The sequence below is a fragment of the Neltuma alba genome, unplaced genomic scaffold, assembly GCF_004799145.2.
Source record: "Neltuma alba isolate B1F8T4 unplaced genomic scaffold, ASM479914v2 tig00004898_pilon, whole genome shotgun sequence".
In the NCBI taxonomy this organism is placed as follows: Eukaryota; Viridiplantae; Streptophyta; class Magnoliopsida; order Fabales; family Fabaceae; genus Neltuma; species Neltuma alba.
The window spans coordinates 6030-77565 of record NW_021633901.1 but is presented as its reverse complement, the minus strand read 5'-3'; the positions used below and the strand labels follow the sequence as shown (position 1 = coordinate 77565).

The window sequence follows — 71536 nt, the reverse complement described above, 5'->3', positions numbered from 1 at the left end:
ATCATATCAACATGTCATGTACTTCCTTCAATCATACATACATACACATAAGATACAAATGATCAAATTACATAGAATAAATTGCTGGTTAAAAGTAAAGAAAAATAGTAAATATATAAAAATGTATTTTATTTCCTAAAAATACTTTTTTCTTATAAGTACGACTTGGTTACTTCTAAAAACTGTATTTTGCACATAGGACGATCGAAAGGGAGAATATAAAATAATGACACTACTAATAATAAGAGAAAGAAAGGAGCACTAATAATTCAGAGGCAAACCGGTGGGCACTGATAAAGACTTGTTAAAAAACCATCAAATTAAATTATATAATTTAAAGCCTTCATGCCAATGCCATAATAGCTCGTGGTGGAGTTCGATGGCTATCCAAGGACCACCCTCTGATGTCAATTCAATTGGTGGCCGTCTGCTTTTAATGTGTCTTACGTGTTGTGTTCCTTTCATCTTTATCGTTTAAACTTCATATAAATGGTTTTTAATTTTTTTGGATAATTCTTTTTTGTATTTTTTTGGCTGTAACTTGCACATCTACTGCTGGCAAAAAAAAAAAAAACTTGCACATCTACTATATCTCTACGATTAATAACACTGGTTAAAATTAGTTACGCTTTATAAGGCTCTAACAATTATTTAATATTTAATACGCCATCTTTCGGCTTTTTTTTTTTTTAATTCACAACCACAATTAAATGAGTCTGATCTAATCCATTTTACAAGATGTTTAAACATGTAATGCATTTTTTATTTTTATACTCTAATTAATTATATGTTTTTTTATCTGTTTTTTCTTCTCATTCTTTTTCACTCACCTCCTCGTCAATGAGATGTTTTTGAAAAATAAATTATTATTTTTACATATTTGCTATCTTTAATTAATATTTCAATTTCAATGTTTAAAGAAATGCCTTGCTTCTTTATGCTGCCGTATTCTTGATTAAAAAAAATATTATCAGAGCAAACAAAATTAAAAAAAAAAAGCATCAATTAATTATGTAAACCAGATCAAAAGGAAACAAAGAATGATTAGAGTATAAATATAGTTCTCGATTTCATTCTGGACATATTATTTAGAATTCATGTAAACTTTTTTTACCATCAATCATCACTGTCTTTAATCCGAGCATATTCTAAGAAAACTATTAAACATACATTCGATTGAATCAAAAGAAATATAACTTCATATAAAAATTTCCGCTTCATTCTCACTCCTACCAAACAATAGTATCAGGAAAAAGGTTCATCAATGCTCCAAGTATAATAACCTAAACTATAACATCTTCAGCCAAAAAACAGAGAAAAATGAAAGCAAAAGTCTCAGAGAAGTCCCTGCACGCGCGCGCAGCATACGAAATTGCCTCTTCCATCCCCAACTGAACTTGGAGATCAAAGTGATGGTTGAAATGGAAGACACGGACGAACGTCGAGATCATCCATCGCTGTGTATGGGATTAATGTCTTCACAACTCCTCTCTTACTCGAATCTATTAATGGTATAGCATAGCTCATGCGACCTCCCCATCTTGGACAAGCCCTGTTCACAAACGGCTCTTACACATGTAAAGATGGGAAATTTAGGAGGTTTATAAGTTCAAAGGAATCCCCCTTCCAATAGGTTAGCTTTTTTGAGATTGATTTCTCCTCTTAAACTTATGCTTATTACATTAGTGCTTTAATTGAGAGAACCAACTGGATAGGATTATTTGTGAAGATTATTACCTGTAAGAAGACTGAGTAAAGCGTCATAGAATGAAACCACTGGGACATTGGCTCTCAAGGGATGCTTTGTTAGGAATTCCATGTTAAGAAATCTCACTAGTATTGTGGAGTTTATAATTTTAAGGACTCCTCCTTTTAATAAGTTAGTTTCTTAAAACTGGACTCTCCCCTTAAACTTATATTTATCACAGGTTTGGAGAAGGTTCCTGATGAGACTAGTGAAGCATTGGTCTTGTCTTGCTTTGGATTGATCAGATAATCGTCATTGAGATTCTCCATGCTTTCGTGGGGTTTGCCTGAAGAGCCAACCATACCATTGTGCTAATGGGTAAGCGAAGCAGGTTGAATAGAAAGTCAATGAAGGCTTTTGAAGCATCGGCGAAGAGAACTCTTTCTGCTTTTGGGTAGCTTCAACCTCACCTTTGATGATGATGATGATAAATGAGTGTTAGAGTGAAAATCAAATCAACTTATATAAAAAATTGTCTTAATTTACGTAAAATTAATTTTTTAAAAATACATTTTAGAATATGTAAAAGAAATTTTGTCTTAATTTGCATAAAGATTTTGTCTGTCACAAAGCAAATCAGTTTTTGTGCTGTGCAGCAAATCAGTTTTTTCTGTGCTGTGTAATACAGAGGCAGTCCGAAGAGGATGATGAGTGTGTGCATGTATAGTCAGGAGATTTTAACTTAAAGAAAAATGTAGAAAATAGTGATTAAAAATAGATTATTGTAGATTTGGATTTTGAATTCGATTGGAAATAGAGGAGTTGCAGTGGTGAGGCCTGAGCGCAGTGAGATAGGTAAATGATGAAGCCACATAATTTCAACTAATCAGTTGAATTGTTGAAGGCAGTTTCCTGGCATAGCCCATGAGTATCGGTTGATATGAAACATTAAAAATAAGGGATAGGTTTTGATATGGGAATTGAGAAAATAATATTTAGTATGAAAGATAACTTATTACATGGGATTATATAAACCCATATATATGGGATTAAAGAATACTATAGTAGAAATGGATTATATAATTTTATTATTCATTTTCAATGCTTTATATCAAACAGGACCATAGAGATATGGGAATAATGGCATTGGACGGCAAGACAAGAAATGCAATTTATACATAAATTAAAATAGTTATAATAAGTCCAAATTTTGGAAAAATGAAAAACATATACACAAACACATCCGTGTGTGTGTGGACGGATTTCCTTTTCCCTTTTCTTTTGCCATATATATATATTATATATATATATATTGTATTCTGTATTAACTTCGGATGGAAAATCTGGAAGTTTGAAACTTTATGGGAGCAATTGTATCGATGATCAAATACTGTAGAGTATGTATTAGTCTGCTTGATATCATAAAGAGAAAATGAGACAGCAATAGTTTAATCCAGACGCTTAAGATTTCAAGATCCAAGGGATTTCAATATCTGCTGGTCAAAAAACAAAAAAAGGGAATTTCAAGATCCAAGAAATAACTAGTAGCCTGATTAGGTATTTTGTAAATGTAGGTAAATAACTAAAATGCTCTTGTATGAAAAGTTTATTACAAGTTGTAAATCAACAATGATAAGTGTTAACAACAAATTAAAAGAAATGTACGGGCAATGACAAACTATGTATTAAAATTTTGAACTAGTAAGGACAAGTGGTTAAACAGTCAATGATGAGAAATATACGGGCAATGACAAGTTTGATAATTTTCTTAAAATTTAATATAAGGACAATTTAATTATTTAACTATATTTGCAAAATATCATACTCTTCTGATCCTATTTATAAGGCAAAGAGAGAAGATATTTATTGGTCCTCTTTATAGGATACTAAGAGAAATTTTTTGTATGTATGTACAATTTTATTTTTCATTAATTACTATGCTGACTTTATTTACATGAGATATAATGTATATTAAATAGGGATAAAGTTAAAAGTTGTTAATTTTAAATGAGAGTGAATGACATTTAAAGTTTTCCTTGGTCTGTATAAATTGTTAAAAGTGATTTATAAATAGAATCAAGGAATATCAAATACTACTTCCTCCTATGAGATTTTGAACTGTTAAGTGCCTAATTTAAAATATTATAAGTTTTTGTTTTTTAACGTGTCATTTTCCCTATTATAAACCTGACTAAAAAAAAGGTTGATACTATAAATTTACTATTTTGCTGGGGTAAAAGTCTTTACCTTGGCTTTTTTATCAAAATACTATAAACAGTAAAATAAATTATCTAAATGCTACATGATAAAAAAAAAATATTTGGCCATATATTACATTTTTCGAAACCTGTTCAGCATGCGAATGAGTTCTAGCATGACATCTTTTTCTTTTTTCTTTTTTTATGAAATGAAATAATGACGAGTTTCACCTTCCTCCTTTTTCGTTTTCGGTAAAAACAATACCCTATTTCATCAATTTCCTGCCACCCTCTCCCCCTTTTAATATTTGGAAAAAATTACAATCAAAGACCCTATTACCATGAAACTCCTCCCCTCTTCCTTTTACCTTCTAACCCTAGATATTAGACTTATTTTACGATATTATATTATAAAATAAGTTTTACATCTCCTCCTACACAGAAAGGATATGAGTATATTTTGTAGACAAAGTATTTTTTTATTCTGATACTTAAATTTAGCAAAAAATATATAAATAGATTATATAAATATAAATTGTTTATAAATCATATAATATATCCAAAATCTACACCTATTTAATTATAAGATATATACTATCAATTTTTATCTTTATCATAATTACTCAATAAATCAAAATTAAGGATATTATTGAGAAAACAACTCAATCTCTTTGTAGATTTTATCAAATACTACCTCCGGTCCTTAATATAAGACCCTGTTTGACTTTTAGTTTGGTCCTAATTATAAGACCCCAATCCATTTTGTCTCTCATATTTATGCATTTTTTTTTCAAGATAGTCCTTCTAATAATGATAATTCTAGCTAATACACTTAGTTAGCAAGGATATTTTGGGAATTATAACACTTATTTATTACAAATAACTAACTTAACTTACTTCCTTAATCTCCTCAAATTAGTCAACTGGGTCTTATAATTAGGACCGGAGGTAGTAGCTTGTAAATAAAAATAAAAGTTATTTTTATATTGAGAACCAGGTGCTTCTTGTGTCACACATAATACAAGAAAAATTCAGTGACTGTTTATTAAATTATTTGAAAAAAATTTGCGTACTTAGTTTTTAATATTTTTATTTAGAAGAAGCTATTTCATAAAATCTACGAAGACATTAAGTTTTTTCCTCAAAAAATCATTGATTTTAATATTATTGAGTAATTATGATAAAGATGGAAATTGGTAAGTGTATACTTATAATTAAATGGGTGTAGATTTTAGATATATTTTGTATGATTTATAAATATTTTATATTTATATAATTTATTTATATATTTTTACTGAATTTAAGTATTAGAATATAAAGTACTTTTTTTACGAAATATACTCATATTCCTTTGATGCTAAATATAAGACTTATTTTGTAATATTATATTACAAAATAAGCCTTATATTTAAAATAGTATGCTTGAAAGGAAGAGGGGAGGAGTTTTGTTGTAATGGGGTCTTGATTGTAATTTGCCCCAAAATTTAAAAGGGCCAGAGGAAATTGATGAAGTGGGTCTTTAGGCGTTGTTTTTATCAAAAGTGAACAAGAGAGCAGTGGAAATCAAACGAGTTTTCATCTTATAGTATTTGAGACTTTGAGTAGTTTATTTTACTGTTTATAGTTATTTTGATAAAAGTGCCTCTTTGCTTCCCTTGATAAATATATACGGTTTTAAAACTATACTTTTAATTCAAATCTTTTCCCCCGACAGTGTACAACTATTCCCAGGAGCTTTATTAATGATCATGGCCCCTTTTTCTCCAATGCTTATACCCCATGAAAATGACGCTACTTTTTCTTTTTCTATCTTTTTTTCCTTGAACTAGTAACTCGCAAAAATGTAATGGAAGTGTTTGTTCTTTTGCAATCTTTCAATATTCTTTACAGTAAAAACAAGTCGCTTGACACAGTATCGTGATTTAGAACTACTTTTCATTGTTAAGCAAGCATGAAATTATACATATAGTTGGGTTTGGCAACAGTAATTAATTTCACCAACCTGATTAACCATAAAAATAACACACACCAGAAGTTTATAACAGTACAAAAGTATCCAGCAGAACAAACAAAAACAGTACAAAAGTAGACAGAAACAGATGTCACCCACTAAAAGAGAAAGGCAAGAAGAAAAAAGAAACAAAGACTGATGAAACACAGAAGGAAAAGGAAGCCAACAAGTCTCACGTTCCATTTACTACGTCTTGAGAAATTTCCTGCTTCTTTATGTTGTCTTTCTCGAGAAAAACACTGGTCAAAACATTCTCGCACTGCAAAGAAGCCTTCAGCAATTTAACGCCCTATCAAATGCAGGAAAAACTATTAGAGCATACAAACATAATAAGGGACAAAAAAAAAGCCAACATCAAAAAAGGAAGCAAGAATATCAAAACCAACTGAATAATAATTAAGAGTAAATAAAACATGTATTATATCATCTTTAATCCAACTGTATTCAAAGGAAAACTGGTCAAACATACATGCGATCGATATTTATAAAAAATATAACTGTACAAAAAATTTCGACTTGATTCTCACAGAGGCAAAAGGTTATGTTATGCTTTTAGTATACTAACCTAAACTATAACATCTTTAGAAAACACAGAAAATGAAAACAAAAGTCTCAGAAATGAAGTCCCTGCATATATTAATTATGTTACCTCTTCCATTCCCAGCTCAACAACCCTTTCTTGTAAGGAAGAAATGTCCTTGACTTTGAACTTGGAGATCAGAGTGATGGTTGAAATGGTAGACATGGGACGAACTTCGAGATCATCCATCACAGTGTAAGTGACCACTCCTTTCACAAAGCCTTTCGCACTTGAATCTTCCGCCGCCTTTTTATCATTACCGACTAATTGTGCGGCATTGCTCATGGAACATCCACATCTTGGACACGCTCTGTCCTTAACATAAGTCACATTATAATTGCAACGGCTCCCACACATGTAGAGTTTTGGAGTTCCTGAGGAATTGGTATCATGACGATCATCATCATTTTCAGCAGGAAGAAGGTAGCCAGAAACTAATGGAGCACTTGGCTTCAGCAAAGCGTTCCTGTCTTGTTCAGGATTGTTGAGATAAACGTCGTCCAGATTCTCTGCGCTTTCGTAGAGTTTGCCTAAGCAGCCAACCATGGCATTTTTAGTTAGGAGCCTGGTCACTGTGCCGACGGGTAAGCGAAGCAAGTTGAATAGAAAGTCGATGAACTCTTTTGAAGCTTCCGCAAAGAGAACTCTGTCTTCTTTTGTGTCGATCAACAACTTCAAGCTCACTTTCGACGACGTCATTTTTCACTGTTTGTGCGGAGAAGCAGATCAGTTTTGTGCGCTTAGTACCGCCCCAAGAGAATTGAGGATGAGTGGGGGCATATATGTAGTCACGTATTTAATTATTTTTATCTCAAAAGCTTTTTTTTTTAAAAAAAAAGAACAAAAAAACAATGTCACCTTAAAAGTTGCAAAATTGTAGGATGAAAACCCAAGGTTGACTGTTAAATAAAAAAACTTGACTTCAAAATGAAATGCTGGCAACGATGTGGCATCTGCGTGGCTGATCGGAGAGAAATTTAAAGTGCCACATCACATGAAAGCAATAAAAAACGACGCCTACTTTATAAAAAGGCCTCGACTTAAATCTCATAACCACGTTAACATCACCCTTCAAGCAAGAGGGTATCCAAGACGAAACAGAGTATGGAATGGAAGAAGAGGCCACGACGCTTCAAGCCCACCTTCATCGCCTCCCTCCTCTCCACCCTCTGCCAAATTCGTTCTCAAGCCGTCCCCGGCTCCGTCCTCACCACCACCACTCACGGTTGATTCTTCTTCAACAGATTGCATCTCGCCTGGTGGGCCCTATATTCTGATGAGGAGCGATCAAGGAGTCCTGTTGTAGAAGAGGGAGGGAGGACCGATATTCACACGTGGCTTTTGAGGTCCTGATGATGATGAGGTGGCCGACTCTTGAGTGCCACATCATTTGGCACCTTTGCATTTCGAAGTCAAACTTTTTCATTTAGGTTCCATCCGGTGATCGCGGCGAGGTTGCAGCAATTTTGCAACTTTCGGGCGCCATTGCTCATTAAAAAATTCCATCCCTTTATATAAATGAGATATTTCAATTTCACCCCGGCAAACAAAGCTAAAGATATCCAGGTAAAAAAAAAAGTGAATATAATCATCAGTCCTTATGTTTATCTTTAATTTTAATCTTTCAAATTTTAAATTATAGATTTTGGTCCCTCAAAAGACAAAATAATTCAAATTTTTATTAGATTATAGAGACTAATATTTTAAATAAAAAATTTAAGATGACCAAAACTTATAATTTAAACTTTTAAAAATTAAAATCAAAATTAAAAAAAATTTGAAAGATGGAAGTCTGTGTTAACCTTGAACAGCCAGCTAAAGATAAAGATATGGGCTTTGAGCCTTGTTTACCAAAATACAGCTAAAGGTTAAATGACGCTGCTTTCACGGAGCACAATGCGCGTGATATTGAAGTACTCTACTTTTTAATCAAAAGCATTCTTTAAATTCCACTTTTTGGTATTTTATTTTTTCTTTTCTTTTTTACTCGGTTCTTTCATATATAAAACTGATTCTTTTTTTCTTTTTTAATTAGCAAACTGATGCTTGCAAGGCGGATGAAAGCCGCAACCAGGTAGACCACAGTGGTGTTGGCTCAAAACTGTTGTTCTGTTAGTTATTTATTTAATTTCCTAAGCTTTATAATGCACCATTTTTGTTGTATAGTTTTCTTCATTAAGACAAATTTAGTACCTTAAAAGTATTTTTTTTTGTTATAATGTTATATGTACCAAAAAATATTTTAAGGGGCTAAACGTTTCTACGAAATATTTAGAATATTGAATATATCAAAAAAATACTTTAAGGTGTTAGATGCATTTAAAAAAAAAAACTTTAGCCACAAAGATATTTTAGGATGCTAGATGCATCTGAGAAAATATCTCAAAATACTGGATGCATTTAACCTTTTTATATAATTAATTTTTTTATAAAAGAAAAAACATAGGGATAAAGTCTATTTTTGCCTCGAAAGTTTTTGCATAAAAGCCATGGGTGTTCAAAACTTCTTTTAGAAGTAATGTTGCTGGGAAGTATTAATCCATCATAGGTGTACTCTAGACAAAATTTATAATTACTTCTTTTCGTCAAATATACAAAGCTTATAGTTAATTTGGTACATATTTATTATGTAACTTTGTTAAATTTTTAATCAGTTAATATCACATAAGGAATTCGCCTTCTATTTTTCTTAAAAATGTATTTTGCAAATTAAAATTAATAAAAGTTAAATCATGCACTTGCCACTTGAGCTTGACAAAATTCCTAGAGACAAGGAGGAAGGACTATTCGAGTTGAGATCACCGGCAAGAAGATCATTTTCTGTAAAAAAAAATAATAATAATAAAAAGGAAGCAGGAAATTATTAAATTTCAAATCAAATTTGATAACAACACTTTATTTGGTATTGACAATGTTGAATTTGTAAATGACAACAAATTTTTATTGATATTTTTTATTTAAAATCTAGGAATTTCTAGCTTTGTTTTTGTCATTTTCCCTTCTCTATGTCCTCATAAGCAACAAGGGGGTCAGGGATTCCATTGGAGAGATCAACACTATCATTATCTGGACGACTAATAGGAATAGAAACAGGTTAGATCAAGTGTAATCTCCTTACTTTTGCCCTTCAGAGTACATATTTTTAAGTATTATGAGTCAAACAGATTATAAAACAAGTCAGTGGATTGAAAATTTCAACATAATTACTCATGTTACTATTCACTGTTTAAATTCTAGATTACAGGTCCAATTTCAAAAATTCATAACTAATTCTATAAAAATTGTATTGAGGTGCTCCAACATTCTGCTCGAAGCTCTTTCAATTTTCTATAGGAAAAAAAAAAAGAAATTAGACTTATCCTTGATCGGTTTGTACAATTTATTCATTAAACTTTACTGTTTATTTAGTAAATACTGTAACTTTCAGATTTCTTGCCTCAACTATGAAAATTCATATCTCTTTGTGTACACATCCAATTGAGGTGGTTTGCATCTCATTTTAAAGCTTGGAATGTGTACTATATGATCACCAAATTTCGTGATCAGATTCCACCATTTGCTGGGTTAAACTGGAGTTACAAACTCACTATTCCAGGACTTTCGTTTTTATCTTTCATTAGCTTCTTACTTTTAATTCTCTCTTAATTTAAGCATGCAACAACTAGTCTTATGGTTTTCCATTTATTCTTATACTTTGAGTTACATGCCATTAACATCATACATCAAACATTACATCACATTTCATGCTCAACATGTCCACAATTAATTACTAGCGACTTCAATCCTTACATTGAAATGCATGTAAATTCTCCACTTTCTTTACTTTCATCTTCTTGCCCTTCTTCATGCACGCTTTCTTCTTATCATTTGACCTACTATGATTGGTTAAGGGAGGGGTGAGATTTGGAAGAATCTTAGTAGCAAACATTATCACGTACATGCACAAGATGGATACTAATGTATATGGTATGTAGTTTTCCATAAACTTATGTTAACTAGTGACATGCCATCATGCTTTATAGTTGGAAATCTGAGAGGTAGTGATGTTATTTTACAATTAGAATATAATACTCTAATCTCTCTTAAGATCTGCTAGCAATTTTGATATTTTATGGGACGTTAGATAAATAAAGTCCACTCTTTGGAACTTGTACGTAATTTTTCTTTTTATCAAAAGTGAAAAAGGACAGGAGTGCTTATGAACGAGTTCCACCTTTTCATTTAAAAAAAAATATATCAGGCTGTGAACAATTTAAAAAATTTCAGGCTGAACTTGTTCACAGTGAGTTTCAAAAAATGCAGCGTATAGGTAATCTTTTCCATCATGTAATATTTGGACCGTTTTCAATTATGATTTACAAAATATAAGATAAATATATAGGAAAAATTTTATTTCGATTTACGTAAAATATATTTATAAGTGATTTTAATCTTGCTAGCAAATAGGATTTTTATTTATAATATTTTGATAAAAAAAAAAGTCTCATTGCTCCTGTTGATAAATATGTACCTTTCAAAAACTACATTTTGAAAAAGGTTGGCCGGCTTCCTCAGAAAAGGACCACAGCGATAGTGTACAGCTATTATCCCCCGGGGGTGGGGGGGGGGGGGATAGTGTACGGCCATTCATAGGAGCTCTATTAATGATAATGGCCCCTTTGTGCCCAATGCTTATACCCTATGAAAATGACTCTAATTTTTCTTTTTCTATCTTTTTTCTTGAACCAGTAACTCGCAATAATGCAACGAAAGTGTTTTTTTCTTTTAGGATTTTTCAGTATTCTTTACAGTAAAAACTGGTCGCTTGACACAGCATCATGATTTAGAACTACTTTTAATTGTTGAGGAAGCATGAAATTATATAACTAGCTTCATACATATAATTGGGTTTGGCAACAGTAACTAATTTCACCAGCCTGATTAAGCATAAAAATAACACATCCCATAAGTTCATAACAGTACAAAAGTAGACTAAAACAGACGTCACCTGCCAAAAGGAGAAAAAGAAACGAAGACAGATGAAACACAGAAGCAAAAGGAAGCTAGCAAGTCTCAGCTTCCATTACAATGTCTTGAGAAATTCCTTGCTTCTTTATGTTGTCTTTTTTGAGAAAAACACTCGTCAAAACATTCTTGCACTGCAAGGAAGCCTTTAGCAATTTAGTACCCTATCAAATGAAAGGAAAAACTATTAGAGTCTACAAACATTATAAGGGACAAAGGAAAAAAAGAGCTAGCATCAAAAAAGTAAGCAAGAATATAAAAAGCAACTGAATAATAATTAAGAGTAAATAAGACACATTATATCATCTTTAATCCAACGATATTCAAAAGAAAATTGATTAGGGAGTATTTGGATATCATCAAAATTATTTTTTAAAAGTACTTTTTATAAATTGAGGCAAACTCTCCTACATATTTATTTTGTATGTTATAAAATTATTTTTAAAACCATGGTTTGGTTTCCATCTAAACACTTTTTTTAACATACATATTTTTAAAAAATAACTTTATAATAAATTTCGACTTGATTTTCATTTAGGGAAAAGGTTATGTTATGCTTTTAGTATGATAACCTAAACTATAACATCTTTGGAAAACACAGGAAATGAAAACAAAAGTCTCAGGGATGAAGTCCCCGCATATATTAATTATGTTACCTCTTCCATTCCCAACTCAACAACCCTTTCTTGTATGGAAGAAATGTCTTTGACTTTGAACTTGGAGATCAAAGTGATGGTTGAAATGGTAGACATGGGACGAACTTCAAGATCATCCATCACAGTGTAAGTGAACCCTCCTTTCACAAAGCCTTTCGCACTTGAATCTTCTGCCACCTTTATATCATTACCTACTAATTGTACGGCACAGTTCATGCGGCGTCCACAACTTGGACACGCCATGTCCATAACATATGTCACAGCATAATTGCAATGGCTCCCAAAACCGCCCCCACACGTGTAGAGATTTGGAGCAGCTCCTGAGGAATTGGTATCATGATGATCATCATCATTTGCGGCAGGAAGAAGGTAGCCAGAAACTAATGGAGCACTTGGCTTCAGCAAAGCGTTCCTGTCTTGTTCAGGATTGTTGAGATAAACGTCGTCCAGATTCTCTGCGCTTTCGTAGAGTTTGCCTAAGCAGCCAACCATGGCGTTTTTGGTTAGGAGCCTGGTCACTGTGCCAAGGGGTAAGCGAAGCAAGTTGAATAGAAAGTCAATGAACTCTTTTGAAGCTTCGGCAAAGAGAACTCTTTCTTCCTTTGTGTCAATCAACAACTTTAAGCTCACTTTCGACGACGCCATCTTTCACAGTTTGTGCGCGAAAGCAACTCAGTTTTGTGTGCCTAGTACAACTACAAGAGAATTGAGGAAGAGTGGATGTATATATATAGTCTTTTGTTTTTTTTTTTTTTTTGGGGGCCTGAATTAAAAGTCATTCTTGCTCCCGAAGTTTTCGTAAAAGAGCCATGGCATCAGAAAAGTTTTTTAGAGCAATTTCGCCAATTGTAAAATTATAAGATTTAGCACTTTAAATGGTTTATTTTTCTTAATGTAGAGTATTAAATCTTTTAAAAAAATTATAAAAAATTACAAATTAAATCATTTTTTATAAATAAGATATTAAAATGTCATACATTTTATGTAGAATCTAATAATAAAAAAATTGAAAAAAAACCTTAAAATTAAAGGACAGTTGGGGGCCAACATTCAAGAGGCTGCAGTTTTTGGAGAGGTGGGAGAAGAAAAGAAGAGTGAAGGAAGAGATGGGGATCGTTTATCAAGGCTTTTTGATTAAGGGGGTGTTGCTTTTGATTGGTTTCATTCATATCACAAGGCACTTTAATTCTTTGCTTCCTTGGATGTGAAGAAAAGTTAGAAGGAAGGACAAGATAAGAGGGGAAATGGAGAGAGGAAAAAATCAGAGGGCTTAGATAGAGAGGAGAAAATAGAGGAAAAAAATAAACAAATATTTAAATAATTAAAATATTTTTATCAAAATATATCATTTTTAAAATCAAATCAAATATTGTAATAAGAAAATTATACTAACATTAGCATCATCGAATAATTTAAAATTTAGTTATTTGGTTTATACATATTTTTATATTATTATATTCTAAAGCCAAATTATTTAATAAAATATTGTTATAAGATAAAAAGTTAAAGGGTTAATATAAATTTTGGTCCCTCAAATTTGAACCCATTTTGGTATTGGTTCTGAAATTTAAAACTCATGCTATTGGTCCCTCAAATTGTATATGTTTTTGGTCGTTAGTTCCTGGTAGCTTTAGGCTGTCAAAATAGTCTGAGTTAGCACTAACTCTGTTAACCTATGATGTGGCATCTAACTTAAGAGAATGAGGTGGACAATAGTTTGATAATGTGGCTTGCTGACATGTACATATAAATAATGGGGGAAAAAGCGCTGACTTAAAAGAAAACACACAGACGGAGCAATAAAAAAGACCAAGAACATGAGAAAAGAAAGGGGAAAAAGGGTTAGGTCAATAGTAAAGCGCACCCACACTTGTCGGAGAACTATGACTTTTCCGTCACCAAAGGAATGTGGTTTATCAACGGCAGTCGAGGGAAGAAACTGTAACAGTAATTTTGGCGAGTTTTGCTGGTTGAAAGGTGAGAATCTATCGTATATGTTAATGCGTTCTGGCAATAACTCATGCAATGTGAGGAAATAAAGGTTGATTTTTGCCAAGTTATGCTTGTTAAAGACCAATTCTCGAATATGCATTCAAGAAGACCAGTTCTCAAATATGTACTTAAGAAGACCGAAAACTAGTTCTTAAATATGTATTTAGGAAGACCAAAGAGCATTCTCAAATAAGTATTTGAGAAGAGCAGTTCTTGAATATGTATGCAAGAAGACCAGTTCTCTAATTTATATTAAGAAAAACAGTTCAGAGAAAGGTAATTTTAATGTTGATCGTGAGTTGAAAGTTAGCTCGGGGCGACATTGCTATGAAATTTATACTTCCAGTGCGACATTGAGACCCAAAAAACTTCCGGACACCCATAGCTTCTACGTGAACACTTCCGGGGTAAAAATGCACCTTATCCCTATTATTAATATAGGTTGCTATCTGTTGGTTTTGTTGCTGCCATGTACTTTACATGTTCAATTTTGCTGTTGATCTTTTGGTTTCGCTGCTGCCTTCTAGATTTAGTTGCTGATTGTTATCTTTGAATTATCAACATATTCTCTCTATATAATTTGTTATTAAAAGGCTTATTAGCCTGATGAACAAGACACGACATTTTTCAGAGAGTATATTCATATTGGAGATTCTCCTTTGGTCTTTTAGAGAGTTTTGTGAGATACTTGCAGTTCTTTCTACTAGAATTTTCCTTTTGCATCCTTATTTTCCTATTCCGTTATTTTCTAATCCTAGTCCCTACCATTGTCTATTAGTTTTAAGGCTGCCATGTACTTTAGATGGTCAATTTCGCTACTGCCTTTTGGTCTCACTATTGATATAGGTTGTTGTCTGTTAGTTTTATTGCTGCCTTCTCATATCATCATTGTCTTTCTTCATCTTCTTTAATTCCTCCAATGTTGGATTCTCAACCGGTGCATCAATCCAATCAAAATAATTGCATGACCATTGCTCCTAAAAGCTAAGCAAATCCAGAAGCCATTAAACAAAAACAGAAATTCATCAATCCAGAAACTTAATCAAATTTGATAGGAAAAAATTATCAGCCACTAGCCTTGTAATTTGGGCACTTGAGAAATCTTCTATCATAATTTGTTCAGTCCATGAAGTGAAAACTACGACGAATTCCTACTAGAAGCCATTCCACCTCACTACAGCTTACATTGAATCCGATGTTGAAGACAAGGAGAAGATGGGATAGGAGAGATGTTGTAGAAAATTAAAACTTATATCAACAACTTACAAAATACCAATCGCCCTTCCCTGCAATTGCCGGATCTCCGTTGCCTTCATCTGATCTTAAATTCCTTTGCTGGATCTTTCTCCTCAATCACCTTATCTGTGGGTGTTGGATCTTTCTTGTCACCACTGACGGCCTTCCCTTCAACCCTAAGTCCCTAACCCCTTCCCTTTTTCTTTTTCAACTGCTAGTGCGTCAATTTCTTCAGGTGCGCTGTGTTTTAAAACATCCATTTATCTATTTTTTTTTTCTTTTTTCCATATAAGATCCATGTACATACCAGCTTCTATGTACACATCATCAATATAACAGAGTTAGTGCCAACTTAGATGATTTTGACGGCCTAAAGCTACCAGGGACCAATGGCAAAAAACGGATACAATTTGAAGGACCAACACAATGAGTTTTGAATCTTAGGGACCGATACCTAAATGGGCTCAAATTTGAGGGATTAAAATTTATATTAACCCAAAATTAAAAGTGAACAACTTTTCAATTTAAAAAAAAAATATGAAGAGGAAGAAGTCAAGAATTTTCCAAATCTCTCCGTAAGTTAAGAGAAAATTTAAAGAGAAAAAAAAAACATGAGACCCACCTCATTATTTCCTTCACTTTTTCTTCCTCTCGCGTTTTCTCTCATATCTAAGCAGAGAAGAACTTATTTCTTTCTTTATTTTTCTTTTTTGTTTTCTTTCCTCTCTAGTTTTCTCTTCTCTTTGATTTTCTCTCAATTCAAGTAAAGGATAAATTTTTCTCCTCAGCCACGCAGATGCCACATCCTCACTAGCATTGCATTTTGAAGTCAAATTTTTTCAGTAGGGACAATATTGCTAGAATTTTAAGTTTTCAAAATAAAATTTACGTCAAAAAAAGTTCTATGGCTAGCGTTTTTAAGTAAAATTTTGGGATAAATTTGTAGGTTATCCCTTTTATCAAAAGCATGCTCTTTGGCTTTTCATTTTGAGCAAAATCATAAGCGTGCTTTAACTTTCACTTCTGTTTGCCCGGGGGGAAAATCCATTGTTGTTTATATAAACGAGAAGTTATGCTTTCGCCTCTGGGAATTAAATCTAATGTTCACCAAAAACAACCAAAGCACAGCTAAACGTCAAGTGACGCCTCTTTCATGGGCCAGAGAGCACGTCAAATTAAATTGCTTTTTAATCAAAAGCATTCTTTAAATTCCATTTTTTTATTATATTTTTTCTTTAATTAATTCTTTTCTAGTCACTTTTTTCATATATAAAACTGATTTTTTTCTTTTTTTTTATTTAATTAGCAAACTAATGCTTGCAGCAAGCCGGTTGCACCTAGGGGTGGAAATAGGCCAGGCAGCCTGTTAGGGACCTACGGCCTGACCTGTATTTGGCCTAGACTGTTTTTCAAAAAAGATAGACTCAGGCCTGTTTGAAGGCCTGTTTAAATTAATAGGCCAAGCTTAGGCTCTCTAAAAAGCTTGTTAAGCTTGTTAGGCCGACCTGAGCTTGTTAGAAATTTATAATTATAATATATAAAAAAAATAGTCAATGGTATTGTTAATGTGCACTTTTAATTTATTTTTTAATTTTAATATATAGTTAATAGCTTAGTTCTTCTTTAGATTTTGAAGTTTAGTTGACAAGTAAAGATAAAAATATAATTTAAAATAAAAATATCAATAAATAATATGATCTTTAAATCTTAAAAATATAAATAAAATAGGAAAGAAAATTTTTGTTCCAAGAATGATAGATTAATTAACTTATGTGTTATATTAATTAAAGTATGATACTCTCTTTATTCATTGTAAAATTAATATTTTTTTCTTTATTTATTTGTCTTAATTTTTTTTTTATACTTAAACATAGTTTTGTCCCAAATTTTAACATACAATCAGAATTAATTTTCAATAATATCTTTATAAATTGTAATTAAGATTTAAAACAGTACCTATGATACTAAAATTTAAATAAAAGAAAAAAATAAAAAATTAATTATTATGTATACTTTTTTTTTATTTTAGCTTTTTTCTAAAAAAACTTATTGTAATTTGAATTTTTTAAAAAAACAGGCTTTTTCACAGGTTTCAAGCCAGGCCAGGCCTTTATACAGGCTAGGCTCAGACTGAAAAATAAGCCTGTAATAGACCACAGGCTAGGCTCAGGTCTATAGGCTACAAAACAGACCTGACCTGTTAAGAGTAAAGCTTGGCCTGACCTGGTTTGTTTCCACTCTTAGTTGCACCCAAGGCAACTTATGTGCCACTACGCCACAGAGGGTTTGGCTCAAAACTGATGTTTCATTAGTTGTTCATTTCCTAAATTAACGGCCGATGTATGTGGCTGTTAAAAACGAATAACATTACTCTAATTTTAATACTTTCGGGCTCACATCGTTTCCAAAAAAAATTTCTTATACCCATGGCTTTCATGAAAAAAACTTTAGAGACAAAAATGGACATTCTTCCTTTATCTTAAAATGAAAACGAAGAAAATAATGATATTACTTAAAAGATGGGTTAAGTTGCATTTAACATCTAAAATATGTTGTAGTGCACTCTAGTTTTTTTAAGTGAGTTTAACACCTTAAATATTTTTTGATACATCATGTACCATAAAGTTTTTTTTTTTATGCATCTAATATTCTAGAATATTGTTTGGTGCATCTAGTACTAAGGCAAAAGAAAAAAAAATTTGAAGATGATGGACTCATTTAAAATAAATATTTCAAGGTGATAAATGTATATAAAAAAATATTTCAGGATATCAAATGCAATACAGAGTATTTTAAGACACTAAATGTTCTTGAATGCACTTAAAAAGATAAACCTTCAAGAGAAAAACAATTTATCATGTGAATAGTTGTAACCTCACCGATTGAATGCACCATAACATTGAAGAATTTGGTAATCAAAAGTCTCGTTTGAGTGATCTTAGGGTGTGTTTGGGTGACACCCCAAACTATGGTTTGGGGACCCAAACCATGGTTTGGGAAATAAATCACCCAAACACCCACCCAAAAACGCAAACCATGGTTTTAGGCCAAAGCATGGATTTTGAAAAAATAAAAAAAATTTTACTTTTGGAGAAAAAAGGGAGAGTGTGAGAACCTATAAGATATATATCTTGTTATTTTTTTATAAACATATTTAATCTTATATTTTATAAATATATATACATATTAATTATTTATTAATTATATTATCTTATGTATTATTAATTATGTTGGTAAAAAATATATTATTAACAATTTTATTCCTTCAAATTAAAATATATCATAAAATCTATTTTTTCTGTAATTATCATATTAACTTATGTCTTTTTTTTATTAATTTGTATATATAAAAAGTGCTTCTGATAATAACTATCCAAATACTCTCACTTCTCATAATCACTTTTTTACAAAATCTATTCTTCACAGAATCTATTCTCCAAAAACTATTCTCCAAACCCTGGTTTAGTTTCATCCAAATACACCTTAGTACAAATCAATGAATCAGTTCATGCGTCCATATTTCCATTCGAAGAATTGAATAAAGTGAGCTTCAATTATATCCTATTCTTTTTTCGAATTCGATGCACTCGAATTTTAAGAAAACATAAATTATTCTGTAGTATTTTTTTATTAAAAAAAAAAAACTACCATTCACTCACTGTCTATATTATCTTTTTGAGGAATCAAACAAATAAATTTGGTTTAGCCCGTCAGTTTACTCAAATCCCCAGACAATACAATGAATCAAGGGAAAATTTCACTATAGGACCGCAGAAGATAATTAATTTCAAAGAGCTCCCAAAACATTCTGAAACTTCACTGTAGGACCAAGGGGGCAAACTGATATTAATTCCACAAAGAAAATGACCCTATTGCCCCTCATAATACTTATTGTAGGGTGACATGTAAATGGACTAATTTCAGTTATAAATAAAGGTATGTATGTTGCAAATTGACTAGTCTCACTTGCAAATGGGTTCTCTCACACTTATTCACTCACAGGCACCTTTTTCAAGTGAATGGGGTGATATGTAAATGGACTAATTCTAATTGTAAATAAATGTATATATGTTGCAAATTGACTAATTCCACTTGCAAATGGGCGCTCTCACACTTATTCACTCACGGAGACCTTTTTCAGGTGAAGGAAGTGACATGTAAATGGACTAATTCCAGTTGTAAATAAATATATGTATGTTGCAAATTGTCTAGTCCCACTTGCAAATGGGCTGTCCCACACTTGTTCACTCAGACACATTCTTCAAGTGAAGAAGGTAATATGTAAATGGACTAATTTTAATTGTAAATATATTTATGCATGTTGTAAATTATCTAACCTCACTTGCAAATGGGTTCTCCCATACTTGTTCACATGAGGGGCAATATGGTCATTTTCTTTGTGGAATTAATATCAGTTTGCGCCCTTGGTCCTGCAGTGAAATTTCAGAAAGTTTTGGGGGTTCTTTGAAATTAATTGTCTTCTGCGGTCCGACAGTAAAATTTTCCCATGAATCAAATTCAAACATGCGATCACATTCTAATTAATTATTACTCCAATTTTAAATATAAAATCTATTTTATTATATACAAAATCTATTATATAGTTTAAATTACACTATAAAATGAGTTTTATATTTAGGACCAGAGGAATACTTTGTTTCTTTAAACATCTATTTAACTCTTACTATCTACTTTATATATTTAAAAGAAATTCACTTTATATATAATAGCTTTATCTACACTCTCTATATTACCTCCACTCCTTCATATAAAAGTTGATTGACTAATTGAGCAGATTAAGAAAGTTTGTTTAGTTAATTATTTGTAATAAATAAGTATGATCTTTTTAAAAATATCCTTGCTAATAATATATATTAACCAAAACTACGAATTGAAGAAACATTTAACATATATAACTACAAGGGCTATCTTAGAAAAAAAATAAATATAAGAGAAAAAGTGGATTAGAGTTTTATATTTATGACCAAATTAAGAATCAAACTAGTTATACTATCTCTAGTTCTTAATATAAAAACTAGTTAGACTTTCAATTTTATTTCTAAATATAATACATCAATTCACTTCCCCTTTCATATTTATCCTTTTTCTTTCAATGTAGTTTTTGTAGTAATTACACATGTTAAATGTTACGTTCCATCAAATAATAGTTTTAACTAATATACTTGCTTAGTAAAAATATTTTTAAAAAAAACGTATTTATTACAAATAACTAATTTATACTAATTCTAATATTACTAAAACTTATTAGTTTCACCTACCTATTGGATCAGTCATGAGGCTCCTAAGCAAGAATTGGCAGGTTGCATATATATATATATATATATAGAGAGAGAGAGAGAGAGAGAGAGCTGAGCTTTATGAAAGCATAGGGAACATCAGTGATGCTTGCTTGCTGAATTTTATTTTATTTTTTGGTAATGGCTTGCTTGCTGAATTCAAAGCAAGACAAGGACACTTTGCTAAACCCTAGAAGCCCATCATCAAACTGCGGATATCTTCTTCCTGCAAATGTTGCCCCGAGTAGTTCGGATCCGGGTCATCAAACCTGTACGCGCGCGTCTCTTCGCTTGTTTGCCCTTTTGAGAAATTTACTAATTTAGTAGAAAATATAAGCAAAGTTATCCTTCAAACTAGAAACTTTTCCCCATGCGATGCATGGGTTGGTTCATACAGTTAGATGTCATATTCTAATTATATTAATTCTAATGGTTTTGTTTTTTTTAAGAATCATGTTAATGAGGACCAAATATCATGCACAAATTAAAAATATATATTAATTTGGTATAAGCATAAATGAATGTTAAGCTAAATGATTTATAATTCGATGTATTGAAAAAAAGTTGGCAAATCATTAATCTTCCTCAAGTATTAATAACAATATTAAAATGCAATCAATATATAATATAATAATGTATAAATCAATATTGCATTAATAAAGGTTTTATAAGAAAAAATATTGTGAGATGAAAAATATTTGTTAGTATGATTGAACTAAAGAATTAAATAGGTAATTGGACAGACTAATAACATCTATTAATGTGTGTGGGTGCATGTGCATGTAACTTAGCCATGATTTTTTTTTCTTTATGTTACTGTATAATTGATAATGTTATATTCAATTGAAAGGTAAAAACGCCTCACTTTTATTAATTTTTGAAAATATTACACACGCGAAATCATCAAAAGGTAAAACAATTAAAGGTTATATACCACACATTTATTTAGAGTCAGCACGTCGCAACTCTCACGTCTATACTGATCATCTTCAGTCATCTTACTGAAGAGAAATTCTCAAGTCATCTCAATAGCTATTGGTATTTCAACAACACTTTGCAGCCACAAAACCCAATCCCTGGACTACCTTTGAGTTCAGTGAATGATTTGGATTGACATATACTTGAGGAGGTCTCTTCCACAAAAACATCTCTATATATCTAGCTTTTAAAGGGAGAAGAACAACTCATAGTTTGTAATCTGGGCTTTGCCTGTTCACCAACAAAAAAAAAGAAGAGAAGAACTTGAAACACCACGAGATAAATAGAGATCAGATTAGATTTGCAAACAGAATTAGGAATGTTGAGGTGCAAGGGATTCATTTTATATTTATATTTAAGAAAGATTAACAGCCAAAGATTAACAATCATTCTAGATTTAATGCAAAGAAAGGAACGATAAAATGATCAAAGCGAAATGAAGTTAGAAAATGATTCTTTTTTTTTTGGCCAGAAAATGATCCAACAATATCAATCAATTATATAGTCAGAAAATGTAATTATTTCTACCAAAATGATCCAATCACTTTTAAGCAGAGTACCAATGAATTTGATGTATACCGTTTCTAGAGCCTAGCATTAATGCCATGTGAAATAAAGAATCCCCATCCCCCTCCCAAGTTAAGATTGATACCTGGCGAGCTAACATTCGATAAGCCGTTTTAATTTCCTTGCTTGTGATGAATTTAGAAAATCTAAGAGCAGCATAATAGTCACCAGAAGAAGACACAACCACTATTCACAGGCGAATAATACAAGAGAATAAAGCTGCTTCTCCTCATAGCGGGGATGACTCGAATTGAGCCATGAAGCAAATGAAGACTGTCGGCATATTGGAGGGTCTCCATGATTATTCTAACGTATCCGTTTAATCATATTGATTCAAAAACATAATCATATTGAAAAGGAAAAGACGCGAAAATCAGTGCAAAAGAGGAGTTATTTTGAGCGGATACATTGAAAACTTGGGAAACGGAACATGATAAAAGATTATTATCAGCAACGAATTTACTAGCAGCTAAACCTGAACCGATCCATTTTAACTCAAATGGGTATTACAAGATTTTAAAAAGAAAGTAGATAGATATAAACATTCCTACTTCCCTTTATTTTCTAGTTTACTTGAATTTTCTGATGTTAATATTTCCCATATTTGTTAGAGCATCGAACTGCGGCAGGCAATGCAAGAATGTTTTGACAGCAAGGGTGTGCCTCAGCAATATATGAGGAAGTAGGGAATTTGATAAAGCCTTGAGACATGCATATTGATGAGACTAATATCGTTTACTTAAGTTTTGGGCAGTAATGTAAGCTGTTAATTTTGAGAAAAAAAACTCTTTTGTACTATTATATGTTTGATAGTACTTTTATACCTACTAAAAAATATTTTGAAGCCTTTTTTTTTTTGTTGAAAACTTATTAATATTTTTGTATTTTTACTTTTTTTTTTTTTTTGTGCTTGAGGTAATTTGATACTGGCGTGGGTTTGTTGGGCAAATTTAACATTGTGTCATTTTCCCCCTCTGATTTTGCAAATTCGCAAGTACTTTTTGTAAGGAGTTTTTTCACTTTAAAAACAAAATCGAGTATATTACAAGTCTTTATCCAAGTTTTTTGTTATTCTTACTTATATCCTGATAAAGCCCAATTTTTATATATTTTATCCTACAATAATTTAGGATTTAAATGATAATTTTGAGCTTAAATGAACTTTTTATGCATTATTGGATAAATTGGTTGATTTTTGGATTTTGCATAAAAAATTGAGATTTTAGATTAAAAATATAAATATTTTGTGATTTCCTATTTTTGACTTGGAATTAATTTTTTCTATTTCTTTGAAAACAAGTCTCATATTTTTAGAAAGATTATTTTTAGAAAGTTTTGCATTTTCTTGCCTAATTTTTGTGCAGATTTAATATTTAATTTTTGATTATATTTGGATATAATCTACATTAATGGATGCACTTAAATTCTTGTAGGTCAAGAAAGGGGCACATAGGAAATCCAATGGTGCAAGATTGTTTCTTGGAATCTAAGCACAATCCAATGGCTAATATTAAGTGGGTCAATTAATTACTAATGAGCTTGAACTTTGGATCCATAAAAATTTCCTTTCCCCTCATTATATTATTTTTCTTATTTTTGGAGGAGGGAGGCACGCCTAAATATCACACTCTCTCTTCTCTATTAAGACACGCTCGGATGAAATTCAACGTCAATTCTCTTCTTTCACCGTGTCATCAATTCACATCCTCTCCTATCTTACTCCACGTATAAGAAGCCGTTAGTCGTCATCACCCATTCAACTATTCCCTTGATTCCCTTCCTTAGACACACATTCACTTATACCACGCTTCATCATTCACAAGTCATCATGACCGTGAGTTTCAGGGCGTTTGGAGGGAAGATGATTATGATGGCAGCTTAAGCTTGTTAGGGAGGCAACTTGAGAGGAGCATGGAGGAGACTTGAGCCTTGGGCTAGCACCTGAAGACTATAAGGGAGTGATGTTCCATTTATCTTTTTAATTCAAGGACTTGAGATTATTTAGTTTTAAATAATTTTAAGTTGTAATTTTGTGAGACAACTTAGTTCTAGATTGTCATCTTTATGCTTGGATTGGATTGATATTTGGATTTTGTTTGTATTGAGACACTTGTTGGAATTTATGTTTATGAATCTTTGCATTGTTAATTGAATTTATAATTGAGTTTTCATTATGAGTTTAATTATCAATGTGGTTTGAATTGCAAAATTTGGGTTCTTTTGCCTCTTAATTGTTTAATTAAGTTGGTTAATTGTCTAATTGTTTAATTGGATAATTTCAAAAATAATTTCCAAAATTAATTGAGTCATTTTTCATTGGTTTTAATAAGCTTAATCAACCAACCTTATACTGTTATGAGTTCTCTAATAGTTTAAGGGTTTTTGAAATTGAGGATTCCCTTTGTTTCAAATAGGTAATTAAGTCTATTAATTCCACTCTCTTATCACTTCCCTTTGGTCTAATTAACTGATTAAGGTTATGAAGGTTAAATCCATGCAAATCCTAAGTTGTCCCCTCTACCGTACCTGAAGAAAAATTTCTGAATTTTTACTTGCTAATTCTCTTTGCTTTCTGATTAATTTTCTTTATTCATTATTTTTATTTTCCTTCAAAAAATCCCCCCAAAAAATTGCATTGCATTCATTTGGTTTAATTTAATTTTCATATAGATTTTATGACATTTGTATCTTGCATTTATAATTAGAATTTTGCATTTTAGTTTAGGTCCATTTTATTACATTTTTTTTTATCACCTAAATTTTTATCTAAAGAAACCCATGACTTGCTCCTTGAAAATAATGACCTAGATCGACCCTAGACTACAAATTAATTGAGACCTAGTTTAATTGAGTGCTTTAACGACAAAAGCACCATCATATCCCAATTGAAATGGGTTTGGGCTTTAATCGACTACGAATGACTTGCATATGACCCAACAAAGTACAATGCAAGAAAAGAACGACTGTTCTTAATTATCATCACTCCATTATTTAAAGGACAGATCCAGAGCATCGTCACCTTTGCTAAAATATTTATTTTGCCTTTGTAAAACAATATTTATACAAAATTTAACCCCCCATTTTGTGTTTTAGCCCTTCCAACTCCTTCAGCCCTGGGTCCGTCTTTGCACATAAGAAAGTCCTTAGCTAAATGGTGAGGGTTGAGTTTGGCGAGGTAAAATGTTTGAAAAGATGCTCACATTTATTGTTTACTTGAGGCAAAAAATAAATAAAAAAAATCCTCCTCTACCCTTTTTTTTGGCCTTTTTTAAAACGTATTACCTCCAATCCTTAATACAAGATCTAGTTATTTAATCTGAGAAGATTAAAAAAATTATTAAATTATTTTAAAATATTTATATTTATTGTTTTTCTCCAAATTAATTTATCTGACTTATAAATTAATATATAGTCTAATAATACACATAAATATTTTAAAGATATTATATAACATATGCTATAATTAAGTAATTTTAATAATTTTTTTAATCTATTGAAATTGATCTGCGTCTTTTCTGGAGGTAACAGTATCATATATATACCAAAGACTATTTTTCTAGTACAATATTTTGCATATAAAACCAAAAGCTTCCAATAGGATCACTCCTGACTTAGGGGGCTCAGGTTGAGGTTAAAATAATATATTTGTATATAAGAATCCAGGAACCAACCGTAAACATAATTACTGGGGGGTAAAATGCATAAACATAATTTGGGTAGCTTCAAAATCAGCGTCACACTTCCCTACCCCACTAAATTAATCATTATTTCGTGACAAAAAGAATTTTGCATGAGCAAATAACTTAATAGAAAATTCCAGACGGAGGTATCAATTTCTTCTCCAGTGGTCCATCCATTATTACATAATTAGAATGATAAAATTATTGAATTAACTAATAAAAATCACATTCTTAACCGCTAAATTCAACAAACTAACGTCCTATAAATAGTTGTTTACAATGTAATAACCACTAAGAAACTGTTATAGCAGCACATACTATGTCAATATGAAACATCATATCAACTTACTACCTCTTGTCTTAATTATAAGATCTAGTTAACTAATTTGAGGAGATTAAATAAGTAAGTTAAGTTAGTTATTTGTAATAAATAAGTATTGTCATTCCTAAAATATCCTTGCTAATTAAGTGTATTGGCTAGAACTATTATCATTAGAAGGATTATCTTGGAAAAAAATGCATAAATATGAGAGATAAAATGGACTGGGGTCTTATAATTAAGACCAAACTAAAAGTCAAACGGGGTCTTATATTAAGGATTGGATGTAGTATTATGTAGTTCTTTCAATCATACACACACACATAATCAAATTACACAGAATAACTAGCTGGTTAAAATTAATGAAAAATAGTAAATATATAAAAATGTATTTTATTTCCTAAAAATACCTTTTTCTTATAAATCCGACTTGGTTACTTCTGAAAACTGTATTTTGTACATAGAACGATCGAAAGGGAGAATATAAAATAATGACGCTACTAATAATGCAATTAATGAGACGTTATTAATTATTAATTAATAGTGTTAAGCGATAAAATTGCAGGTTACTAGAAAATAATCGAGAAAGAAAGGAGTACTAATAATTCAGAAGCAAACCTGTGGGCACTGATAAAGACTTATTTAAAAACCATCAAATTAAATTATATAATTTAAAGCCTTCATGCCAATGCCATAATAGCACGTGGTGGAGTTTGATTGCTCAACCAAGGACTACACTCTGATGTCAATTCAATTGGCACCCGTCTACTTGTTAATGTGTCTTACGTGTTGTGTTCCTTTCATCTTTATCGTTTAAACTTCATATAAATGGTTTTTATTTTTCTGGATAATTCTTTTTTGTATTTTTTTAACAGTAACTTACACATCTGCTATATTTCCACCATTAATAACACTGGTTAAAATTAGTTAAGCTTTACAAGTCTCTAACAATTATTTAATATTTAATACGTCATCTTTTGGTCCTCTTTTTTAATTCACAATTAATTATTAAATGAGTCTAATCCATTTTATAACATGTTTAAACATTTAATGCATTTTTTATTTTTACACTGTAATTAATTATATGTTTTTTATCTGTTTTTTCTTCTTCCTTTTCACTCACCCTCCTCGCCAACAAGATGTTTTTGAAAAATAAATTATTATTTCTACATATTTGGTAATTTAATCAATATTTTAATCAACTTTTTAATTTGCCTAATTCCATTATTTGTATGTTATGAATAGAACATAAGGGAGTAGCATTGTTAAGCTAGATTCAAATATTGTTTTTTTTTTTTTTGCATGATTATTTATATCTGAGGCATTTAGACTTGTGAAATTGTTTGATCGCTTATATTCAGCAAAAATTTCAATTATTTATTTTAAATTTAAATTAATTTTTTATTTTCAATAAAATAATTATTAATCATCACTTAAAACATCAATTGATTTTTTTTTTACCAGCAAAACATCAATTGATTTAAAAATGAAAAAAAAGGGGACCTACTTTTTTTTTTTTTTGGCCAAAGGGGACCTGAATTAATTGAATTTCATTAAAATGACACATCCCCTTTGTGAAGCTTAGCCAACAACCTTATCTTACTTTCGAATGTCATATCATTCTCGTACCAATCCAGCTCATTGAAACAACGTATCTTCTAACACAATCTCTTTTTATTTTAACATAAATAAATATGCATAGAGGAATTAGTTATTTATATTGTTTTGGTAAACAATTTACTAAGCCATATATATATATATAGACACTGAAAAACAACAATTATCCATATTTATATTCTATTTTTTTAATGCGATGGCTTGTAAGTCGTGATAATAACAGTTTACATTTTTCAAAAAGAAAATTTATTGAAACAATTTGTAATATTGTTATAAAATTTTTATAAAAAAGTGTTTATATTTAATACTTGATAGTACCTGAATTTCCTCTCATGTGCTTATAGAAGTAAATATTAGTATACACGTGGGGGAATTTTTTGTTCAGAGAACGCACATACGAAGGTATCACTAGGTTAAGTAAGGTTATTGCTTACCATGTGACAATAAAGCTCCAAGTTGGACTTTCAGAAATCTAATAAAGTATTTTTACTTTAATTATATTGGGTAGAATTAAAATAAATAAGTCACACGATTAATGATTTATGAATGATGGATTCTATTGTGAATAAAGTTTCGAAATATAGGGTGGTAAGCATTTACATTCCATTTCGCTGCTAGTGATGTTTATTATATCAATGAAGTTTGATTATTTGGAATGATATAATTAAATGAAGATAGTATTTATAATCAACACACAGATATATATATATATACACACATATATATATATATATAAAGAAGAGCTAGTGTGATATATATTAATAAGGAGAAAATGATTAAAAATTCTTTGAAATGTTTCAGATGCCATAAAGGTCATTAAAGGCATTGTCTATGAAATTATCTGAAAACAGATATAGAAAAGCTGAAAATAATACTTAATGAAATTATTAAACGAGACTTTTTGATTAATAGTATATTTAAAGATTTGGTTATTAACAGAGCGTAATAGCAAATGCGATCTATGTAACCAATCTCTACTAGTGAGATAAGTGCCGAGATAAGCCTTGTTATTTGCTGTTAGTTGTAATGAGACTATATTAATTTGTTTTAATCATGTTCAACTTTATTTTATTAAAATCATTACTATTTAAATCAATAATGCAAAAATTTGTTTACTCTATGCTTTATTTCTTTTAAAATAAAACAATATAACTGATTTAGAGATTTCAAAGGAGGAATGAACAGCCCCTTTTCATCCGATAATTATGCGATAAGGAAAATAGGGATGAGAAGAACAAGAAGCCAAAACAAGGTTTGTTGTAACTATTTTCCTCATGCAAATCATTATTATTATCTTTTTTCATATCTCTCACTTTTTCGTCTAAATTCATCATATGAGACAAATAGCTAATGCAATAAAGGCGGGCGCAATATTTATATGCCCATGATTGTTAAGCAAAATTGGCGTACTAGGGAGCTAACACTCAAATAATTTCAAAAATAACTGGAAATTTCTTCCCTCATATATGGATTAGCATATTTGATTAAATTTAAGATTTTAATAAATTACCCAATCAAAATTTTTTTAATAAATTGCATTATCTAAGATAGATGAAGATTTACTTTTAATAGGAGTATATTTTTTTGATTCATTTTAATGAAATTTGAATTAGAAATGCAGAATTTGCAGGAAATAGATGAAAATTTGAAATTAGTCATTTATTTCTCCATCTAAACCGCTAATTGACATACTATTTGATTATGATACTTCCCATTTAATTTAATATATTCAAATCCAGTAAAGATATTATTTAAATTCAAGATCAATTATTAATTTTTTCATTTGAACCTCTATTTGAAATTGTATTTATTTATAATGTTTCCCATTTAATTCAATATATTTAAATCTTAATCAAGATGTTATTTAAATCTCATTAATAGAATATATTTGGATCCCATAATCTTATACTCGACTTATTTTCAAACAAATTGGATATTACAAGTTTTTAAGAATATAGTTGATTAATTGATTGATTGATTTTTTATACAATTATTATAATACCCAATCAAATCTGATCATTAATATCTATAACAAGTCTTATCCCATCACTAAGCGAGTTGGCCATATGAACCACACAGTGTCATTGTGCTCTATTAATAACCGATTTCTGAGTGTTATTGACCAAAAATTTCTAATCCATAATCTTTTTTAGCGATTTTTCGGTCTTCCTCTTTATGATCTGGTTTACCCTTCTCATCCATCCCTCTAACAACCTTTTTTCTTGTCCTCAAACATTTTTTTTTTACCGTTGACCAAGTCTAATTGAGGTTTAAAAACCTTTCTTAAGATTAATTTTCCTCTTTACAAGATTTGCATGTCGACCCTATTAAAGGAATATAAAATATTTTCCACTAAACCCGGGTATTGACTCAACTTAATCAGAGGTTTCAAAATTAATTAAGAGAGAGAGAGAATGATGACGGTGTCTGAAGATATGGATATACATTGTTCGATTTAGATCTTATCCTCTATCTTAGTAGGCCTGAAACAAGCCACTAAGTTTGCACCATACACTCCGTAATTGATAATGACAACTTTTCTTCAGATAAACAATTACAATTTCAATAATAATAAATAATATTGGTCAATGTAATCCATTTCTTCTTCATTCATTCGTGTGTCTGACTCTGCATATAAGTATATATACATATATATATATATATGCAAGTATAAGACTCCATTTTTTTTCCCCTTGTGTTTCAAACACATCTTCATGCAATAAATTATATGGGATCTACATTTACTCAAAAAGATATGTACTTGCTCAGCAACTGTTCTTGCTTTCCTCGTTGACAGATCAAAACTTTCTGAAATCAAATTCTCAGAGAATTATGGATGTCGGAAAGACAACTTGGGATTTTGGAAAAGCTGATGCTGATGATGAGGATTCAATATCATCCATTGGATCCATCTCAGAAGATTCAATGAACTCTGTGACAGGGAGTTTATCATCTTCTTCTTTATCAGAATCCACTGAGGAGGCAGCAGACTCTTCAACAACTTCATCTTCTTCTCCATCATCCGCAAAATCAAACGGCCCTTTGTATGAACTGTCTCAGCTCATGGACCATCTTCCTATAAAGTAAGCAATCTCTTGCCTTGTATTTCTTTTTATTTCTTTTATATATACATATATATACGTACACATAGAGCACAAGTTTAGAGGCACATCCATGGAGCTGCATGTCCGGTGGCTCTGGCAAATCAGAATCCTGCATGGCTAGCTCTCTACATGAACAACATCGGCCTCTCAATGAAATCTTCAAGGTTGTGAGCACAAATATGAAGGAAGAGCTCATTCTAAAAGACTAGCCTATATTTTATGGGAGAGACTTTTGAACTTTATAATAAACCACGCTTTATTTATGAAGTTCCTAACGTGGGACTCATCATAACATATATACACAGACACCTTTGTAAATCCTTAATGGAAAATGGATGTTGTGAACTGCAGGAGAGGTTTATCAATGTTCTATGAAGGGAAGGCTCAGTCTTTCACTTCTTTAGCAACAGTGGAGAGCATAGGAGATCTTCCTAAGAAGGCCACACCTTATTGCAGAAAGAAGATGAAGTCAAGCAAGAGCTATGCAGGAGATTTGGACAGACACAAAGTTATATCACACATAAGTCCCAAGGCCACAATATCAAAGAAGACTTCAAGAGGATCTTTAGTTTCTGCAGTGAGCAGTAGAAGAGGGACTTTTCCGGGAGGCTCTAGGCTCTCCATTGCTGTACACAGGAACTTTTGACGGAATCGTTCAAACAAGTTAGATCTTGCTTCCTCGATGCACAAAAATTTGGAAAAAATTTTGGTTGGTTATGTATAAAATGTGAGTATATTCAATTTTCCCTTACTTTCTTCTGATATATATATATATATATATATATATGAGAGACCTCATGGCTTGCTGGTTAGAGCAAATTCACTCGGCCTTGTAAGTCATGGGTTAGATCCAGCATTCTATCCTCAGATACTGCTTGATCTGTATATGAGAGAATAACCCGTTAGACCCAAGCCTGGCTGAGGAAGACCTGAGTGTTGCTATAGTATTTCTTCCTCCAGTCCTAAATTTATGAGTTGGATAAGTAATTATTAGTTATTTGTAAAAAAGACCTGTTAGTTTATTAAAATACCCCTTTAATCATTTTTATTGGAAATTATTCCATTGATAGAACCTTCTTTTAAAATGTGCAGTAAATGTAATAGGAATAATTTAGGAAGAAAATTATAAATTTAAGACACAGAGTGGTTTAAAATCTTACATTCACAACAAAATTGGAGACAAAAAAAAAAGTATTACTACGTCCAGTTCTTAATATAAAAGTTTGTTTGACTTTTATTTTGATCATAAATATAAAACTTCAATCTATTTTGTTTCTCATATTTATCCTTTTTTTTTTCTAAGTCAGTCCTTGTAATAATAGTAATTCTAATCAATACACTAATCAGAATATTCTAGAAAAGACTACATTTATTTATTACAAATAACTAACTTAACTAATTTATTTAATCTACTCAAATTTGTTAACTAGCTCTTATATTAAGAACCGGAAGTAATTTTTTTTAATGGCAGTTCCTATATATTTTTTGATTAATTAATAATACAACCCCATGAGTGATTACCTGTTAGCATACACAAGTTATATATGATCAATCATTATCATGATTATCAGTTGAGACAGTGGGAAATTCACTACATAAATCTATCATCAATTATAATGTTGGAATATGAGGAGGAAATTGTAGTGCCCATGCCTTTAGCTCTTTATCCTAGATGTATAGTGTCCACCCACCTATACTTTTTTGATGTGTTATTCATATATCACACAATAGTAAGGAATTCGATCTTCCTATAATTTTTTTTTGTTATAAAAAGTTTAGGTGAGTTGGGTCCTAAAGTCTCATCAAGGCAAGGACATATCTCCAGATTCAAAGAGTGCTCACAGAAGTACTTATAGATCGCCACACTAACAAGGTCCTCATATCAGTAACGGGATTTGAACTCACAACCTTGTGAGGTATGAACCAACTCCCTACCAATTGGACCAATTCTTATTGGTAGATCTTCATATAAGTTGATTCAAGCAAAACAATGAGACAGATTTTACTCAAAAAAAAAAGAAAAGGAAAAGAAGCAGTTGGGGAGAGAACAAAAATATTGAGATTTTTCAAGACAGAGCAAAGTTCAATCTCAGTTTTCTGTGTGCTGCTGCCCCCACCTTTCCGTTAGGTCAGATGAAAAAGATTCAATTCTAAGGCCGAGGGTTCAATACCCCCCCCCCCCCAAAAAAACAAAAGGATCATTTTGTAAAAACCATTTCTCAATGAGCTCAACTATACTCAAATCTAACTCTGTTATTGGATGCTGAAAATTAAAAACAAGAGTGAGACATGATGTTAGAAGTTTATTGTTTCACCAACAAACCGTTTTCTTAATGAGCTAATATGAGAACTTCGTTAGTGAATGATATATAAATATCTCTCTATAAACATTCCAAGCCTGAAAACATGCTCTAACTTTGGTAAACCCCCATAAAGTTTTTTGTTTAAAAAACAAAAGTTTATTGATCTTGTAACACTATTTAAAAATTCCATGAAACTGAATTTCAAATAACGCTAAATCTATTTGATATATCGAACCAATATTAAAAACACAACCAATCTTTGTTACATTATGATTATTTATTTTAAATTAATCATATTCGGTTGTGAGGGACAAGGCAAGTTAAGGCAAATATAATAGTTGCAATTTCGCCAAGAAGTTCCCTATCATAACCCTGACAAGTTTCTATTATTATAATCTTTAAACACCGTGAAGGGTTACAAGCTCCCATTGCAAGTTGATGAAGAAAATCAAGTATGAAAAGCCTATCATGTTTAATTAACGTCAGTGAAAATATTACACAGCACTCATCATTTTACCCCGTTTTCTTCTTCCACCCAAGTCGACATGACAGGAAAACTAAAGCTCCCGGGAAGAAGGAAAGACGAGTTTTCAACTGAGACCAGTTTAGAGAGCACAAAACTTGTGTACAAAAAATGGTAGTCACAAAATTTTGCATTAAAAAACACTTGGCGATGTGGTCATATCTTGTAGACAGGTACAATTCCAAGGAGATAAAAGCACTTCCTCATCACAGTGGCTGTTGCTTCACAAAGCAAGAGTCTACTTGTTTCCTCAGGCGACCCAACAACCTGCAATCAAATGGCTTGAGTCAGCATTCTTTAATTCAATTCAGACTAGGTGAATGTTTGGGAACCCGTTTGAGGTCCCCAATATGTGGTTGCCTTCCCATGCATAGATGTTGCCTTGTAAGTAAGACTCCCATAATTTTATGGACACTCCAAAAACAATTTGGTTAAGGACATGTTTCAGCTTATTAACTCACCAACTGGTACTTTTCAAGGTTACAACTGGATATATAATAAGAAGCAGAAGCCATGTATTATGCAGAGTTGGCTTATGAAATATTGCACGCTACACAGAGTTAGCTTATGAATAGTACAGCTTGCCAAAATTTTTTTACTTTATCAATGTGCTTCCAAGTATTACAGAGTTAGCTTATGAATAGCACAGCTTGCCAAAATTTTGACTTCATATCAATGTGCTAGGGGGCGCATGGGAGATCGACTCTCTTGCCCTCACTAGTAGAACAAGAATATAAAGCAATAGTGTCAGAACAATACCTGACAATTGGAATAAAATTTTTTTGTGAAGATCTCTGATAAATTATATAGGTATTCACACAATACATTCGGCAATAAATTGGTGCAGGCCTCCTCGACAACCTGGAAGATAAACCAGAAAATCCCACAAACTGGAGTGTAAGAATTGTTGTCGATTAATTAACTAATAAGCTGGAACACTATGCAGCATTAGAGTCATGATCTCGCCTGTCTCTTGTATTTGAAGGAAATGAAGTACCACTACTAATCAAGTTTTAAATTAAATATTTACCGAACATGGGTCTAAAAGCAAAAGGATTAAGGTCGGCATATCCTTTTGCCATCTCCTACCTCAGAGAATTGTAGCAAATGGAGCCCCAATGCACGCTCGTCTTGATGATCCAATGCTATTCTCCCAGTCTGTTACATCACAAAAATAAGTATAAGATACACATCACTAGATACAAGTTGGAAATTTAGCAGACTGACCATATATAAACATAAAACAAAAGGAGTAAGAAGATCATTTCAAAACTCGTGGTACATTACGTTGCTTAGTTTAACATCTTTGGTAGATTAATATCACAACTCAAAATTATATTAGATGAGTTCCAGGAAGAGTCGCATGAACCATGCATAAATGCAATTCGTTTGAACATAGGCACAACCTAACTAGAAAGGCAGAAAACGAGGAGGAGAAAAGGAACTTACTCTCTTTAACTCTTCTATGTCTTTACCAGATTTCCTGATAATGGAACAGATCCGGGCATGAGCATACAGTAAATAGACGGCAGTATTACCCTGTTTCACATGAGGTTGATTGGCATCATTAACATCATAACCAACAGTTTTTTGGGGGAGATAAGGAGTTAGACAACGACTGATAAAGTTCAGTTCATGTATGGGTAGTTTTTAACCTTTTCCCAAAAAAAAAAAAAAACTGTGAAATAGAAGAGAGTAAATGATAATGGTTTGAAAAAATGGGTATAGGGGGTAATAGTCCCGAAATCAACTAGCTTCTTCCCTGTAGCTTCATTAGAGTACTTAAACATCTGCATGTTGCCACCGCACCTTATCACTGAGCATCTGATCGAAGTTGAATGTGTAATTTGTCAATCTGTTGTTCTTCAAGTCAGCATACCTGTCAAGACAGATTCAAGAGAAATAATAAGAGTCTGCCCCTCATTTAGCATTCTTGCTGCCAACATCAGCTCAATCCACAGATTGTTGCCTTGAAGTATAATCATCAAAATAACCATACATTACTAAAATCAATCTTCATGGTAGTGGCACAGAAATAGACAATTGATTGCACAATTGAAAGAATAAAAGTTGATATATTTATTAATATATTTACATAGATTGTAGGGAAAAGAAATTGTACATGCCAACATAATTCACAGCCATATTCATAGCTACAGGCTGCAGCTCTAATTTAAAAGCATCCTAAATATAACATGCATCAAGACTATTCCAACACATTCATGCATATACACATATTCCAAAGTAACAACAGGTAAGCAATGTCATTATATGACTCATATAAATACTCCTCTCACCTAAGGGAAATTTTAGGAAAAGGACTGGTTATAAATTTTATTTTCCTAAGCCCAGGACTGGTTATACTTTAACAAATATCACATGTCAACAATCTTGTAGTTTCACTAAGCAGGAAAATTTGAAGATACTTTCAAAAGCAAAAGCGACTTACTTAACAGCACCATAACCAACAGCCTCTGCTGTCTTCTCAACCTCGTCCTCAGACCAATCTTTAGCTGTTTCTAAAGAACATCAACAATTTGAAGGTCATCTTCCAGTGCTTAGAACCTCAGTGAATCGTACCAAAATTGGCACATCCACTCATCAAAGTTATTCTACAAGAACTTTTTCTTTCCCGTGGATGCTTACATGCACAGAAGGTGAACTAGAAGAAATTTCATACTTTCCAAGCATATAGAAGGCATCCAGTAATTTACCACGTTCAATTAGGGCACTTTTGCTGCGATTCTTGGCTTCATCAAGTAAATCAACCAATCGAACAACTTCAGTGTTGCGTGTTCGAAAACGTTTTCCATCTTCCCCAAGAACAAGACCAAAGCCCACATGAGTAGCTTTGGGATATGAAGCATCATCTGCTGGCAGCCAGCCTGCACGCTTAACAGCCTGAAATGGAGATGGAAAGCTTGACAATTTATTTCATCATAACCTATAAAGCACAAATGCTTAGTGTCAAACATGACATGACTCTCAAATTGCACCAGAGAAGTTCACACTAGTCTTAACGGCCATATCAAAACGCTACTGTTCTACACTCAGTATCAAACATGACGTGACTTGTATTGGAAAAAACAGAATTTACACTATAACAAATGCAGGAGCCACAAAATAATTTGGACATTAGCATCTGAAAGATACCTTAAAGACCATATCAAAGTGCTGTTGTTGTCCAACATCGGTAACGTATATAATCCACTCTGCTTTTTCTTCATTTAGTCTATACCTATATGAATGAGGAAGAAATAGCATAATCAGTTTTTTTTTGTCCATATATTTGCTTATTTAAAAATTAAAAATTACAATTTACAATGCCACCACATTAACTCCAAAAGCCATACTAGATCGCACAAACAGACAAACCATTCACCAGAGTCCTTAACATGAAACGGTCAGATAATTCATATTTAGTTTGCAATATTATACTAAGTATCCTAAGATCAACTTGAATAGCAGGAAAAAATTTATACCGTAGGAGAAAAATAGTATATTATTTTGGCTAGATAGTTGAAAAACTGACAACCGAGATTTGTTTTTTTAAAAAAATAAAAAAATTTATCTGAACGAACTATAAGAAAGATATCTCACCAAAGAGCAGTTAGATCTGTTGAAGCATAGTTGTAGCCACCATCACTCTTCACAACAATAAGTGGTATGTTTACACCTTTGAGAAATATCACACGAGCTCCTTCGCTTTCTTCAATAAGTCCTTGTTGATTCAGTTTCTCTAAAACCCCAGGAATATATGGATTATAAAAGCTCTCTCCCTGTGAAGAAGAACATCATTCTGTTAAAGTAAAAAATGTCATGGTTCATAAACAATGTCCAGTCAAAAGTAATTTTTTCACAAGCTTCACTGCTTATGGCAAATCCTGGGAATTTATAAAGCATCTGAGAAGTCCTCCTTCATACATAAGACGCACCTCAAAATTTCAATGTTGGTTGATATTATAAGGAAAACTAAATGCCTGATACAAGATCAGAAAAAATTCAAAGTGTAAATTTCAATCTTATTTGTACAAATGATCAAACCCTCAATCATAATAAAATACATGATCCGAATCTAAGGCATTCAATTAATAGACTAATAAGCATCCGAACTTCAGATTTTCTAGCAAACTCAAGGAAAAATAAGTAAAGCATAAGTATCCCATCATTAAATTCAGAAGTCACCAACGAAAAGATATCATGATAGTCCTCCCAAGAGTGGGGAAAAAAAATAAAATTTGAGACTACTACATTTACCTTCTCCTCCAAATGAACTCCAAGACGTTGATAGACCCTGTGGAATTCAGTCCGGCTAATTTCACAAATTTGCGCCCATGCCTTACGGTATTTGTCTTCTCCACCCTAAAATTAATATAAACACAAACAATTTAAAATAAAGTCCCCCAGGATATATGAGAAGATAAAAAAAATAAAGTCATGAAGTTGACAATTGACGTGATTTACCTGGAGACGGACCACTGCCTGTTGTGCTCTCTGCTTAAATTCAGCATCACTGTCAAATCTCTCTTTTGAAGCCTTGTAGAACGTCTACAAAATAGAGATTCTTGTTAGAAAATAAACAAACCATAATTTACTTTCTAAACTGTCAAGAAAACGTTTTATGATGAAGAAAACATAGAGATACGCACAACAAAAATAACGAGAAGCATACAACATGGCTATTAATAAGAACATTACACTTTGAGGCCTATATATGTTGCCATCTATAGGGTGAATGTCACTTGCAGGCATCAAAAAGCAGTGTTAGCAACAAGAGCTCTATTGAAGCAATGATTTTCAATCCCTTCTTTAAAGAACTAAGAAAATGACAACAGATATGTTTCAAACAGCAACTACTAATTTAATTGCGCACACAAAAAGGGGAAGGAAAAAGGCAGAAACAACCATTCAAAATTCTGCACGTTGAGGAGAACTTAACAACTCTTGCTTTAAACTATTCTTTGCTTGGTCATAAATAGACATTAATATTTCCTTACATGGATTAAATGCTATTTATAGAAAATCAAGCTCAATTCTTACTACTGTGACATGAAAACAAATTAATTACAGGTTCATACAGTGAGTGAGATGACAACAATGTTTATTAGAAGTTCAGAGTTGAAGAAAGAATTTCTAGGGAAATATCAGATTAAATATCTAAATAAAATTAAATGGAATTGATTTTATTTGAATATATCTTATTACCTGAAGATCTCCAATGGCTGCTTCATTGACATTTTCTGGGTTTGGAAATTTTTCAAAAAGGAATTCGATTAGCATACCAAACTGCAAAACAAATACACAAAATTTGAGTCTTGACCAACATTATATCAATACCAAAGAGGAGAAATTTTCCAAGTCCAACAGAGCATTTCATAATTAGAGAAGTGGGGTTACAAAATTTTAATAAAGAGAAGATGTAAGATAAAAGAATAAGAAAAAATAATTAAAAGCTTTTATCCCACTTCTCTAATTCTTTAAATTGAACTAATTAAGATTGCCCCTCTCCTCCATTTCCCTCATGTCTAACAGACACTACAGCTCAAGCCTTCTATCAAATGCTCAAATTTTTTCTCTTGAACTCATAAGCACAAACTCTGATTTCAATATGTTCATGGTCTTTTAAGAAGAGCATGTTAAGGAAGCGATTGCCCAAAATATTATTTAGTTTCCAAAACACCATTTCAATGTTAAAGAGTCACAAAGTCACCAAACTAAACAGTGTTCATAAATCACATGAAATCTTGAACAATGTAAACCCATATGGAACATGTGCTATTCTTATTGCACCAAAAGCATGACTTCAGAAGCAAATATACCTGTGTTCCCCAATCACCAACATGATTCCGACGGAGAACCTCTACATGCGAAAATTCAAGCATACGAGCTAATGTGTCCCCAATAATGGTAGATCTCAAGTGACCAACATGCATTTCTTTTGCTATGTTGGGAGAGGAAAAATCAACCACTGCCCTCTTGACTGGAAGTTGCGGTGCCCATGTATCAATACCATCAATAAGCATCCTTTGTAAGCTCTGTAACAGGAACTTCTAGTGTGAGTATGAACAGGCCACTTTAAGATAGTAAATCAGGCAAAGTGAAAACTTTTAGCAGCAGCCTGTTCCAATAGATGAATAAAGTGAAAGCAAAGAAAATGGACTCAAATACCAGGTAGACACAAATTACAATTTTAATCCCAAAGATAGAAATATATCGGTACATTTGCCATCCAATTCTTTGATAAGACGATGTTGACAAATCCGGGTCCAGCCACAGAGCATGATTCTATAATCTCAGATGGAGGAAGATTCTTCATGATGGCCTATACAAAACAACAGAAAGGCGATCATCTGGAAGTAACAAAGAAAAATTCAATTCTAAAGAAAGATGCATAATGATGAGGAAAAGAAGAAAAGAAGTCATCACCAGCTATACCTGCCCAACAGATGGGGGACCCTTAAATTCTGTCTGCTTTCCTTTTATTTTAGACCATATGCCCATTGCATTATTACTACACAACGGCAAGTAACCTAATTTAGCTTTCAAAAGCAGGATGAAGCAAAATTATAGAAGAAAATATGTTATCTAGTGGTCCAGTTCTGCAGATGACATAAAATAAATTTAGATTTTTAATTCTCAAATTCAAATAAATGTTAAACAGTGCAAAAGATTAACCTACCATTGGTAGTCACCAAATTTTCCAGTGCAAGCAGCAATTAACGGCTCCACACCAGGCTCATCAGGTATTGTTGCCTTCAAAGATACCTCAAATAGCTTTGCCAATTGTCTCTTGACGTTGCCCACATTTTCTTGATCCTGGATCCAAACAATAAAAAATAGTTTCACTCTTTTCATAAAGAACAGTCATGGATATTGCTCGACACTATGGCATTTTTGCAACGGAACCAGACATGCATCGTCCTTGCAAAAAGAGTTTCAGCTCGCAACAACGAAAAGACAGAAAATCTGTATGTTTGCTAGATGAATTAACTTACTACTGCCATTGTGGATACGGATTGGGTCTTTGTCTTTGTCGCAAAAGTGAGTCTTCTAGATGCAACCTTCAGTAAATCTGTCTAGTTTCACAATGACAATAGCATAAGTAATGCAGAAAGCTACCAAAATTTTGAAATGAAACAAAGAAATAGCTGATCAAGAGTAGTTTAGCCAAGTTAGCTTAAGTTTTGAAAGGAAGTCCAAAGCACATTTGCTCACAATGCATGATTTAAAGAGGAAAAAAACATTGAATACTGCGCAAAAAGAATTCTTTCGTGTTAGCAGTAATAAAGTTTAGCTGATCAAGAGTAGTTTAGCCAAGTTAGCTTAAGTTTTGAAAGGAAATCCAAAGCACATTTGCTCACACTGCATGATTTTAAAAAAAAAAAAAAAATGAATACTGCGCAAAAAGAATTCCTTCGTGTTAGCAGTATTGAAGTTTAGCTGATAAAGAGTAGTTCAGCCAAGTTAGCTTAAGTTTCGCAAGGAAATCCAAAGCACATTTGCTCACACTGCATGATTTTTTTTTTAAAAAAAAAACAATGAATATTGCGCAAAAAGAATTCTTTCCTGTTAGCAGTATTAAAGTTGTTCATTAACTTCAAGAATAATAAGGAAAAAATAAATAAAAATGTCCCCAAATCCCATATGGTAAATGCGGGTATCATACTCATATTGTAATCAGAGAAAAGTAATGCCAAAAGAAAATAAAACAATGTCATTACTCAAGAACTTTAACGTTACCAAGTAGTCAGCATAAAAACAAAATTTACCCAAAAGGCCAAAAAACAGGGTGGGATAATCTACCAAATCAAAGGAAATTAAGAAAATAAGCACTCGTAAACACCTAAGCTCCTCATAAATGGTGAATCCGCTTCCTCCAATAACCCAATTATCTTTACCACAGAACAATAAGAAGAGAAGACAAATTAAGAAGCGAAAAAGATAATGAACTGTATCCAAAACAGAAAGAGTGGAAGTGAAAGAGAGACAAAGCGGCGGAGAAAGTAGAAGCTGACCAGCAGAAGGCAGAGAAGAAGAAGAAGGCGAGGGAAAGAGAGAGAGACGACTGAGAAGAAGAGATTGTGAAGAAGAAGACGGCGCCACTACGAGAGATATGCAACTACTGCTACACCCTAACATTATTACTGTTCCTTAATTTCTTTATTCTCTTTTTATTTTTTATTTCTTTATGCCTCGGCGCTTTGAATCGGATGCCCCCCTCCCATTTGAGCCTCGCCGCCTCCGCATCTCCTGTCGTTTCGGCTCCCTGTTTCAGCACAATGTCATGTCGTCCGCTGAAAGGATTAATTATTAGTTATTAATAAATTACTCCTTTACTCCTGTTTAATAGGTATTTTCAGGATATTTTTACACAAATCAAAAAAAATCTTAAATTTTATTAATTCTCCTTTAAAATTTAATGACTTATTAACTTTATCTCTATTTAATATACATTATACTACCTCCGGTCCTAGTTATAAGAGCCAGTTGATTAATTTGAAGAGATTAAGAAAGTAAGTTGAGTTAGTTATTTGTCCTAAATAAGTATTGTCTTTCTTAAAATATCCCTGCGAATCAAGTGTATTAACTAGAACTATCATTGTTAGAAGGGCTATTTTGAAAAAAATGTATAAATATGAGAGATAGAGCGGATTGGAGTCTTATATTTAGAATCAAAATAAAAGTCAAATTGGATCTTATATTAAGAACCGGAGGTAGTACTTCATATAAACAAAGTCAACACAATAATAAATGAGAGGTAAAATTGTATATCCACATAAAAAAATTCTTTCCAGGTCCTATAAATAGTATCAAAAAACACATTTTCTGTGCCTTATAAATAGGACCGGAGAAGTATAATATAGTACACAGGTAAAATTAAGCATATGGCCAATATACTTTGAAAATTCAGCATGTGGCCCATGACTGTAGTTTTTTTGAATGGATGACGTTGCTGCACATTTTTTTTCCTGCTGTTTATTGGGTTTTGTTTTTTGTTTGCTTTGTCTGCTTTTTTTTATATTTTAGATATTCTAAGCTGACTTTCTCTTTTGATTTACTTGGACTTTACTCAAATTGACTGAATGTGATTGGCCGGTTTTTTTATGTAATAAGTTTACTTATGCTGAATAAAATTGTCTTTTTATTAGGCCAAAAAAAAAAAGAACGAGTCTTGGATCAAAACTCTGCCACTTGTCTGGTCTGAACAAAAGCAGTCAAAAAATAAACCAGTATAATTGATTGATAAGGACTCGAAAAACACAAAAAATGAAAAAGAGAATGGAAGATAAAAGAAGTTGAAGAACAAGAAGAAATTCATGGAAGGAAAACTCACCAAGGAGGAAGATCAAGCTTAAATGTGTAGTAAAGTGTAATGTACAAGTAGAAAATGATGAATTCTTGTTAAATGAGTTACATGCCCGGTATAAAGAATGGCAAGAGGCGAGAACTATTGCGTTCAGCTTTTCTCTTTTGTTTTTTCCGTCCGCTGCCGTTCGTTATCAGTAAATATATAAAAAGAGTTTTTCTTAATTCCGAACACCCCTGAGTTCGAAGTTCTCATTCATGCGACTGCGTCCTTGTTTCCACCTCTAAGCACTCGTGTTGTTGTCTCTTTGCCGTCAAACAAGACATTGTGCGTTCTCATTGCACATAGATGATTCAACATCTAGGACAAAGCCTCCTAGATATTCTCAGGCTGCTGCACTTATTTTTATTATTTTCTTTGTATATTTCTGATTTAAGCTACTATTCCTTCTGTCCTTAATATAAGATCTATTTAACTAATTTGATTATATTAAGAAAGTTAGGTAAGTTAGTTAATTATAAAAAATATAACATGTTTTTCTTAAAACACCATAATTATCTTCCTTAATATCCTTTCTATCTCTTTTATTTGATTATGGATGAGGGAGATCCATATGAGTAATTTAAGAAAAATTGATAAATATGAGAAATAGATATTATATTTTAGACTAAAATCAACTTAATAATTAGGTCTTATATTAAGAACCGGAAGAATACTATACTTCATGAGGAATGCATAGGTGATTGTAGCATCAAAGCAGTAGCCACTAGGACCAAACTTTGGCATTATCTTCTTCCATCACAGTAGATTTGTTGTCTCTTGATAATGAATTGAAATTTACTAGCAATATACAATCATAACTACAAAAAATTAGTACTCTGTGATTAGATCCATGTATGCATGTTAGCGGAAGATGCACAATTTGTATTATACATGGAAGAAAAATGAACTTGTTCCTTTTCTTATCTGTTCCATATACACAAGGTTATATTAATTGTGAGGTTCATACATGGAAGTTCTCCAAGTCTGAAAAACTGACAACTTTTAATGTAAATTGAGTAGAGTTTTCTCAGATAAATGACTTGCACTGAGAGAACATGGATTAGATGGAGAAGAACAACCAGGCAAGCTCACACAGAGAGCATCTTTGTGACTTCTCCAGCAAAGGTTGAAGTACCCATCAAAAAAGAGAGACACATGTCCTGCAGAAAGAGAGACAATGCCAAAAGCGCTTAGAGGCAAAAACAGGGACGCACATGGCGTGAATGTGAGAGAACTTGAAAGTTTTGGAACCCAATGACTTGGACTAAAAAGATAAATGGATGGCAAAACGGCATCGTTTAATGACAGCAGACGGCAGCAGACCAAAAAGGCAAAGGAGGGAAGCTGAATGCGAGAACTGTTTATGAGGTGAAGAAGTAATTGGGTTGGCTTTGATAATTGGCTTCATGATTTGCCTTTTAGAACCATGAAATGTCATATCCCCACCAGAGTGCCAAGGATTTTTCCATAATGTTTTTTTTTGGTATAGTTTTATTGTCTTTATGTAAAAACAAAAAAACAAAACAAAACAAAAAACACAGCCAACGGCTGTCACCAAAAACTAAAAAATTATTACCTCTAATCCTAAATATCAGATTTAGTTTATAGTGCAGCTTACGTTACAAATTAAATTTTATATTTAAGAGTGGAGGAAATATTTGAAAAAAGAGTGCTTTTAAAATTAATAATTACTTCAGAAATAATAGATTTAATTTTACCTTTTCTCTATTATAGAAAGAAAGATCTCCCCGAGTAATGAGAAGTCCCAAGCAAGTAGCTGTCTAAGAAGAGTAGGAACCCTAATATATAAATATATATATATATATATATGTATATCAAATTACAAGCTTTTAAGCAATGCCAACTTATAGTTTGAAGTTTTGAATTTCATATAACTAAAGCTGTAAACTTTTAACTTTATTATCATTTCATATAATTAAACTTCTTATTTTTTAAACTAAAGTAGTCAGTTATCTCTAAACCACCATTAAAACTTAAAGCTTCAAAATCGCACTCTTAATCGATGATAGAAAAGTTCAACAACCTTGAAGTCCATTGTTTAGCATTTACTCCTGTGAGGTTTATCATCTTTTATAATTTGTTGATAATTTATTTCTTAGTAGACTCAAGATTAAGGGAATCTTGAGTGGGTTAGTTATTACATTGTATAAGGGGAGTTTTTTTTTTTTTTTTGGGTACCAAGGAGGGCAAAAGGCCCTAAAAGAAAATTACACCACCGGGGATTGTAATCCCGTAGCTTCGTTCTACATTAGGACCCTCATGTATTGAGGCGCAAAATAGAGGTAGTAATGAGATCCAAACCACCAGCAACTAAATTGGAATGTCTAGGAATGAATTAAGCTGGATTTCCCTTGTCATGTATAGGAAAAGCTCAATTTCCAGAAACGTTGGGGAGCTAGTCACATTTCTCTTAGAGACGTAGCATCAAGTCAATAAGGGTCTTGTTATCAGGTTCCACTATGAGGTTTTTAAACCCCATATCCCAAGCTAAGCGTAGCCCCTTAAGAAGTGTCCATTCCTCAGCTTCATACACAAAACGATTACCCAGATAACTTGAAAAGCCAACGATCCAAGTCCCATGATGATCTCGAAGAACACGACCACAAACTGCAGTTTGTGATGTTTCTGATCTTGCACCATCAATATTGAGTTTAAATAGGTTTGAGGGTGGTGGCAGCCAAGAAGTGATTTAGCAGACTGAAGAGTCTGAGACGCTGTGTTAAAGCAACAAGAGCCCGATAGAATTAGAACATGGTTAAACACTTGGAAGCTATTTGAGAACTCAACGTAAGTCTTGTGGATATTGACTGAACTTGTATAAACAATCTGTGTATTGATTCTCCTCTCTCCTCCTACTTATTAACGGTAAGATCAACCCTCACACATACACTTAACCATTACAAATCATTTACAACTCGGGTGCTCCTTTGGCCTTTCCCTCAATTTTCTCATCGGAGATTATTGAACATCTGGAAACTCAATTACCTAGGAATTGGAGCTGCAGTTTCATGTTGCTAGACCATTTCTCCCTCGTTCTTCCTTTTCCTAAGTACCTTCAATAGCCTTTTAGCTTCAGACCTTTTTCCCGGCTTTGAAAAGTGTGAAAGGGTGCTCTCAGATGGCACAAATCCTTTTTCATACATTTCTCTCAGCAATCTTTTTGCCTCAGACAGATATGACTGTTTAAGTGCCCTATCCAGTTCTGGCTGATTGGATAGTTTGAACCACCCAGAAATCAAAATATCGTAAGTTGAAGAATTAGCAGTTCTTCCTCTCGTCAGCATCTCATTCAAAAGTTCCCTAGCTTGGGGCATCTTTCCTGCTTTAGCGTAATCATAAATAAGCACATTATAGGTTCCAGTGTTGGGAACAAAACCTTTGTTTATCATCTCACAATAAAGTTTTATAGAGTCCAATTTATTTCCAACCCTACCATGGCCAGAAACCAATATATTATAAGTAGCAGCATTTGGGGCAAGTCCTCTTTCCTTCATCTCACAAACCAATTCATCTGCTTCTCTCATCAAACCAGCAGTTGAAAGACCCCCTAAAAGATAATTGTAAGTAGTAACATTTGGAGAGATTCCATCAATCAACATCTGTGAATAAGTAGCTAAAGCCTTATCCACATTCTTGCTTACGCAGTAACCATGGATAAAGGCATTGTACGTTACAGTATCAGCTAAAATTCCCCTTCCCATCATTTCATTAAGAACTGAAGTTGCTTTCCTAGTCATCCCTAACCTGCATAGTACAGCAAGAAGATTGTTATACACTGTTCTATCAAGTTTGAGCCCCATATCCACAAGCCTCTTGTGAATTTGCAAAATTGTATCTGCTTTCATATCCTTTGAAGATGCTTCAAGCAGAAACTTATGAGTATTAAAGACAGGAGGAAACCCCATAACCAACATTTCATTAAAAACATCCAATGCCTTTTCAATTGCCCCGGTTTTACAAAGCCCAAATATCAGAATGTTGTAAGTGGTTGCATTTGGCATTACCCCATGGTGCTTCATCTCACTCAAGAAATTCAAAGCATTTTCTGCGTTACCTTTCCTGCAGCATGCATTGATTACAGTGTTATATGTAGCACAAGTTGGAGCCAAACCCAACTCTAACATAGTTGAAAACACAGACTGAGGTTCATATTTCCCAAGCCTCAGAAGGCCATTGATTAAAGCATTGTATGCAGCAACATCAAGCTTTATATTTTTGTCTTCCATTTCCTGGACTACACTTAGGGCTGCTGACTCATTTCCTTCTTTGAAGTAGCAATCCATTACAGAAGTGTAGTTAAACAAATCTGGTGAAAGATCCCAAGAGCACATATCTTTCATTAATGACTTAGCATCTTCCATCCTCCCCAGTCTCTTCAAGTTGTTCAAGAGAACATCAAATATAATATTGTTTTCCTTCAATCCCTGTGATTGCATTTCCTTATAGAAATCAAATGCAACCTCTTGTTTTCCTTCTTTGAAATAGCCATCTAATAAAATTGCATAAACAAAAACATTTGGTGAAATATTTTGCTTGACCATCTTCCTTAACACATCAACAGCTTCACTAAGCATTCCCTTTTTAACATATCCATTTATAATAGAAGAATAAGTAACAACATTTGGCAGAATACGTTCCCTCTCCATTTGTTGCAACAACAAATCTGCATAGTCCATGTTTCCCAAGTTCCAGTACCCATCCAGGAGTGCAGAATAGGTCACACAGTTTGGAATAAGATTAAGTTTTAAAATAGTTTGGAACATGTCTTCAGCCTCTTCGATCTTTCCAACCTTAGAAAGGCCATTCATTATAGTTGTACACAGAACTAGATCAAAAGAAATGCCCCGAACAACCAAATGGCTTAGAAGATTCAAAGCTTCCACCGACCTTCCTGACTTGAACAAGTAGTTCATAACAATAGAGTACGAGATATGATTAGGATTCAAACCCATTTTATCCATCTCCTTCAATAACAGTGCTGCTTCATTTAATCTCCCATGTCTACAAAGCCCATGAAGAAGAGAACTATAAGTAACCACATCAGGAATGATCCCATTCTTGATCATTTGCTTATACAGAGAAAGGGCTTCTTCAATTCCTTGTTGCTTACAATATGCAGTAATTAACGTGGTATAAGTAGTGAGGGTTGGCTGCAACTCTCTGTTCTCATCTGGACTTTGCATATCAAAATTTTCAAATTGTTCGCATTCTGTGTTCATTTGATGGCCAAAAATCTCATCAGTAAGAGACTTGGCCCTCACAACATTATCCATTTTGCAAAAAGCATTAAGAAAAGTATTATAAGCAACAATATCAGGCAGAAGACCATCCCTCCATCCATTCGCCATCAAAGTTAGTGCATGATTCATTAACCCAGCTTTACAATATCCATCAATTAAGGTGTCAAGACCAATAATGTCCTGTGGAATCCCCCCATCCACAAGATTGTGCATCACCCACTCTGCATACTTCACCAATCCAATTCTGCCATACCCTTTAACAAGTATATTACAAGTAAAAGGATCAATACTAATGCCCTTTTTAACCATTTCAGATAACAGCCCAAAACCTTGATTAGCTAATCCTTGGGCACAGAAACCCAAAATGATGGTATTATAGGTAACAGTATCAATTTCATTTCTCCTAACATATCCTAAAGCCAAATCCAGATTCCCTACTTTGCACAGTGAGTGGACCAATATGTTAACACTGTAAACACTCGGCACAATCCCACAGGAGACCATATCAGAATACAAAAGCCCTACCTGAGAAACCAAGCCTGCGACATTGAATTCACATAAAAGTTGGTTCCACATAGGCAATGTAGGAACAAGACCAAGACTTCGCATAAAAAAGAAGGCATCAGAAGCTCTGACGAACTTTCCGCATGCCAAGTAGAGGTGAATGAGGGTACAAAATAATGAAGCATAGAGATGCATCTTTGTTGGTGCGATAAAATTCACATCTTTATGGGTATGGAAAGAGCAACTTCTACAAGAATACACGTTTTGACGGAAGCAGCTTATCAAAGGGCCGTTTCCAGAGTAGTACGGAGAACGGAAGCTTCTTGTAGACCAGAAAAGGAAAGGAAGAGTCTTCATGTGCACCTTGAGATGCCTCATCTTGGACGCCATGGAGGCTCAGAATTCTGAATATCTGAGAAGAATTGCAGATTAAAAGCTTAGGCTTGAGAAGGGTGCAAAGCCAGTGAACTATGAGAGTCAATTGTTTCAGTAAGTATCAGTGGCTAGTATAGTTTATTTTTCCTTCGTTTTTGTTCATTTTGGCATGCTGATATAACAATTGTCAAATAAAAAAGAAATTAGCCAGGGTAGTTATATAGAGGACGTTTCTTAGTGACCGTTGAATACCTTATGCCTATAAAGGACAAGGAAGTCGTTTCATTAGGCAGGTAATTTGCATGAAGAGAATTTCTAATGGTGAAACAACAAGCAGCGAGAAACAGCAAGCAACTATGGAATAAAAATTTCCAACGGTGAAATACGCACGGACGCACCTATCAAAATGAATTCACAACACCTTCAATTTGCGTCAATGAATTTAATCTTCTACCCAGCAAATTAAAACAAAAATGAAGAAGGAATAGAGTGCTGGTTTGCTTGAGAATGAAAGAGAAGAAAGAAAGAAAGAAAGAAGAGAGCCGCCACTCATTACCAGATACTGGAAGAAGAAGAAGAAAGAAAAGTGGAGTTTCTGGACGTAAAGGAGGGAGGACGCGGCGAAGAACGGCGTGGATGGACAGAGCACAAGAAGAACGGGGAACGCGGTTTTGGGAGAAGAGCTGCATTTTTTCCCTTCTAATTCTTTTTCCTAAACCCAACTCTCTGGTAATCAGCATTTAATCCCCCTACCTCTAGCATTTTAATATACTAGCCCTTTTTCTTAATATAAAATTTAATTAGACGTTAAATTTAGTTATAAATAGAAGATTTCAATTAATTTCATTTCTCAAATTCTTACTGATTGTAAGGGTTTTTCGACTAAGAAGTAGTTTTAATACACATGATTAAAGAAAATAATTTAACTCAATTTTTTTTAATTAAATAAATGGGTATTATAAGTTAATTACTAAGATTTGATCACAGCTTATTTACAATTTTCATGTTTAGTAATTCATTGCACTTGATCTTTCACATAATCAACTTGTTATTTGATATATCCTCAGCCAAATTATGATTTGGTTTACTAAAATTATCATTTGCTAAAATGAACTTGTTATTTTCCATAGTCAACTTGTTATTTGACTGAGAAACATTTTAAACATTTCACCACGATTTCATATTTACAAAAACAGGATTGAATTCTTATTTACTGTTTTCCAAATTAAGGGACTCAAACCATAATTTTATATATTGAGGGGTCTTCATTTATAATTTTTTCAACAAAAAAAAAACGGCTATCAATTGTCGAACTAGTAAACGGCTAACGCAGCGATCATATGGCCAGAACAGCACGCTGTGCAGGCTATGAAACGCTTTGTTCTCGAGTGCTCCCGGTCGGGGGATCAAGACCATACTCCAGGAAGACAAAATTCGTGTTACTTAGGCTTTTTTTCTTTTTTTGGTTATTAGTTTCTGATATCTCCAAGATTCTTTTAGCTTGCCTTGATTATTCCCAAAAGAATAAAAAAAAAAAGGGCTGAAGCATCAAGAGTTTTTATCAAGGTCGTAAGCTTTTATTCATCCCATTTACACTATTATACAATTTGGGTGCTACAACACTAACATACAGGACGACCAATCAAGCTCTTACCTTATACTTGGTATGAGGAAAATGAAAGGAAGGAAGGAAAAATCTTATGAGTCTGATTTAAAAAGATTAAAGAAGTGTTATGAAATTTTGATGAAATGTAGTAAGGTTAAAACTTTTAACCTCGCTTCTTTAAATTTTTTTTTAAATTGAATTCATTAAAATTTTTTCTCCACTCTATTTTCGTCGTGCTTGGGATGATTCCTCTAAAACGTTGCCGCGGTTAGAAATCACCAATCTTGAGTTTTCCCAGTCGTTGTAGCTCATAGAGCATTTCTAATGCAGCAGAGTCAAGTGAACTCTTCTTATCCGCTCTGGAGTCTCCTCTACAATCGATATTACCATAATTGGGTATGCACAGTTGTATGCTTGACACAAAACAGATGTATCCTTTTCTTCTTTCTGAACCTTCACCAAATTCAAATGGAGTCCTGGAAAAAAAAAAACAAAGAAAGAAAAGAAAAAATAATAATAATGATAAAGGCCGGATTTATGATCACAATTACCCAAACAGAACAAGATGTCCTCTCCAGTCTCCATTCTTTCCTCTCTTTTAAGGAATTATGATGACCGAGTTGTTTTGAGTCTCAACTACAGGGACTGAGTTGTTTTGAGTCAAAGTTCAAAGATTGAATCAATAATTGAAGAAAAATTCAGGGGGGCCAAAAGTTATATCATGCCATGTTTATGTAAAGTACTGCAAAGGCCATTAGCAACAAGTTTGACATAAGAAAGAACAGAGTCAACTCACCTCTGTTTGAGTTCCGCTGAGTCAAATGTAGGCATTGGCCATTGTAGTCTCTTGCATAGCTCAAATAGGGTGGTCCTGGGTCCTCCCTTCTTCATATTGATTGATGCAATAACTGTAAATATAAATCAACAAAAGACGTTGATTTAGTTGTTAGAGAGCAGCTCCTCATCCTTGATATATAAATGCAAGGAATCAAAGACAGTTTCGAGGGCTTCAAAGATTAGGGGATAACAGAGAAAAGATTGATGGCGCAAACCTGGAATTGCATCATTGGGATCAGAGAGTTCCGTTGGAAGGTCATTGGGAGCTGATAGATTAGTTTTGTCCTTCTTGGCCCTCTTATACGTTAGTGGCTCTGAGACATGCTCATCACGTAGACCAGCGCAAATACTAAATTCCTTCTTCCCAGAAGAAGAATCGAAGAAATGATCAGGATTATCTCTTTTTCTCTTGGTCCCACTATTACTGTGTGAAATTCCCCTCTTCTGCCATTTCAAGGACAAAAATGTAAACTATGTAGTCAGCAAAATATACAGACCACTGAAATGAGATCAAAATAATATATATGCATATATATATATATATATATATATATATTCACAAACCCCACTTTACACTCAAGACCCTGTTTATAGAAATTAAGCTACTTAACCCAAAATACCCCCGGATCCCAAACTCTCCTTACTATTCCTGATTCCCATATATCACTGCCAATATGAGCAGATACCGTTATTGCTGTAACAAAATAAACAGATCAACACAATCAAAAAACTAGCATATCAAAAGTAACCCAGATTCCAATCAAGCTGATTTCAGTTGGACAGCAAATCTAGTGGTTTTAGCAAACAAATGTAAATGGACACGGGTCTGTCTGGTTCATTTCTGATGCTGGTGTAGAATCAAATATACCTTGTGTTATGTACAATGGAAATGTAATTCAGAAGATGCTCTCTTTGAGCAAAAGATGGGGTGCACCAACACTTTCCCAGTTGACAAAAACTAAAGTCCTAGTGAAACACTGCCAGGCCGGATGGTGACAGTCGATATTGCTTTACCAATAATACCTTTTTCTCTTTGAAAAATCTACCTCCATATTCCATCACGAGGAAATATTTTGACAATTTTTAGTTTCCTAAGCATGCACAATATTATTGACCAAAGTTAATCTACTTGGTAAGGACAAATCCAATACCCAAGAGAAAAGGTTTGAGTCTTCAGCCAAAGTGACAAATTCTTGTTAGTCCATAATTTGAAGGTATATCTGTGAACGGTTTGAGCTGTAAAATTTGTCATAGCTCTGGTCAGTTCCCAGACTTCGACTCAACAGAATTTTTTACCAAAAAAGCCACTATGATAAACTTGGTCAACAAGTTTTTAAATATCAAAGCATAGCTTTTGAATTGGTTCCAGTTAAATTACATGAGAGAATTAGTGTTGGCCTAAAACAAATTCTTGAACACCTCCAAATATGATAAACAATGTATATAAAGCATACAGATGGGCAAAAACAACAGCTTGTACGTTTTATTTTTAATGCCGCATACCATATATTTTAGAAAATTTGATACAAAAAGGAAGACAGCAAAAGCATTAGAGAAGCAAAGAATACCTCAAGTTCCTTTAGTAAATGAAAGGCAGCTTCTCCTTTTGCTGTTTTCCTATTTGGGCCCCATCCCTCTCGAACCAACAGGACATCTTGAAGCTGTAAACTAAGCTCTGCATGCACCATATCTCCCTTCATCTTACATTTTTCTTTTACAAAATACCCAAGAGAGCTGGATAATTCGAGTAGCTCACGTAATGGAGGCAGTTCAAGTTTATCAGGAGTGACAATGGGAGATAATAGAGGCTTGAAAACTTTCCACACTTCATCAAGATTAAGTTTGGTGTCAATTAGTATGGCCCCGGCAATACTTTCTACTAAATCCCCAAGTACCTGTGTCAAAAACAGACAAATGATAATTAATTAAAAATGATGATAAAAAGAAAGAAGAAAAAATTCCAACAAAACAACGGCTTAACTAGCCATATTTTCCCCAAAAAAAAAAAAGAATCATCAGTAACCTTAGGTCCTTTAAAGCCTGGAAGTGACTTCGTCATGTTTGATTCAGAGAGCGCCCTGACATAATCATTTATTTGGCCAAGTAATAAATCTGAGCTATGCAGAAGATACTGTTGCAGATTTTGTCTGACTGCAACTTGAGCAAAGTTTTCGTTATTGACAGAAGCAGCTCGCAAGTCAGTTAATTCCCCTGGATCAATGCTTGTATGACTCTGATATAGATGCCATGTGATAAGCAGATCCAATACCGAATCGCCAAGAAACTCAAGCCTCTGCCATACCATATAAAGTTAGAGGAACATCATATTGAACTTTGACATATAAATCTAACTGTATGTTCACTTGGGAGTATATAAGCTCCACTAGTAAAACCCAAAAGAAAATTAACAGAAGCAGTTCAACATTGCCAGACATATTTTATAGTTACCTCATAACAATAGCCACCCCCAAGTTCATTCTCAGATGCATGTGTGATTGCCTCTAGCAAGAGTCCTTTGACAGAAAATTTATACCCAATTTTAGCTTCAAGACTTGCAATCTCATTTTCTTTTGGTGAGTATATGTGAAGAGAAGCAACAGTAATTGCTTCATCAACCAAAGATGGTTCAAGACCAGCACAAATTCCAAGCCACTTCATCACATGAAGTGAAGCAAGTAGTCCACCACCCACATAATATGCACCTATCAGAGCTTCAACACAATCTGCAATAGTCTTTGAACATATCCAACGGTGACGTCTGTCACAGAACTTCCCAACCACAATTTTTGGATCTTCACTTTGAAACTTTTCGTCTAAAGGCACTTCAAGGTTTTCCACCCCACATTTACAATGAACAGTATGTATAGAATTCTGTCCCGGAGCGACCCACCGGCGGGGCTCAAATGCAAAGTCACGAATATATTCCTATTGAAGAAAACGGGGAAAAAAAAAGTATTAACTGGATCCATTGCAGCACCATTTGGATGGAATACAACTTGTGCACTTATTGAATCAACAACGACTGGAATTCAAAGAAAAGGAGTGTTCAGACATTTAAAGAGGAGTTTTCTTAGTCTTATATTAAGGCATGACTAAAATGATCATTTTCATAAGCTTTGAATTCAGATATAACCAGATTACAAAAGTTCTAAGTAAAAGGAAAATATTAGTGACCACAAGAATTGCACTTTCTTGAATAAAAGCTCGATGGGGAGCAGATGAGTTGAAAAAACATTCAGATTAATAGACCTCAATTTTGTGGATGGAATATCTTTATAACCAAGGATTAATATTTCTTTTTCCCTTTTGTGATGACTTTTGGTCCGTCATAGCAGTGAACCTATTCATTGTTCACAGTTCAAGCCCCTTTTGGCTATCTGCACGCATGAGCTTAAGCTTCAAGGAAAACTTGTTCTTGTCACGGTAGTGATGTCACACACCCACACACTCTCAAATATTTTGCAGAACTGAATGGGTTTTAGGGAGGAAAATAGAAACAGAGGAGGGAAAGGGAAAGAATGAACAGAATAGGGAGAAGAAAGGGAGAGAGAACAGAAACTGAGCAGGAGAGTTGAGGCAGCACAGAAAAGGGAGAGAGAGCAGCTAAGCCATCACAATTTTCAATCATCAAAAGTCTCCTTACATATGCTGCCTAACATCTATATATAGAAAAGGTTTCCTTCTCATGAAGGAATCAAAAAGCAAAATAAAAACATTCAAACATAATCAGCTACTTGCCTAAGCTTCCACTCTCGGAAGAAACATCTACGATATTACATAAATTAAAACATAAAACATAAGCCACTTGCTAGTTATGACATAAAATAAAATTAAATATTAAAGCAAGCTAGGTTTCCTCAAGATATTAATTCCTATATTCCATCAGGTGGCCAATTGAAAAATAACTATAGGAGAATTTACCTGTATTTTATGATCTGTTCCACATTTATGTAGGGTTGAGTTACACACCGCCGCTGTGCGCTGAGCAGATAATTGTCCTTCGTGCTTCTTTGGATATTTGAGAAAGAGATGACAACTTACAGCATACTTGAGGACGGAATCTCCAAGCAACTCAAGACGTTCCATAGAAAACTTTTCACAGCATCTTACAGTTGTAAGTGCTTCTAAAATCTGACATTGTAAGAGATAATATGTACAATTGAAACAGAGAAAATAGAAGGATTATCTTTTCCATGTAAAACAAGTAAATAGGAAAACTATACAAACCAGAGAGCTAGGTATGTTGTAGTTGTTATCTTGGCCAGCCACCTCTTGTCTAAGTTGACTGGCTAGCATAAATGATTCAAGGCGGTGCATCAAAGACGGAAGCAGGTAAAGTGACTTTAACACATCCCTTCGAACATCAAGGGTGCAGAGAAGCTCCGGTGGAATGTGAACATGAGCTCGTGCTTTTTGGGTTACCAGGCCACCTTCTGGAGACTTACCTAGAGTATCTGCTCAAATGTGTATGTGTGTGTGTCAAGTAAAAGCAAAATTTTGAAGACATTGAAATTTATGAATAATAGAGCATATAATTTCATTAAAATAAATCCACTAAGTCAATAAGCATTGGATTACATTTAAGAATTTCGCTCCACTGAAAGTGAAGTTTAACTTTATAGAGCACAGCCCAAGCGGACAACTGTTGATAAAAAAACTAAAGTTTTTTAGTTTTCTATTAGGGGATAATCCAAAAATTATGAAACCCTCTCTTCTAAGTACCCTGTAAAATTTAGCTCTACTTCAGCATAAATCGCAGGATTGGTTGGTTCAGGATAAATATTAGCTTTCATCGGCACCTGATCATAGCTTATTATTAAAATAAGTAGAAGCAAAATTTCGAAGACGTTGAAATTTATGGATAATAGATCATACTTTTATTAAAATAAATCCACTAAGTCAATAAACATTGGAAATTACATTTAACAATTTGGCTCCACTGAAAGGGAGGTTTAACTATATAGAGCACAGTCCAAGCGGACAACTGTTGATTAAAAATAAATAAATAACAAGTTTTTTAGTTTTCTATTAGGGGATAATCCAAAAACTATGAAACCCTCTATTCTAAGTACCCTCTAAAATTTAGTTCTACTTCAGCATAAATTGCAAGATTGGTTGGTTCAGGATAAATTGCAAGCTTAAGGAAGCTTTCAGTTCAGAGCATCTTCCACAATTTTCAAGAAGTTTTCAAAAGTGCACTGGCCCTAATGTTTTTCATGAGATATATGAACTTAGCCGTAAAAATTTCATGATTGTTTTGGATAACATAATACCAAACACCAAATGGTGCTGTTTTATCTCCAAATGAATCACGAATGTATTGGGATGTTCATTTCCTTTATGGCGAATCAATTGTTTTTTTACTAGTCTTAACTATTACTTTTAATTTTCTATGGAATGTACAAGATTCCTTATTCAGGCTATTAGCAAAGGATCAGGGGAATTTGTAACATGGCCATTTCTTATTAGCCTAAGAATATATTCCCAACCCGAGGGGTTAGATTTAAGGCAAAGAAAAAGTCCCCTAATAGGGAAAATACAAGAATTATTGTTGGAAATTGTTCAAGATTTAGAAGAATTTCTGAAAATTAAACTAATATTAGTAAGCTTGAAAATCCTAACAAAGGTAATTGTGATGAAAATTTGGGAAACCCAGTTGGGAATGATTGGGCTTTACTGGGCCAAGAATTGAAGCACCTAAGCCAATAATAACTAAATAAATAAATAAATAATTATTATAACAGGAAGAGGGAGTAGCTAGGAGTGGAAAAGGCTTTTCCTACACTTGTCATTGTCACCCTTCCTTACTATTCCATTATGATAAGATAACATGAAAGGTCATTTCATCTCCTTTTTTCTCCAATATGACGCTACCTAGGGCTAATCATAAAAACCCAGTACAATATTAAAGATGATGATGGTTTAAACAAACTTAAACCTAGATACGATAAAACAAGATAAAGCCTTATGTCAAATTATTTTAAACCTAAATAAAGATAACGTAAAAAGTATGACTAACACCACATAAAGATAGTCATTGAACATAAACAATTAAATTATAGGTTTTCCTATGCCTAGCATAGATTTTCAATGCTCCATCACTAAGCTTTTGAGTGCCTTCATCAGGCAAAAGATGCAACCACCAGGATGATAGACTCCAAAGCACCATAAGATAAGAGATGCTTCTTTATTTCCAGAATACCAGGTACGTCCCAAAAATACACAAAAATTTGCTGACATAAACATGTCGAGATTCAAGGGCCTTGAGCTATTTATGAAAACTGACACTTCAAACTGCCGATGTCCTAATCAAGTCTTCTACAAGAATCTAGATTGATACTCAGCTATCCAAGCTACATATAGAGAAAAATAAGCGCTTGTTTGTATAAATTTTTTTAAAGAAAAATTCTTTTTCTAAAAGACAAACTTTTAAGGAATTCTGGAATATTCAAGTTTTTTTCTTTAAAAAAAAAAATCAGAACCTAAAAACATCAAGTTTCTAATTATTTTGAAAAGACACTCTTGAGTAACTTTTGAAAATAACCACAGGCAGTAAATGAGAGAATGTTGATGAAAATACATATAATCATACATAAAGATATTATAAAATTTAAAAATTATAAAAAGATAATTTTTTATGGTGATGATCAAATGAAAAATAATCTCTTCTTTTCATAAGATCTCTAAAGAAACAAATTACTTTTGACAAAATCTCTAAATAAGTTGAGAGGCATTTATTCTTTTAATCTTAAATAAACAGGCCCTTGTTCTCTAAGCTTGAAGGTGAATGTGAAATTCCTTATTTATTACCTAATGGACAAATTCACAAGGGTAGTCATTTCCTTTAATGGTAAGTCAGCTAGTTGTTATTAGTCCTTTATGGTTCTAATTGTATAGAGGTTGTATAGAATGAATGTTTCAATTGTTTCCTATTCTGCTAGGCCAAGGATTAAGAAGCATTTGCTCCTCAGTTCTTGTATAGTAATTATTGGCTGTAATAGAATCAGATTAAAACACAATTATTTCACCAATATTCTACTACCAGTAAGATTTTGAAATTCAAACTAGTTAACTAACCATCCTCATTGAAGTTCACAAGAAGGTTGTGTGGATTATGACTTTGCCTCAAAAGCAGCAAAGGCTGCCCTGGATGTCTCAGTGTAATCCCATACCTGATGAACTTCAACTTGTTTAGTTAACCACAAAATGATATAGGAAATGAAGCGCAGCAAGGGAAAGGAGGGGGCACAGGCATCTTGGCAGTGAACATTGCAGTACCTTTTGCTGTAATAATCTGAGAAGGTAATACGCTCTGCTGCAGCCACATCCTCAGTGGTGCCATCAAAAGGACTTTCAGCACACAGGTCATGAGCAACTTCAATTATACAGTATATTCTTCCAGTGTGGATGGCCAAAACTACCATATCTTTGACATTGTTAACATCAAGCACAAAATTAGCGAAATGAATCTTTTCTCTGCCCCCACAATCTGCCTCCAACAAACTGATATCATGGGATGGTAAGTTTTTTCTGTAATCATTGCAATGGTCAATGCCCAGAGAACACCTTTTCCGCATAAATTCAATAGCAGAAGCACAAGAATTGATTCCTGCCCAGTTGATTTTCAAAGATTCCTCATCAATACCATCTTTTTCAAGAGGTAGAAGCAAATATAAGTTTGATGGAGTCCACAATGACGACGTTTCATCCTGAAGAAGAAATTTCCTTCCTCCTCCTTCTTTGGACCGAAAAACTAATCTCCCAAAAACACCATTGTAAAGAAGTTCATGAAAAGATTTTGCATTCTTCATCTGATAAATAAAAGAAAACAAAATGCAGTTAAATTTCAACGGAAACATCTGGATTAAAGCATTTCATACATGGGAAAATACATTTTACCACTTGAAAGCCTAGTTATAATTATAGTAAACTAATCTAATTAATGTGGATGTTCTTCTGTTCCCAATGAAAAGGAGGTGGGCGTTTCTGTTACATTTTAAAGTTCACTCAATTTGTAACTAAGTGTTGGTTAAAAGGGTAATATGTATTTCCCCTTTCATAATTCCTACATCAAATAAAGCTCACATTTCAATACCTGTTCAGCATCCAAATGCACTTGGCCACATGATGAGACTGAAGTCTTCACAATCTTTGAGATCAAGTAGAGTTCTAATTCAAAATTTCCAACATCATCATCAAGCTTTGACTCAATCAGCAGAACAAATCCAGAGTACATATCATGAAGAACATTACAGGTGAAATCAAACGTATAGGCATGAAATATGGCTCCATCAAGTTTATCTTTCCAAGTCCCACATAAAGCACGAATGCTAGCTGAGCCATGCAACTCCTTCCTTTTTGTAGTTCCTTCAAATACGAGAAGCAAACAAAATCAAAATGCATTCATACCTAACTAGATCCACTGGAAAGCCAGACAACCTCATGCCTCCACAAAGCACGATTCAGCATCTGTCCCTATACAGCCACCCCCAAACCCCAAGGAAAAAGATGGCTGGCACACTAGGATGTGTCTGAAGCTGGTAGGCATGAGTGCCATATAGGCAAACCAACCTTCCTCTCATTGGCATGCCCACGAAGTTTTATGGCCAATCAGATACATCATGCTCCACATCCAATTAGAAAACAAAAATTAAAGTCTCAGGCTGTACAGTAAAATACTTTGAACAACATTGTTTGCAACAATGGTACTGTCATATTGAATTGAACATAATATTTAAGTTTAATTGATAACAAAAGATAACATATTTAATTAGCAGAAAACTAATACCTGCACCTGAACTTGTTTTCTTGCTTTTTACAGTTTGAACCTGTACCAGAGGTTCTTCAACTGACGGGCGAAGATGATCATCCAAAGCACCCATTTTATGGAGCTTCTTACATGCTTCTAAACATACAAGCTGTTTTGCCAAATGAGCATTTCTGCCTAAGGGACCAACTATAGTTTGAAAAGCTGCATTAGGAGGCAATGACAACTTGCACTGGTAACCACCTTCCACGTCAAAACTCTCAAAAATTGGCTTTGGATTGAAGTACCTGATACAAACAATGAGAGTTACATAGAATACAACTACAAGAGCATGTGATGAAGTTTGTTTAGTAGGCGAAAAACATCATTAAGGAGTTAAAAGAAAAGAAAAACAATTGAAAATATTCTTACATATCTCCTTTGAGCTTTCCACAGTATTGATGAATGAGAGTAACACTAGAATCTGACGTGACCGATGCTCCAGTAGAATCCACAGAGTATGTGATTGCTTCTTCTACTGTACAAGCCCTTGGGGTGAAAATGCTGAAGCCACTATTAAGAGAGTCATCGGTCATGAAACGCTCACTCTTGATTATGTCAAACAGTTGACTTATATGCTTCGAGTTTCCCCTAAAGATACAGTTAACAATATGATGCACAATTGAGAATATACACCAGATTTTTCAAAGTAAGATGTCTCCAGCTTCCAAAAACTTCTAAGTTCATCTCATCAAGATATACACCTCACCTTTCCAACATCATAATAAACTGAGAGTTGGCCTGCCTAGCCCGTCCCCTCGATTGGACATAACTACGAATTGTTTTTGGTAGATCAAAACGTATAACAGAAGAGCAGCCGGGGACATGGATTCCTTCCTCAATTACGTCAGTGGTAAATAATAGATTGACCTAAATGAAAAGAACTAATAATCTATAATAATATTTCAAAACACCCACATTGTGAACAATCTGACCCAAATGATGCAGTGATTCAATACCTTTCCTGTGCGAAATGAATCCAATGTTTCCTTCTGCCTCTTTAATGCCAGTGAATCATTTGATGTATTGCTTCCAGTTACATATGAAACTGCGAAATGAGATAACTGCGAAACTTTTCTTACAAACCTTTCAATCACCTTAGCTGTGATTATCCTCTCAACAAAAATAAGGCATGACACATGACTAGATTTTCTGCAAGAAAAAACATAGGAATGAAGATCAATGATCATATAATGTGAAATGAAACCTGCAAAAGGAAAAATATTGCGAGAATCACAATGAGGTCCCAAGAAAGGAAAATAATTACAAAACAAGTCCCAGAAGTTGTCATTTCCTACTCTGAAACTTGTCATTACAAGCTGTTTAGATTGTTATTGGGACTTTTAGTAATTATTTTTCTTCCCAGGGACCTCATTGTAATTGTCCCAAAAATATTCACAAGACAAAGATCATAATGTCAAATGGAACTTTATTGTAAAATATCAATATCCAAATTTCTGTACCCAAAGGATTGGAAGATTTGAATAAGTTCATGTAATTTTGGAGATATGTAACCCAAAGTTACTGCTCCTGTATAGTCAAATCCTACCTCCAAAGGGCTTTTGTCAGCTGCAGAGATTTAATTATGAAAATGTCAATGATAGTATAATCCTTAGTGAAAACGAACAAAATGAAATTATTAGCATTACAAAGGCAATGTGGTTATAAAAAATACGTCAAACAAGATCGACAGTAGACATGCAGCAAAACAAATAGACATGCATTCATTTGTTAATGCACTCATCCACATATACATATCTACACACAGTACGAATTCAACATCTAATAATCCCCGGAACATACTTTTATTGAAAGAAAATAGTTACATTTTCAGACATTAAAAGAAAGAGATCGAGCTCTCAATTAATTAAGCGATAATCTCTATCTAACCAAGATATTTAAAGTAACCTCATCCTAATCAAAATAGGATAACTTTATCCTGACTAAAACAAAATACTTGAGCTAATCCTAATCCAAAATAGATAAAAATGCCAATCCAAAAATAATTAAAACCCAAATAACATTTAATTAAAATAACTAAATATCACCAAAACATTTTATGCTAACCACTGACAATAGGCTTCAAAAAAAGATTTATCTCCAAGAAAAAGATGCAAGAGGAAAGTACAATTGCTACTGCAGAGTACCTTTGATTGATACCTAAGTGGGATGGGGAAACCCACATACATACCACATTGCGCATACCATACTACTCAATGAGGGATTTGGGTATCCTATACTACCTAAGTCTCCATCAATACCCCCTTGGAGAGTTGACATCCGAACGGCTGCACTTTACAACATCTCGCTCAACTTCTCAATTTCCTTCTCTATCAAAACCCTTCACCAATCAGAACACTCCATATTGGAACAGTTTCTAATACCACTTGATGGGTTCTAAATACCCAAATGAGTATCTCATACCACTCAATGTGGAACTCAAGTATCACATACTATCTAAGCTAAGTCTACATCAACCTTAAAAGACAACATAATAAAAGGGGGAAAGCAGCTTAAGGCATTATATTGAAACCTCATATGCTCACCACAGAGGACTGTCTAAATATCAAAATTAATGTAAAACCTGCCTAAATATACATAGTAAAGATTTTCAATTAAATAGAGTTTGTTATGATTGCTTGACTAATATAAGTGATGGATGAACAAAACATTAGTTTGTCCCCTGCACGATACTTGTGATCTCAACAATGATCATAGATTCAAAAGATATGGGGCAAAATGAATAAATGAAATCTTCTAAAATGCCTACCCAGAGGAAGAGATTCCCCAACTATTTGCATCACGTTTTCAAGGAAATATTTGCAATGCAAAAAACCTTTACGGTATGCTTCATGCTCGTCCTCTATGCTGTGGAATTTCTCAAGAGATATTTGGACAGCCTGCAGGCACATTAACAAACACACACACACAATCACATGGAGATGACCAAAAAGAATTTATGTAGGATAGAGATGAAATCTTTGATGTCATTCGCAATAATTCACATATTAAGACAACATTATTTATCCCAAAAAAAAAATTATATACCAGTTTCAAGAAGTCAAAAATCTTGTATTAGACAAATTGTAAAAAAATTATGGCTGCTGTGAATACATTAAAATGGGAAATGATACTCCCATCGGTCCTGAATGTTCGACATAACTAATTCACAAAGATTCAAGAAGTTAGTTATTTATAAAAAATTGTGTATTGGTTTCCCTGAAATACCCCTCCTTGTAATCATTTACTTTGGAAAATGTATGCAATCAATAGGAGTAATTTGGGGAAAAATAAATGTGGGAGACAAAAGAAATTGAGTTTATATATTTAGCACCAAAACAAACTCTTAACTAACTCCTACATTTAGGATCAGAGGAAATACCAATTTTCCATGTTCTTTTTCTTTTAGGCACGTTTTTCATGTTTCTAATAGCAAGATGGATACCTCATAAGTACATAGAAGTCCAAGATCTTCAAGGCAATACAATATTTTGGCAAGGTCGTTGGACATTCGCTTATGGAGGCCCTTAAATTTATCATCCACATCTTTGTAGTTACCTTCCAATGACTTCTGTAGTTCTGACAAGAAGATATCAGACTGTCCAAACAGATAAACATCAGCCCATATTTTCTGATAAAAGAATAAAATGATTATGCAAATCAAACAAGAAGGTGCATTTTACGCATCAACATATAATAGAATCAAGGACGGATCCAAGATGGATTTTTTTTTACCTTTGCTGGGGGCAGGGAGGATGGATAGGGATGAATTTAAATTTTTTTATTTTCAATATTTATATCAATAATTTTTTAAAATAACTTTATAACATAAGGAAAATTCGTTAGAATTTAGTACATTATCTATATTATGTCTAATAATAAAAAAGAACTACCTCAGACCACAAGGCTTCAATCTTTGATTTCAAACTCATAGCAGCAGGTTGAGCTTGATCATAGTATCTACAGCTCTCTTTTGCAGAAGGGATACAAGCATCCATCTCTGTTCTGTCTTCAATTGTATATATCTGAAGAAGCATAGAGGCTACATTTAAGTTTATGGAGCCAAAAAAGAAGTTTGAATACATTCAATACAAGAAATTTATAGTACCTCAGACTCGAGGATATTTTCAAGCTCTGATATCTGACCCTTGCAATCCATAGTAGAGGAAACACCTAGAATGAAGTAACACATAGTATTCATTTACGAATTTCTTTTAATTATATTCAATAGCAGAAACAACTCAGCTCATGATACAGCTACCTTTTTTAATTACCGGTGATGCTGTCATCCCAAAGATTTTTGGCTTCACATTAGCCTTGTGATAGAATTCCTTCACCCGTAGAAGAACACAACTATATAGTAAATTTTTCTATATTGCAACTCGTTTCTCATTCAAATTGAAAAAACATACACAGAAGAAAAACACAAAAAACCATGAACAATTAAGTGTAAGGAAAATAGAAAAAGTTCCCCAGTGCTCACCTTCATTATTTTTGCATAGGGGTGATTGCCAGTTGCTCTGTGACATTCATCAATGATTATCAAGCATACTGTTTCTATATTGATGAATGCCTTTCTCAAGGCATCCAAAAGAATCTGGGGTGTCATAATCAGTACCTATAAAGCAGAAAGAAAGTATAACTCTACACTAAATTTTATAATTTGAGCACTAAGAATCTTCGCCAAAGATGCAAATCTTGTGTTCAAAATTTTCCACACTAAATTAGTAAATTCAAGCAATGTAATTATTTTAATTATATTATACACGCCACTAAGGAAACCCTAGAATTTAAAATAATTGGCAGAAAAAGTCATCGACTAAGAATGAAGCTGTGTTGATCAATCAATCCTAATTGGAGATCAACCAACACCGATACTATGCTATTGTAGCAGACAATCTGAGCATTGCTGACGGCAGTGACTCTGATACCATGCCAAATATAGAGATTAAGTGGAGAAGAAACAATCTGGTTCTGTTATTACTAACTGAGAAATGCTTTTACCGTAATGACTTATATACAGAATAGTCTGGAGATCAAACTTAATGACACGTGTACTATGAGCTATCACTAAGCTGGCATGGCTAACTAACTAAGAAACAGAACTAAGAGAGATGAGTGATATAACTCACATTGATTTATAGAAAAATTAATTAAACAAAAGTGGGGAGGGGGACCCTGACAACCACCATGGAAGCGAAGTCGTTATCCATAGGTAGAAGAGCTATGATACACATGCATCTGTAAAGCACCCATATTGAATTTGAATAAATTAGTTATGGAGTCAAAGGGAATGAAAAGCACCCGCGGTATTTAAAGATGTGATCGTACAATTTTTCATCCCTCATGACAAGATTTATCAGTGAAAAAAATGCAAGTCATATGTAATATGTTTACTAAGCTCTGAAGCTAAATCCCATCAGGCCCAGAACCTGTCAATCAGTACTCAAACGAAAATGAAAGCATTAAAAAAACTTTAGTGATAACTCGGAGATAGCATTAGCAAATCAACAGGAAAACTTACATCATGGTCATTGATCTCCTTCTCCCATCTCTCTAAATTCCATGTATCAACTCCTTTAGCCCCGTAGTATTCTTCGACGTCAAAATTTGTAAGATCTTTTATAATCTTAAATTGCTGCAAATTGAAAGCACAAAACAAGGTAATTCATAACCTGCCGTTGAACCAACATTGCACTTTAGTCCTCAACACCAGTAACAAACAAGTGTGTCTGAAATTTCACCTATCAACTGTCTGAAATTGCGGTGTTAAAGTGGATAGTGGAATATACCAACTTCGACAGAAACCAAACGAAAAGGAAGCGAAGCTAAAAGGGAAAAAACTTTCGGTTTCGAACTTACCTGGTTGACAAGATGAACAGTCGGAGCTAAGAAAATAATCAATTTTTTCACGCCACTATACTTGATAGACTGGCCAATGTCATTTATAAGCATAACAGCAATGAAGGTTTTACCAGAACCAGTCTCCAACACTGCTATTGTGTTCTGTTTTCTTGCTACTTCAAACACTTCTAATTGGTACCTACAACGAAACCCATAAAGCATTATGAAAAGCCAAATTTAAAATTTCAAAAATAACTATGAAGAAAAAGATGGGGAAAGAAAAACAATACTTTCTAGGGTGAATGTGCTGGGTTTCCATAGAAGACAGCGATGCTTGTACAGGAGAACAATGAGTGTCCAAGTTAGAGTTTATCTCGTCAAAATTTTGATCAAGAGAACTATTGTACTTGTGTGATGAGTCCATGACGAAATCTAGAAGAGGAAGGGACTAATGCTTTAACTGATCAACTGAGAAAGAGTTCAACTTGTGCATGTCGAGGCGATTGAGATTAGGAGACAGATATTGGAACACAAAAACCAGCGCCCGAGAAGCAGGATTGTGCGTATGCTTATGTGGGTTTCTCAGTGATCAACACTTCAAGGAGTGGAACAGGGAATTGTGACTCGGGTATTCTCTAGTTTTCTACTTTTTCCTGTTCTCTTTCAGAATTTTTATATTCATTATTAAATTAGAAAAATAAAAGCAGAATTGCCATATCACCAAACAACTAACAAAATAAAGTAACTACAAAAAATTTCAATATCTATTGTTATTAAAAAAAATTATTAATTATGTTGAACTTTATAGACAAAAATCAATTTTTTAACTTCAATCTTTTTATAAAATTATTTTAAGTATAAATAAATAAATTTAAATTGTTAAAATTTTGCTCTGCAAAATTCATAACAGCAATATAAACAAAATAAAAAAAATTCTAATTTATAAAAATTATAATAGTAATTTTATAAAATATTAAACCTGTGTTATGAATATAATATACGATTCATATTTATTCTATTATCTTCAATATTTTCCATTATCTTTCTTCTTTGGTATAATTCAAAGTATTTTTGAGTCACTTTAGACTTCAAACTAATCTCTATTAGACCGAAAGCGTTAAGACTAAAACTCTCCCAACAAGTACGTTTATCGATATTTGAATTCGTGTTTTCCTTTTTATGATAGATAAGACTTGTTTGCCATTTTAACTAATAACTTATTGAGTTATCTTCCATTATCTTTATTATCTTACAATTATCTTCTATTATTATGAAATCTGTAGATTGAATTAAAGTTGTGACATGTGCTTATAAATAAAAGTCATATATCATATGTTCTGTACTTTAAAAGGAATTAAAAAAAATACTCTTCCTTGTTTCTATTTCTCTACGGAAAATCCCCTTTTAATTTAGGATGTGTTTGCCAGTTTGGATCACAGGGGAAGGGTTTGGAAGGATTTTAACGAAAGAATGGGAGAGGAAAAGGAGGTGGGAGGTTTTACCTTTACGTTGCCTCTTTGACTTAAGAGAGTAGGGTAGGGGATAAAATTTTGGGAAAACATATTTTTTTTGTTCTCTGACTTAAAAAAATTTGTCTGGAAAATTTTTTAAAAAAATCACATTTGAAAAAAAATATTAAAAAACTATACTTTGACAAGTGATAGTTATTACCGGTAATGATAAATAGTAGATAGAAGAGGAGAAGAGAAGAAGATTTCTCCAATTTTTAAAACAAAAAAAATAAAAACACAAAACAAAAACAAAAAGAAAACATGCAAAAATTGTTTAGCTTTTAAGTTTTTAAAAACGTATTATTGTTCTTTTTTTGTTTTTTAAAACAATTAACTAAAAACAAATTGACAAACAAGTTTTTTTTGTTTTTCTGTTTTTAAAAACAAAAAATCATTTTCAAACAAACAAAAAAACCAAACAAACCCTTAGTATGTCACATCTCATACTTTGAAAGAACTATCCCAATCTTACTACGTCCCGCACGCTAGTATTCAGGCAGCTCTGTGTTTCACTCCGTAAAGCAAAAGAGCGCACCTTTGGAGGACTAGTGTTGATGTCAAGAGTTTGTTCGTTAGAGTGAACAAAACAATAAGAAGCTTACCAAGTAGCACCACTCATCTCATAGTTTTGTGAGTTTAACAATCAGGTGTTAAGAAATTACATTTGTCCACCGTGAGAAAACTGAACTACAAACCAAATCTTATATTTAGTATCGGAAATAATATAAGATTGATTAAAAAAAATCCGCAAAGAATCATTAACAGTGGAAGCTCGTGATCATTTGTGTTGCTCTTTCTGTCGTTTTTGTCACATGTTGACCAAGTTACAAGACAGGTTATTTGAACTGTAGACACAAAATAACTTCATTAATAGCTCATTTATTAATTTTCATTCTCATTTACTGTTCTTATGCACAATACACCCAATATATATATATATATATTTTTTTTTTTTTGAGATTGAGATTGAGATTTGAGATCGAGATGAGATTTGAGATGAGATGAAAGGGAATATATTCACTCAAAGAATCAATGGACAACGTGTGGTGGATGACAGTGAGAAAAGAGGGAAAAAAAAAAAGAAAATAGGGAGGAAAAAAAGAGAGACCAAAATAGGTTTTTACTAATAGCTCTTTAGCTGGTGTAAAGGCACTATTATCAATACTGGACCAAGTACTGGGTTCAGTTCTTGATAAGCGACAATCTACATTGTAAAATCCATGCTTTAAGCCTTTGACCATGCTTCTTGAAGGTTTAAAAGTAATGTAATTCTTATTGCCTGCTTTTCAAAGAACCAAATACCTCTGTAAATAATCATCAAATTCAAGAATACAAATGATTTCCAACAAATTTGATCACAATAATTATCAGCTTGGCTTTTGACTGCAATGCCATCAGCTGGGGAAAATTGAGCTCTATCTGAGGCCCCGTCATAGGATCACGTGCTAGTAGGGAGACTGTAGCCACATAGTGAAGCCTAAATACTCCATCCGGTCTTAAATATAGAAGCAGATAACTAATTTGCAGAAATTAAAAAAATTAATTAAGTTAATTATTTGTAAAAAATATGTGTTGGTTTCACTAAAGCAATGATTTTAATCATTTGTATTACAAACTCTCTCTTAACAGAAAACACACACTCTTCATATATGCAATAAGTAATGGAGAGAGTTTAGGGTTAAGAAAAGGTATAATTTGAGAGACAAAATAGATTAAGAGCTTGAATCTAAGAGACTAAAACCAAAGCAAACCCATTTACTAGCTTTTATATCTAAAACTAGAGAGGGTATATTAATGATGGGGAAAGAATTCCCCAGAAAGCTATCGCTTCACTAGGTCACATTCTTTACAATAGGTGTCACATTCTTACACTAGGCACTTGCAAGAGAAATTCATCTGAAATTCAGAGATTATATCCACAACACACTACTTAATCTATCAGCATTTAAAAAAAAAAAAAAAAGGTTCAAACCAAGTGGAAATATACAAGTAAATACTATTCATGTTGGTTGACCCTTTAGAACTAAGGAGGCTTGTCTGATGACTCTTGATACTCTCCAAATTTCGTGCTGGACTCGATGCCATGATTCTTCAGTCTTCAGTTCTTTTGCCACGCTTACAGCATCATCTATCCCCGGGAAGGATTGTGATCCATAGTCATTGTGTTTAGATGGTCCATAGATCTGGAAAATGGAAGCCCGATGATTTAATGTGTTCATCATTTCATCAACAACTTATATATCAAAATGCCATACACGAGTAAAAATTAACATCACTATCAATATCAAGATTATTACTACTAAACAAAATATAATATCTACAGCAAACAGCACTATTCACAAATCACGAGTAGTTATAGTAAATTCATTCCTTAGAATTCGTGCAATGTGCTCTCTTTCTTAAGAGATAATGCCGAAAGAATGAAGAATGAGTTGGCTTGAAATTCACTTCTTACCAAATGCTTATACCATGTCATTCCAACGAGGCCATCTTTGTCAGCAAAGGCACGCTCAGCCATCATCAGTCTATCATTGAGCTCTCTCACTCTCAACTGGTCTTTCTTCCATGCCGTTGTTATCCAACCTCGACTTTCTTCAATTGCCTTAAAGAATTACCTCTCAATTTGAGAAAAGAACATTCCCTCCAAAGTATAAAAATAAAAAAAAAATAAAAAGGAGAGAGAGAGAGAATGCTACTGGTTTCTGTAAAAATGGCGGTCTACAGATATTGAAAGTGCTACCTTTCTCTGGTATTCCATCTCCTTTGCTGCTTTCTCAAGCTCTCTGATGGACTTGAATATGGGAGCCAAACTTATGTCTTTGTTTGAAATCTCACCTTCTAGATTCTTTGAGCTAATCTGCGATTTAAGCTTATGATGTTTTAATCATTAACTAGGTAAGAAGTTGGGAGTGTTCTACCATGCCACATACAAATGAATAAACTATCATTGAATCATACCAAAAATAAAATCTAGTTGGACTATTGACAAGACATGATCAGTACAACTCATTCATCAGCTCTTGTGCAATGCACGGGACCACCTAACATGGACATATACCTGGAGCTCCTTAGCATACGATAGATAGTCAAAAGGCAAGAACTCCTCATCTGCCAGCCAAAGAGCCACTAGACCCCAAACGCTAGCCACTGGTAATTTCCATAACACACGCAGTTATTGACTAGTTTTATTTTTTTAAGCATATGAAACAGGTAAGTAAATTTTCAAGGCTAATTTATCAGAGGCTATAAAAGAAGCTCATAAGATCAACCTGCCACATGCCTTTGAAACTTAGGGTCACCGAATTTCTCCATCCAGATAAAATCATCGTACAATGAGTGGTAGACTGGGTAATCTGCGAATGATTTGAATCAAGTCCAGGTGATATACATCTAATTAGGCTCTGTTTGGGTGCTCCAAAACCGTGGTTTCAGAAGCACTTTTTCGCAAAACGAGATAACCTCATCCACATATTTACTTCGTAATCCGTAAAAGCAATTCTGAAACCATGGTTTTGTTTTTATCCAAACACTCCCTTAATCTGATAGAAATTTCTGATCATGATGCCAACCACAAGGCAAAGGTATATAGATGATTGACATTTATAAAACAATAGAGTATACATATACATGAAGCATTTTCTAAAGCAATCTTTTAAAAGTCTCTAATGCATTGGTAGCATCTGCCCATCCC

The 71536-nt window shown here is 33.2% G+C and overlaps 6 protein-coding genes across 10 annotated transcripts in view; 1 reads left to right on the top strand and 5 right to left on the bottom strand.

Annotated features, from left to right (window-relative positions):
* Positions 1–5819: 5819 nt before the first annotated feature.
* Positions 5820–12789, bottom strand: LOC114746110 (uncharacterized). 2 transcript variants are annotated; one of them, XM_028934298.1, is made up of 3 exons: positions 12443–12789; positions 6546–6839; positions 5820–6185 (listed from the first exon to the last, which is right to left on the bottom strand). In XM_028934298.1, the coding sequence occupies exons 1-3, from the start codon at positions 12779–12781 to the stop codon at positions 6069–6071; spliced, it is 750 nt and encodes a 249-aa protein (XP_028790131.1). In that variant the 5' UTR covers positions 12782–12789; the 3' UTR covers positions 5820–6068. The 2 variants fall into 2 exon arrangements, with proteins under 2 accessions (XP_028790131.1, XP_028790130.1); XM_028934297.1 differs by lacking the exons at positions 5820–6185; positions 6546–6839 and adding an exon at positions 11295–11644 and having other exon boundaries at positions 12137–12789.
* A 17720-nt stretch (positions 12790–30509) lies between these two features.
* On the top strand, positions 30510–31675 carry LOC114746114 (uncharacterized serine-rich protein C215.13). Its single transcript, XM_028934303.1, has 2 exons — positions 30510–30905; positions 31278–31675. Exons 1-2 carry the CDS (start codon positions 30655–30657, stop codon positions 31570–31572), a joined length of 546 nt encoding a protein of 181 aa, XP_028790136.1. The 5' UTR covers positions 30510–30654; the 3' UTR covers positions 31573–31675.
* Positions 31676–33587: 1912 nt separating this feature from the next.
* Positions 33588–41929, bottom strand: LOC114746109 (arginine--tRNA ligase, chloroplastic/mitochondrial). Of its 4 annotated transcripts, none has more exons than XM_028934293.1 (18): positions 41768–41929; positions 40748–40824; positions 40432–40568; positions 40188–40263; positions 39973–40074; positions 39572–39787; positions 38958–39038; positions 38217–38300; positions 38010–38114; positions 37353–37531; positions 36906–36990; positions 36467–36653; positions 36202–36271; positions 35562–35631; positions 35202–35291; positions 34842–34910; positions 34512–34613; positions 33588–34019 (listed from the first exon to the last, which is right to left on the bottom strand). In XM_028934293.1, the coding sequence occupies exons 1-18, from the start codon at positions 41889–41891 to the stop codon at positions 33909–33911; spliced, it is 1965 nt and encodes a 654-aa protein (XP_028790126.1). In that variant the 5' UTR covers positions 41892–41929; the 3' UTR covers positions 33588–33908. The 4 variants fall into 4 exon arrangements, with proteins under 4 accessions (XP_028790126.1, XP_028790128.1, XP_028790127.1 ...); XM_028934295.1 differs by having other exon boundaries at positions 40748–40828; positions 41768–41809; XM_028934294.1 differs by lacking the exon at positions 41768–41929 and adding an exon at positions 41596–41639.
* A 4204-nt stretch (positions 41930–46133) lies between these two features.
* On the bottom strand, positions 46134–48962 carry LOC114746104 (pentatricopeptide repeat-containing protein At5g14770, mitochondrial). Its single transcript, XM_028934287.1, has 2 exons — positions 48888–48962; positions 46134–48796 (listed from the first exon to the last, which is right to left on the bottom strand). Exon 2 carries the CDS (start codon positions 48669–48671, stop codon positions 46137–46139), a length of 2535 nt encoding a protein of 844 aa, XP_028790120.1. The 5' UTR covers positions 48672–48796; positions 48888–48962; the 3' UTR covers positions 46134–46136.
* A 1986-nt stretch (positions 48963–50948) lies between these two features.
* LOC114746105 (endoribonuclease Dicer homolog 3a) lies at positions 50949–66925 on the bottom strand. Its single transcript, XM_028934288.1, has 25 exons — positions 66625–66925; positions 66362–66533; positions 66015–66128; positions 64974–65108; positions 64752–64821; positions 64599–64663; positions 64384–64515; positions 63936–64088; positions 63261–63390; positions 61954–62059; positions 61450–61642; positions 61200–61360; positions 60863–61081; positions 60473–60738; positions 59780–60051; positions 58963–59495; positions 58762–58856; positions 55912–56138; positions 55606–55815; positions 54133–54609; positions 53708–53977; positions 53253–53579; positions 51900–52128; positions 51644–51755; positions 50949–51323 (listed from the first exon to the last, which is right to left on the bottom strand). Exons 1-25 carry the CDS (start codon positions 66756–66758, stop codon positions 51116–51118), a joined length of 5010 nt encoding a protein of 1669 aa, XP_028790121.1. The 5' UTR covers positions 66759–66925; the 3' UTR covers positions 50949–51115.
* A 2688-nt stretch (positions 66926–69613) lies between these two features.
* Positions 69614–71536, bottom strand: part of LOC114746102 (probable glutamate carboxypeptidase LAMP1) — a 5814-nt gene continuing 3891 nt past the window's right edge. Inside the window, 5 exon segments of the mRNA XM_028934286.1 lie at positions 69614–70028; positions 70301–70447; positions 70586–70702; positions 70904–70992; positions 71115–71198. Of these exon segments, the coding sequence (XP_028790119.1) occupies positions 69846–70028; positions 70301–70447; positions 70586–70702; positions 70904–70992; positions 71115–71198 (620 nt within the window). The 3' untranslated portion in view covers positions 69614–69845.

What these genes read in the sequence shown, in the direction of transcription:
- LOC114746110 (XM_028934297.1), bottom strand. Translation starts at nt 12,781, where the DNA reads ATGGCGTCGTCGAAAGTGAGCTTAAAGTTGTTGATTGACACAAAGGAA. An exon ending in TTGAGTTGGGAATGGAAGAG is followed by an intron (nt 11,645 to 12,136) that starts GTAACATAATTA and finishes TTCATTTGATAG; the next exon opens with GGTACTAAATTGCTAAAGGC.
- LOC114746114 (XM_028934303.1), top strand. Translation starts at nt 30,655, where the DNA reads ATGGATGTCGGAAAGACAACTTGGGATTTTGGAAAAGCTGATGCTGAT. An exon ending in ATGGACCATCTTCCTATAAA is followed by an intron (nt 30,906 to 31,277) that starts GTAAGCAATCTC and finishes TGTGAACTGCAG; the next exon opens with GAGAGGTTTATCAATGTTCT.
- LOC114746109 (XM_028934293.1), bottom strand. Translation starts at nt 41,891, where the DNA reads ATGTTAGGGTGTAGCAGTAGTTGCATATCTCTCGTAGTGGCGCCGTCT. An exon ending in ACTTTGATATGGTCTTTAAG is followed by an intron (nt 36,654 to 36,905) that starts GTATCTTTCAGA and finishes TCTCCATTTCAG; the next exon opens with GCTGTTAAGCGTGCAGGCTG. An exon ending in AATTTTATTCCAATTGTCAG is followed by an intron (nt 34,020 to 34,511) that starts GTATTGTTCTGA and finishes ATTTGATTGCAG; the next exon opens with GTTGTTGGGTCGCCTGAGGA.
- LOC114746104 (XM_028934287.1), bottom strand. Translation starts at nt 48,671, where the DNA reads ATGGTTAAAAAGGGCATTAGTATTGATCCTTTTACTTGTAATATACTT.
- LOC114746105 (XM_028934288.1), bottom strand. Translation starts at nt 66,758, where the DNA reads ATGGACTCATCACACAAGTACAATAGTTCTCTTGATCAAAATTTTGAC. An exon ending in AAAATATCCTCGAGTCTGAG is followed by an intron (nt 64,516 to 64,598) that starts GTACTATAAATT and finishes ATGCTTCTTCAG; the next exon opens with ATATATACAATTGAAGACAG. An exon ending in GGGGTGGCTATTGTTATGAG is followed by an intron (nt 53,978 to 54,132) that starts GTAACTATAAAA and finishes ATGGTATGGCAG; the next exon opens with AGGCTTGAGTTTCTTGGCGA.